The sequence below is a fragment of the Astyanax mexicanus genome, chromosome 10 (genome assembly GCF_023375975.1).
Source record: "Astyanax mexicanus isolate ESR-SI-001 chromosome 10, AstMex3_surface, whole genome shotgun sequence".
Lineage (NCBI taxonomy): Eukaryota > Metazoa > Chordata > Actinopteri > Characiformes > Acestrorhamphidae > Astyanax > Astyanax mexicanus.
In genome coordinates, this window is record NC_064417.1 from 13,991,352 (window position 1) to 14,063,440 (window position 72,089).

Consider the following 72,089-nt stretch of genomic DNA (forward strand, 5'->3'; position numbering starts at 1 on the left):
TTTGTGGTCACTATTTGCCAATCACATTCCAGCAAGCTTTTTATCAGGCGGAATGCTAATCAGGTCAAAACTTATATACGGGTTATTTATATGCCCTTTTTATGCCTTGTGTTTTTTCAATTTAAGAACTGAATTTGTTTCACCAAATGCCCACTAGAGTGCAGTAAGACACCACATAAAACCTGATGAACACTACAGCTCAATTTATCAATGCTTTTCAACTAGTTTACTCACACCACTAATCTTGCATTGCCATTATGGTCTTTATGGTCACGCTGGTCACCCATCTTGGTTATGCTGGCCATCCAGCTTGGTCATGCTGGCCATTCACATTGGTCATTATGGTCCTGCTGGTCATTCAGCTTTGTCCTCATAGTAATGGTGGTCTTCCAGCTTGGTCATACTGGCCAACCACCTTTGCCATGCTGCTCATCCAGTTTGGTCGTTATGGTCTTCCAGCTTGGTCAATATGGTCAACAAGTTTGTCATCCAGATTAGTCATGCTAGCTTGGTCTTCACGGTCATGCTGGTCATCCTCATCCAGTTTGGCGAAGCCGGTCAACCGGCAACATGTTTTAAGCCTAACTGGCCTCCAGGGGTCTCTTTGCCTGTAACGCTCGAACCCCGTAAATCGCCGCTTGCGGCTATATTTATTATTATTATAGTTCTTATTCTTTTTCTGCCATAGAAGTGATTGGGCAGAAGAAACCGTAAGGCCTACAGGGCTGAGACTTGGTCATATGGTAGTACTTCTCACCGCTACTCAGATTCAAAAGATGAGCCCGATCGGCCTCAAGGGGGCGCTATGGCGAAGGTCAACGCGTTTGGCCTCGTAACTCCTACGCTCTGATAGCTAGAGCAAAAATTCTTGCATTATATGATTCCTTGGTTAATGGCAAATCAAAAAGGTCAATAGAACCACTAAGCTCCGCCCACTTAGATTTTTTGCTATTTAGCATAATATGCAAAACCTACTTTTGAGAACTTATCCTAGGGTCATTGACCAATCCTGTCATATTTGGTGTCAAACAACTCAGCAGAGTCCCGTCCTCAATAATTATCGAAAAAATTGAGAAATTTTTAAACAATATGGCCGCCATATGCAAATTAATCTTACCGTGGCACACCCAAATTTACTCTAACAGCTGTAACTTTTGAATGCTTAAACCTACACTAATGCCACTTTAGACCTATGATGCCAACATGATTCTGAGGTAGCCCGTCAATCTGTGTAGACATACGCCCCCAGGGGGCGGAGCCAAAGCTAAAAATCTGTTTCTCAGGAACCGTACAAGCTATGAAGCTCTCCTTTGGCATGTATCATCTATGGCCTATGTCCTAATGTTTTACAGAAGGAAAATTTGATATGCAAATTTTTGCGATCGTTATTAGCCAATCAGATGCCAGCAAGCTTTTGACATACTAAACAATGACCAATCAAGACGATACTTATACCCTACATGTATCTCAGGGCCTTCTATCATCCTTTAAAATATGGCGTTGATTGGCCTTAAGGGGGCGCTATAGCAGAAAATCAGTTATATCTAAAGGTACAAGTGGCCTAGGCTTGTTATTCTTTTTTAATTGTATACTTTGCTGTAGCCTTTACAACTTTGTAATTACATATGTTTACCAAAAATGCAAAGATTTTCATCAGTGGCCAAAAGAGTAAAAATTGCTCTTTTCGAACTTGTCTTTAAGTCCTTAATCAATCAAAACAAATTTGGTCTTGATGCAATCTTGAGACCCTGTAGGTAAATAATTATCAAAAAAATCTTGACATTTTAACTATTTGAGGCCCATAAACCTTGATCAAACATGTACGTGAAAGCCTTTTCAGAGTTATTTGGCCAAAACTCTGTCAAAGTTTAAAACATGCCAAAACTGTTGAAGCTACTAATTAAAAATGACATTCGAAGTACATGTGCCAAGTATGAGCCAAATAAGTCTTCAGTAGGCTCTACAGTGAAAAAATAACTATTTTCAATTTATTCTATTTATCGCTATTTTCCAACCTAAATGGACAGAAGACAGGAACCTTTCACCCTATCAACACACAAATTTATACACATATATAGACTGATAATCTGATCTTGATTGCAAATTTTCAGCCAAATCGGACATGTTTTGCCTCTACAACGGCTGGAAAACTACAGCGATTTTGTAGGCCTCAAGCCTGTATTATCGCTTTTTTCAAATCTAAATGGACAGAAGTCAGGAACCTTTGACCCTATTGACACAGAAATTGACATACATATATAGACTGATATTGTGATCCTGATTGCAAATTTTGAGCCAAATCAGATATTTTTTGCCTCTAATATGGCCAAAGAGCAACAGCCATTTTGTAGGCCATAAGCCTGTATCATCACTTTTTTCAAACCTAAATGGTCAGAAGTCAGGAACCTTTGACCCTATCAACACACAAATTTACATACATATATATACAGACCACTTGATCATGAGTACCAATTTGGAGCCCAATCGGACTTTTCTTCTCTTTGTAATAAATAGAAACACACTGATAGGGAATGTTCTGTCTTACTTATAGAGTGATAGATTTCCAGCAGGTTATATGTGGTCTCTTGCTGCGCTCTGGTGGTCATTTGGTGAAACAGTTACATTTGAATTATTCTAAATTAAAGCTCTGCTGAACTTATTTAATCATTTTTGTCTTGCTTAATTGAACATATTTATCCTTCTTGGTCATGCTAGTCAGCCACCTGGGTCATTCTTATTTATGCTCCACCCACTTAATTTTTTTTAATTTGCATAATATGCAAAACCTACTTTTGAGATCTTGTCTTTGCCTCCTTGACCAATCATGACATGTTTGGTGTCAAACAGTTCAGCAGAGCTTACTCCTCAATAATTATAAAAAAAAATCTTTACATTTATAAACAATATGGCCGCCATATGCAAATTAGTTTTACCATGGTGCAGTAAAATGTCTTTAACACTTATAACTTTTGAATGCTTAACCTGACACTAATACCACTTCAGTCCTTTGATCATTACATGATTCTCAGATACCCTGTGAGTTTAAGTAGACATACACCCCCCCAGGGGGCGGGGCCAATGCTCGATAGCTGTTTCTCTACAACCATACAAGCTATCAAGGTCATCCTTGCCAATTATCATCTATGGCCCATGCACTAATGGTACACCAAATGAAAATTTGATATGGACACTTTTGTGGTCACTATTAGCCAATCACATTCCAGCAAGCTTTTGACAGGCAGAATGTTTATCAGGTCAAAACTTATACACTATATATGGGTTATTTATATGCCCTTTTTATGCCTTGTGTTTTTTGAATTTAAGAACTGAAGTTGTTTCACCAAATGCCCACTAGAGTGCAGCAAGACACCACATAAAACCTGATGAACACTACAGCTCAATTTATCAATGCTTTTCAACTAGTTTACTCACACCACTCATCTAGCATTGTCATTTTGGTCTTTATGGTCACGCTGGTTACCCAGCTTGGTTATCCAGTTTGGTGATGACGGTCAACCAGCAACAGGTTTTAAGCCTAACTGGCCTCCAGGGGCCTCTTTGCCTGTGACGCTCGAACCCCGTAAATCGCCGCTTGCGGCTATATTTATTATTATTATTATTATTATTATTAGGGGTTCGAGCACGTAGTGCTAGAAACCCTATTGTAATTGTTCTGATTATTATTATTATTATTAGGGGTTCGAGCACGTAGTGCTAGAAACCCTATTGTAATTGTTCTGATTATTATTATTAGGGGTTCGAGCACGTAGTGCTAGAAACCCTATTGTAATTGTTCTGATTATTATTATTATTATTATTATAGTTCTTATTCTTTTTCTGCCATAGAAGTGATTGGGCAGAAGAAACCGTAAGGCCTACAGGGCTGAGACTTGGTCATATGGTAGTACTTCTCACCGCTACTCAGATTCAAAAGATGAGCCCGATCGGCCTCAAGGGGGCGCTATGGGGAAGGTCAACGTGTTTGGCCTCGTAACTCCTACGCCCTGATAGCTAGAGCAAAAATTCTTGCATTATATGATTCCTTGGTTAATGGCAAATCAAAAAGGTCAATAGAACCACTAAGCTCCGCCCACTTAGATTTTTTGCTATTTAGCAGAATATGCAAAACCTACTTTTGAGAACTTGTCCTAGGGTCATTGACCAATCCTGTCATATTTGGTGTCAAACAACTCAGCAGAGTCCCAACCTCAATAATTATCGAAAAAATTGTGAAATTTGTAAACAATATGGCCGCCATATGCAAATTAATCTTACCGTGGCACACCCAAATTTACTCTAACAGCTGTAACTTTTGAATGCTTAAACCTACACTAATACCACTTTACAACTTTGATGCCAACATGATTTTGAGGTAGCCCGTCAATCTGTGTAGACATACGCCCCCAGGGGGCGGAGCCAAAGCTAAAAATCTGTTTCTCAGGAACCGTACAAGCTATCAAGCTCTCGTTTGGCATGTATCCTCTGTGGCCTATGTCCTAATGGACTACTGAAGGATATTTTGATGTGTGAATTTTTGTGGTCGCTATTAGCCAATCAGATTACAGCAAGCTTTTGACAGGCTAAACAATCACCAATCAGGACGATACTTATATTGTACATGTATATGAGGGCCTTCTATCATCCATTAAAATATGGCGTTGATTGGCCTCTAGGGGGCGCTATAGCAGAAAATCAGTTATATCTAAAGGTACAAGTGGCCTAGGCTTGTTATTCTTTTTGAGTTTTATGCTTTGCTGTAACCTTTACAACTTTGTAATTACATGTCTTTACCAAAAATTTATTGTTTTGCATCAGTGGCCAGTAGAGTAAAAATTGCACTTTTTGAACTAGTCCCTGGATATTCAACCAATTAAATCAACTTTGGTCTTTTCACAATCTTGAGACCCTGTAGGTAAATAATTATCAAAAAAATGTTAGAATTTTAACTTTTTATGGCCCCAACACCTTGATCAAACATGTACGTGAAAGCCTTTTCAGAGTTATTTGGCCAAAACTCTGTCAAAGTTTAAAACATGCCAAAACTGTTGAAGCTACTAATTAACAATGACATTTGAAGCACATGTGCCAAGTATCAGCCAAATAAGTCTTCAGTAGGCTCTACAGTGAAAAAATAACTATTTTCAATTTATTCCATTTATCGCTATTTTCCAACCTAAATGGACAGAAGACATGAACCTTTCACCCTATCAACACACAAATTTATACACATATATAGACTGATAATTTGATCTTGATTGCAAATTTTCAGCCAAATCGGACATGTTTTGCCTCTACAACGGCTGGAAAACTACAGCGATTTTGTAGGCCTCAAGCCTGTATTATCGCTTTTTTCAAATCTAAATTGACAGAAGTCAGGAACCTTTGACCCTATTGACACAGAAATTGACATACATATATAGACTGATATTGTGATCATGATTGCAAATTTTGAGCCAAATCAGATATTTTTTGCCTCTAATATGGCCAAAGAGCAACAGCCATTTTGTAGGCCATAAGCCTGTATTATCACTTTTTTCAAACCTAAATGGTCAGAAGTAAGGAACATTTGACCCTATCAACACACAAATTTACATACATGTATATACAGACCAGTTGATCATGAGTACCAATTTGGAGCCCAATCGGACTTTTCTTCTCTTTTTAATAAATAGAAACACACTGATAGGGAATGTTCTGTCTTACTTATAGAGTGATAGATTTCCAGCAGGTTATATGTGGTCTCTTGCTGCGCTCTGGTGGTCATTTGGTGAAACAGTTACATTTGAATTATTCTAAATTAAAGCTCTGCTGAACTTATTCAATCTTGCTTGTCTTGCTTAATTGAACATATTTATCCTTCTTGTTCATGATGGTCAGCCACCTGGGTCATTCTTGTTTATGCTCCACACACTTAATTTTTTTTTTAAATTTGCATAATATGCAAAACCTACTTTTGAGATCTTGTCCTTGGATCCTTGACCAATCATGACATGTTTGGTGTCAAACAGTTCAGCAGAGCTTACTCCTCAATAATTATTAAAAAAACCTTTACATTTATAAACAATATGGCCGCCATATGCAAATGAGTTCTACCATGGTGCAGTAAAATGTCTTTAACACTTATAACTTTTGAATGCTTAACCTGACACTAATACCACTTCAGTCCTTTGATCATTACATGATTCTCAGATACCCTGTCAGTTTAAGTAGACATACACTCCCAGGGGGCGGGGCCAATGCTCGATAGCTGTTTCTCTAGAACCATACAAGCTATCAAGGTCATCCTAGCCAATTATCATCTATGGCCCATGCACTAATGGTACACCAAATGAAAATTTGATATGGACACTTTTGTGGTCACTATTAGCCAATCACATTCCAGCAAGCTTTTAACAGGCGGAATGTTAATCAGGTCAAAACTTATATACTATATACGGGTTATTTATATGCCCTTTTTATGCCTTGTGTTTTTTCAATTTAAGAACTGAATTTGTTTCACCAAATGCCCACTAGAGTGCAGTAAGACACCACATAAAACCTGATGAACACTACAGCTCAATTTATCAATGCTTTTCAACTAGTTTACTCACACCACTCATCTAGCATTGCCATTATGGTCTTTATGGTCACGCTGGTCACCTAGCTTGGTTATGCTGGCCATCCAGCTTGGTCATGCTAGCCATTCACATTGGTCATTATGGTCCTGCTGGTCATTCAGCTTTGTCCTCATAGTAATGGTGGTCTTCCAGCTTGTTCATACTGGCCAACCACCTTTGCCATGCTGGTCATCCAGTTTGGTCATTATGGTCTTCCAGCTTGGTCAATATGGTCAACAAGTTTGTCATCCAGATTAGTCATGCTGGTAATCTTCACGGTCATGCTGGTCATCCTCATCCAGTTTGGCGATGCCGGTCAACCGGCAACATGTTTTAAGCCTAACTGGCCTCCAGGGGTCTCTTTGCCTGTAACGCTCGAACCCCGTAAATCGCCGCTTGCGGCTATATTTATTATAGTTCTTATTCTTTTTCTGCCATAGAAGTGATTGGGCAGAAGAAACCGTAAGGCCTACAGGGCTGAGACTTGGTCATATGGTAGTACTTCTCACCGCTACTCAGATTCAAAAGATGAGCCCGATCGGCCTCAAGGGGGCGCTATGGCGAAGGTCAACGCGTTTGGCCTCGTAACTCCTACGCCCTGACAGCTAGATCAAAAATTCTTGCATTATATGATTCCTTGGTTAATGACAAATCAAAAAGGTCAATAGAACCACTAAGCTCCGCCCACTTAGATTTTTTGCTATTTAGCATAATATGCAAAACCTACTTTTGAGAACTTGTCCTAAACTCATTGACCAATCCTGACATGTTTGGTGTCAAACAACTCAGCAGAGTCCTAACCTCAATAATTATCAAAAAAATTGTGAAATTTGTAAACAATATGGCCGCCATATGCAAATTAATCTTACCGTGGCACACCCAAATTTACTCTAACAGCTGTAACTTTTGAATGCTTAAACCTACACTAATGCCACTTTAGACCTTTGATCCCAACATGATTCTGAGGTAGCCCGTCAATCTGTGTAGACATACGCCCCCAGGGGGCGGAGCCAAAGCTAAAAATCTGTTTCTCAGGAACCGTACAAGCTATGAAGCTCTCCTTTGGCATGTATCATCTATGTCCTATGTCCTAATGTTTTACAGAAGGAAAATTTGATATGCAAATTTTTGCGATCGTTATTAGCCAATCAGATTCCAGCAAGCTTTTGACATGCTAAACAATGACCAATCAGGACGATACTTATACCCTACATGTATCTCAGGGCCTTCTATCATCCATTAAAATATGGCGTTGATTGGCCTCAAGGGGGCGCTATAGCAGAAAATCAGTTATATCTAAAGGTACAAGTGGCCTAGGCTTGTTATTCTTTTTTAGTTGTATACTTTGCTGTAGCCTTTACAACTTTGTAATTACATGTATTTACCAAAAATGCAAAGATTTTCATCAGTGGCCAAAAGAGTAAAAATTGCTCTTTTCGAACTTGTCTTTAAGTCCTTAATCAATCAAAACAAATTTGGTCTTGATGCAATCTTGAGACCCTGTAGGTAAATAATTATCAAAAAAATCTTGACAATTTAACTACTTGAGGCCCATAAACCTTGATCAAACATGTACGTGAAAGCCTTTTCAGAGTTATTTGGCCAAAACTCTGTCAAAGTTTAAAACATGCCAAAACTGTTGAAGCTACTAATTAACAATGAAATTTGAAGCACATGTGCCAAGTATGAGCCAAATAAGTCTTCAGTAGGCTCTACAGTGAAAAAATAACTATTTTCAATTTATTCTATTTATCGCTATTTTCCAACCTAAATGGACAGAAGACAGGAACCTTTCACCCTATCAACACACAAATTTATACACATATATAGACTGATAATCTGATCTTGATTGCAAATTTTCAGCCAAATCGGACTTGTTTTCCCTCTACAACGGCTGGAAAACTACAGCGATTTTGTAGGCCTCAAGCCTGTATTATCGCTTTTTTCAAACCTAAATGGACAGAAGTCAGGAACCTTTGACCCTATCAACACACAAATTTACACACATATATATGCAGACCACTTGATCATGAGTACCAATTTGGAGCCCAATCGGACTTTTCTTCTCTTTTTAATAAATAGAAACACACTGATAGGGAATGTTCTGTCTTACTTATAGAGTGATAGATTTCCAGCAGGTTATATGTGGTCTCTTGCTGCGCTCTGGTGGTCATTTGGTGAAACAGCTACATTTGAATTATTCTAAATTAAAGCTCTGCTGAACTTATTTAATCTTTTTTGTCTTGCTTAATTGAACATATTTATCCTTCTTGGTCATGCTGCTCAGCCACCTGGGTCATTCTTATTTATGCTCCACCCACTTAATTTTTTTTTAATTTGCATTATATGCAAAACCTACTTTTGAGATCTTGTCTTTGCCTCCTTGACCAATCATGACATGTTTGGTGTCAAACAGTTCAGCAGAGCTTACTCCTCAATAATTATTAAACAAAATCTTTACATTTATAAACAATATGGCCGCCATATGCAAATTAGTTTTTCCATGGTGCAGTAAAATGTCTTTAACACTTATAACTTTTGAATGCTTAACCTGACACTAATACCACTTCAGTCCTTTGATCATTGCATGACTCTCAGATACCCTGTCAGTTTAAGTAGACATACACCACCAGGGGGCGGAGCCAATGCTCGATAGCTGTTTCTCTAGAACCATACAAGCTATCAAGGTCATCCTTGCCAATTATCATCTATGGCCCATGCACTAATGTTACACCAAATGAAAATTTGATATGGACACTTTTGTGGTCACTATTAGCCAATCACATTCCAGCAAGCTTTTGACAGGCAGAATGTTTATCAGGTCAAAACTTATACACTATATATGGGTTATTTATATGCCCTTTTTATGCCTTGTGTTTTTTGAATTTAAGAACTGAAGTTGTTTCACCAAATGCCCACTAGAGTGCAGCAAGACACCACATAAAACCTGATGAACACTACAGCTCAATTTATCAATGCTTTTCAACTAGTTTACTCACACCACTCATCTAGCATTGTCATTATGGTCTTTATGGTCACGCTGGTTACCCAGCTTGGTTATCCAGTTTGGTGATGCCAGTCAACCAGCAACATGTTTTAAGCCTAACTGGCCTCCAGGGGCCTCTTTGTCTGTAACGCTCGAACCCCGTAAATCGCCGCTTGCGGCTATATTTAGGGGTTCGAGCACGTAGTGCTAGAAACCCTATTGTAATTGTTCTGATTATTATTATTATTATTATTATTATTATTATTATTATTATTATTAGGGGTTCGAGCACGTAGTGCTAGAAACCCTATTGTAATTGTTCTGATTATTATTATTATTATTATTATTATTATTATTATTATTATTATTATTATTATTATAGTTCTTATTCTTTTTCTGCCATAGAAGTGATTGGGCAGAAGAAACCGTAAGGCCTACAGGGCTGAGACTTGGTCATATGGTAGTACTTCTCACCGCTACTCAGATTCAAAAGATGAGCCCGATCGGCCTCAAGGGGGCGCTATGGCGAAGGTCAACGCGTTTGGCCTCGTAACTCCTACGCCCTGATAGCTAGATCAAAAATTCTTGCATTATATGATTCCTTGGTTAATGGCAAATCAAAAAGGTCAATAGAACCACTAAGCTCCGCCCACTTAGATTTTTTGCTATTTAGCATAATATGCAAAACCTACTTTTGAGAACTTGTCCTAGGGTCATTGACCAATCCTGTCATATTTGGTGTCAAACAACTCAGCAGAGTCCCAACCTCAATAATTATCGAAAAACTTGAGAAATTTTTAAACAATATGGCCGCCATATGCAAATTCATCTTACCGTGGCACACCCAAATTTACTCTAACAGCTGTAACTTTTGAATGCTTAAACCTACACTAATGCCACTTTACAACTTTGATGCCAACATGATTCTGAGGTAGCCCGTCAATCTGTGTAGACGTACGCCCCCAGGGGGCGGAGCCAAAGCTAAAAATCTGTTTCTCAGGAACCGTACAAGCTATGAAGCTCTCCTTTGGCATGTATCATCTATGGCCTTTGTCCTAATGTTTTACAGAAGGAAAATTTGATATGCAAATTTTTGCAATCGTTATTAGCCAATCAGATTCCAGCAAGCTTTTGCCAGGCTAAACAATGACCAATCAGGACGATACTTATACCCTACATGTATCTCAGGGCCTTCTATCATCCATTAAAATATGGCGTTGATTGGCCTCAAGGGGGCGCTATAGCAGAAAATCAGTTATATCTAAAGGTACAAGTGGCCTAGGCTTGTTATTCTTTTTTAGTTGTATACTTTGCTGTAGCCTTTACAACTTTGTAATTACATATGTTTACCAAAAATGCAAAGATTTTCATCAGTGGCCAAAAGAGTAAAAATTGCTCTTTTCGAACTTGTCTTTAAGTCCTTAATCAATCAAAACAAATTTGGTCTTGATGCAATCTTGAGACCCTGTAGGTAAATAATTATCAAAAAAATCTTGACATTTTAACTATTTGAGGCCCATAAACCTTGATCAAACATGTACGTGAAAGCCTTTTCAGAGTTATTTGGCCAAAACTCTGTCAAAGTTTAAAACATGCCAAAACTGTTGAAGCTACTAATTAACAATGACATTTGAAGTACGTGTGCCAAGTATGAGCCAAATAAGTCTTCAGTAGGCTCTACAGTGAAAAAATAACTATTTTCAATTTATTCTATTTATCGCTATTTTCCAACCTAAATGGACAGAAGACAGGAACCTTTCACCCTATCAACACACAAATTTATACACATATATAGACTGATAATCTGATCTTGATTGCAAATTTTCAGCCAAATCGGACATGTTTTGCCTCTACAACGGCTGGAAAACTACAGCGATTTTGTAGGCCTCAAGCCTGTATTATCGCTTTTTTCAAACCTAAATGGACAGAAGTCAGGAACCTTTGACCCTATTGACACAGAAATTGACATACATATATAGACTGATATTGTGATCTTGATTGCAAATTTTGAGCCAAATCAGATATTTTTTGCCTCTAATATGGCCAAAGAGCAACAGCCATTTTGTAGGCCATAAGCCTGTATTATCGCTTTTTTCAAGCCTAAATGGACAGAAGTCAGGAACCTTTGACCCTATCAACACACAAATTTACACACATATATATACAGACCACTTGATCATGAGAACCAATTTTGAGCCCAATCGGACTTTTCCTCTCTTTGTAATAAATAGAAACACACTGATAGGGAATGTTCTGTCTTACTTATAGAGTGATAGATTTCCAGCAGGTTATATGTGGTCTCTTGCTGCGCTCTGGTGGTCATTTGGTGAAACAGCTACAGGTGAATTATTCTAAATTAAAGCTCTGCTGAACTTATTTAATCTTGCTTGTCTTGCTTAATTGAACATATTTATCCTTCTTGGTCATGCTACTCAGCCACCTGGGTCATTCTTGTTTATGTTCCACCCACTTAATTTTTTTTTTATTTGCATAATATGCAAAACTTACTTTTGAGATCTTGTCCTTGGATCCTTGACCAATCATGACATGTTTGGTGTCAAACAGTTCAGCAGAGCTTACTCCTCAATAATTATTAAAAAAATCTTTACATTTATAAACAATATGGCCGCCTTATGCAAATGAGTTCTACCATGGTGCAGTAAAATGTCTTTAACACTTATAACTTTTGAATGCTTAACCTAACACTAATACCACTTCAGTCCTTTGATCATTACATGATTCTCAGATACCCTGTCAGTTTAAGTAGACATACACCCCCCCAGGGGGCGGGGCCAATGCTCGATAGCTGTTTCTCTAGAACCATACAAGCTATCAAGGTCATCCTAGCCAATTATCATCTATGGCCCATGCACTAATGGTACACCAAATGAAAATTTGATATGGACACTTTTGTGGTCACTATTAGCCAATCACATTCCAGCAAGCTTTTAACAGGCGGAATGTTAATCAGGTCAAAACTTATATACTATATACGGGTTATTTATATGCCCTTTTTATGCCTTGTGTTTTTTCAATTTAAGAACTGAATTTGTTTCACCAAATGCCCACTAGAGTGCAGTAAGACACCACATAAAACCTGATGAACACTACAGCTCAATTTATCAATGCTTTTCAACTAGTTTACTCACACCACTCATCTAGCATTGCCATTATGGTCTTTATGGTCACGCTGGTCACCCAGCTTGGTTATGCTGGCCATCCAGCTTGGTCATGCTGGCCATTCACATTGGTCATTATGGTCCTGCTGGTCATTCAGCTTTGTCCTCATAGTAATGGTGGTCTTCCAGCTTGGTCATACTGGCCAACCACCTTTGCCATGCTGGTCATCCAGTTTGGTCATTATGGTCTTCCAGCTTGGTCAATATGGTCAACAAGTTTGTCATCCAGATTAGTCATGCTGGTAATCTAGCTTGGTCTTCACGGTCATGCTGGTCATCCTCATCCAGTTTGGCGATGCCGGTCAACCGGCAACATGTTTTAAGCCTAACTGGCCTCCAGGGGTCTCTTTGCCTGTAACGCTCGAACCCCGTAAATCGCCGCTTGCGGCTATATTTATTATTATTATTATTATAGTTCTTATTCTTTTTCTGCCATAGAAGTGATTGGGCAGAAGAAACCGTAAGGCCTACAGGGCTGAGACTTGGTCATATGGTAGTACTTCTCACCGCTACTCAGATTCAAAAGATGAGCCCGATCGGCCTCAAGGGGGCGCTATGGCGAAGGTCAACGCGTTTGGCCTCGTAACTCCTACGCCCTGATAGCTACAGCAAAAATTCTTGCATTATATGATTCCTTGGTTAATGGCAAATCAAAAAGGTCAATAGAACCACTAAGCTCCGCCCACTTAGATTTTTTGGTATTTAGCATAATATGCAAAACCCACTTTTGAGAACTTGTCCTAGGGTCATTGACCAATCCTGTCATATTTGGTGTCAAACAACTCAGCAGAGTCCCAACCTCAATAATTATCGAAAAAATTGAGAAATTTTTAAACAATATGGCCGCCATATGCAAATTAATCTTACCATGGCACACCCAAATTTACTCTAACAGCTGTAACTTTTGAATGCTTAAACCTACACTAATGCCACTTTACAACTTTGATGCCAACATGATTCTGAGGTTGCCCGTCAATCTGTGTAGACATACGCCCCCAGGGGGCGGAGCCAAAGCTAAAAATCTGTTTCTCAGGAAGCGTACAAGCTATGAAGCTCTCCTTTGGCATGTATCATCTATGGCCTATGTCCTAATGTTTTACAGAAGGAAAATTTGATATGCAAATTTTTGCAATCGTTATTAGCCAATCAGATTCCAGCAAGCTTTTGACAGGCTAAACAATGATCAATCAGGACGATACTTATACCCTACATGTATCTCAGGGCCTTCTATCATCCATTAAAATATGGCGTTGATTGGCCTCAAGGGGGCGCTATAGCAGAAAATCAGTTATATCGAAAGGTACAAGTGGCCTAGGCTTGTTATTCTTTTTTAGTTGTATACTTTGCTGTAGCCTTTACAACTTTGTAATTACATATGTTTACCAAAAATGCAAAGATTTTCATCAGTGGCCAAAAGAGTAAAAATTGCTCTTTTCGAACTTGTCTTTAAGTCCTCAATCAATCAAAACAAATTTGGTCTTGAGGCAATCTTGAGACCCTGTAGGTAAATAATTATCAAAAAAATCTTGACATTTTAACTATTTGAGGCCCATAAACCTTGATCAAACATGTACGTGAAAGCCTTTTCAGAGTTATTTGGCCAAAACTCTGTCAAAGTTTAAAACATGCCAAAACTGTTGAAGCTACTAATTAACAATGACATTTGAAGTACATGTGCCAAGTATGAGCCAAATAAGTCTTCAGAAGGCTCTACAGTGAAAAAAAAACTATTTTCAATTTATTCTATTTATCGCTATTTTCCAACCTAAATGGACAGAAGACAGGAACCTTTCACCCTATCAACACACAAATTTATACACGTATATAGACTGATAATCTGATCTTGATTGCAAATTTTCAGCCAAATCGGACATGTTTTGCCTCTACAACGGCTGGAAAACTACAGCGATTTTGTAGGCCTCAAGCCTGTATTATCGCTTTTTTCAAATCTAAATGGACAGAAGTCAGGAACCTTTGAACCTATTGACACAGAAATTGACATACATATATAGACTGATATTGTGATCCTGATTGCAAATTTTGAGCCAAATCAGATATTTTTTGCCTCTAATATGGCCAAAGAGCAACAGCCATTTTGTAGGCCATAAGCCTGTATTATCACTTTTTTCAAACCTAAATGGTCAGAAGTCAGGAACCTTTGACCCTATCAACACACAAATTTACATACATGTATATACAGACCACTTGATCATGAGTACCAATTTGGAGCCCAATCTGACTTTTCTTCTCTTTTTAATAAATAGAAACACACTGATAGGGAATGTTCTGTCTTACTTATAGAGTGATAGATTTCCAGCAGGTTATATGTGGTCTCTTGCTGCGCTCTGGTGGTCATTTGGTGAAACAGCTACAGGTGAATTATTCTAAATTAAAGCTCTGCTGAACTTATTCAATCTTGCTTGTCTTGCTTAATTGAACATCTTTATCCTTCTTGGTCATGCTGCTCCCCCACCTGGGTCATTCTTGTTTATGCTTCACTCACTTAATTTTTTTTTAATTTGCATAATATGCAAAACTTACTTTTGAGATCTTGTCCTTGGCTCCTTGACCAATCATGACATGTTTGGTGTCAAACAGTTCAGCAGAGCTTACTCCTCAATAATTATTTAAAAAATCTTTACATTTGTAAACAATATGGTCGCCATATGCAAATTAGTTTCACCATGGTGCAGTAAAATGTCTTTAACACTTATAACTTTTGAATGCTTAACCTGACACTAATACCAGTTCAGTCATTTGATCATTACATGATTCTCAGATACCCTGTCAGTTTAAGTAGACATACACCCCCAAGGGGCGGGTCCAATGCTAGATAAGTGTTTCTCTAGAACCTTACAAGGTTTCAAGCTCAACCTTGGCAATTATCATCTACGGCCCATGCACTAGTGGTACACCAAAGGAAAATTTGATACGTTCTTGTGGTCACTATTAGCCAATGACTTTCCAGCAAGCTTTTTACAGGCTGAATGTTAATCATTTTAAAACATATACACTATTTGTGGATTATTTGTATGTGGCATTTTTATTTCTCACTACTAGGCTCTCATCATGGTCATGCTAGTCAACCAGCTTGATCTTTATGTTTAAGTTGGTCATCCATCTTGGTCATGCTTTGATGATTGGTTACTGAGAGATTAGGTACTGAGAGATTTGCAATGTCCGACAGTTCGGCCTGGGTAATAGTTTAATATGAATACATGGTGTGATAGAAATTCATAGTTTTTTTTTTCATTTAATTATTTAGAAGATAACATGAGACTAATTGTTTTAGTGAACTTCTAGTGTGTACAGACAAGGTACAGACACCGGGCCTAGAGCAGTGCAAATGTTACCATGGAATTCAGAATGTTACCATAGGGAGTAACATGAAAATTAGCTATTGAAAAACAGTAAATTATATCTGCATTTAATAAGAGCGGCACATAAGCAGATTTAGGCTGAATGTCCACTAGAGGGTGGTAATGGATCATTTTTTTTCAGGTTTATCCTGTTTTATATGCTGCCAGTCCTTAGTTCACTGGTCCACTCTCTCTGAGTTCTGTCTGGTACTGATACTGTTGCATTCCTGGTGGTGCGGTGTGTTTTTAACATGTGTTAAGTCTTAAAATAGATTATTGCAGGAGAACTCCGCTCTCAGCGTTTTTTACCCATATTTTTTACACCTTTCTGCTGCTCTGTGTTTATTTCACAACAGCAGTGCCTTACTTTATAGTCTCACACCTTTTTGATTGTGTGTCCAGAAACCCTTGTATAGTATTGTAGTGCTCTGAAAACTTCTCCTGTCCCTATTACTTAGTAAAAGTTTTAATTTTATATACACACTAACCCCATGATTGTTGACTTATGTTCAAACACGTCAATTTCACTGGTTCTGGCTTTGAGAAATTGTGATGTTTGAATATATCATCATGGTATTAGGGCATATGAAAGCGTCATGCTTCTTTTAAAAAAACATGTGGGAGATCAGCCATTTCAGAAAGCCAAACAGGGTTGACGGATTTGCAATCAGCAGCTTTAGTGTGGGTTTACAAAACCAACGGCAATGTAAGGAAACTAATTTTTCTCCTAAAACACACAAGATAACAACCTTTTGTCCATGCAGCTGCTTAGTTGACCAGTGTTCCTGATTGCTGGCTATGCATGAATTGGAATTTACGGGGTACCTAATTTTAAATAATACAATTAATACAAATTTTGCAGTTATACCTTTGTGGAGTAATGATAGCTTGCATGTTTGAGCTGACTGTAGTGGCAGTTCAAATATGTTCTCATCAATGTAATAAAAGGCATAGATCAATTTAAATTCCCACAGGTTGGTATGTGAAAGCATTTACAAAACATAAAAAGACCATTAGGTCTAGACAATAATTTAATATCAATACAGATAGAAAATGTTTCTATAAAGGCGATATGTTGTATCATTATTTCCTCATTTATAAGGTTACATTGCATTAGACTGAAGTTTAGTGTTGCTTTTAGTGTGCAGGTACAGAGAGTATGAAATGCAGGTAGCTTCTAACCAGAGATGCTATATGCATTATTATTTACACAAAATGCTGGAGGGTACCATAGCAAATGCTATAGTAACTTTTTAGAAATATGAAATACAGTGTTTAATACATATGTAATCATACAAATGTATGTAAACATTCAGGCTATACATCTATAGTGAGTAGAGGAATGCAGTCCACATTTAGTAAGAGCTATTAATATATTAGGATATTAATAAATTTGTACCCACTGATCAGTAGAGGGAAGTGAACACAAGTCTGTAATGGACACCATAGAGGAATTCTAAATAATCTCAAATTCTTCTTTATTAGAAGTTATTATAAAAATAATATATATATATATATATATATATATATATATATATATATATATATATATATATATATATATAATAAGATAATTGTGTGTCCAGAAAGTCCTGGTAAAATATGTTAGTGATCATTAAAATTTTAAATAAAGGTAATTTAATGGATCACACTGTTCTTATGTTGAATGAAGATGTAATATTTATATATACATGAACAGTACTTTAATCCATCTGCTTTTTAAAAATAATATTATTTAAAGACCTTTTCAAATCTGTTGTTTTAGAATTTCTTTTATTTAATCATATATTTATTGTATATACACAATCCCATATATAATTCAATAAACCCCCCACCCCACACCCATCCCCCCCAAACACACACACACACACACGCACACAAAATAAATAAATAATAAAACAACTTGTGGTATGAATAATAAATTGATAGAGCTTTGTGCAGGATATATATGAATATTACTGCTGTCCACAAAAAAACATCTGCCTACATAGTAACATTTTTCCCCTGCAGTGATTATTTTTCCCCACTGCTTCTGTTTATATTATATACATATTTCTTTATGATTAGACAAATACCAATCTATGTTCATTGTGTAAAATATGACACAATTTGACTACATTTTGTTTCACATTGGGATTGTTTTTCCTTTTTTCTGTAAACTAACTATTTTGGACACATGTGATTTTGTTTGGACAGTAGCAAAATTAAATCCATAAAAACAATAACAGGTATGATTAAACATTATTATATAGTGTACATAAAACAGATGTATTGTTAGCATGCCAGCTTGAATACAGTAGTAGAGTTGGGAGTTGTCATAGAGTAATAGTCCAATAGTCCAAGTGCAAAGGATGCATCCAAGAGGAAATTAAAGTGAAGTAAGTGGAATACTTGTCCATGCATAGGTCGATGTAGTGTGAGTTAGCCTTCGCGATTACAGTTCAATTTGGCTATAATGAGTCATTGTCCACATGAGAGCACCTGTTCCGGTTTAGACATCTGTTGTTCATTGTAGCATCAGCCTGGCTTAGTTGTCTTATTCACAGACTGGCAGAGACAGAGAGAAAGAACAAGAAGAAATGTGTGAGAAATAAAAAATGTCTTGAGAAAAGATTAGCTATGCAGAGAATTGAGTGTGTATTTAAAGTTACCTTATATGAGGAATGCTGCATGAATGATATCTTGGTGTGAGAGACTTAGGGGAATACAGCACACTCTGGGTATGATGAATCCTCACCCAGACTACTGCACCACTTCCAGTTTAAGCATCTTCTATTGACTGGAGTCTCAACTTGGCTTAGCTGTCACACACTGGCAACGTTGTCTCTGAGAATGAGAAGGGACAAGAAGACATGTGTGAGCACTATTAAATGAAAACAATTTCTATGCTGAAAATTGTCTATATATTTGACTTACCTTATATGAAGAATGCTGCAACTGCATGGATGATATCTTGGTGTAAGATACTGAAGCTTTTGGGAATACAGCACAGTCTGGGTATTATGAATCATGGCCCATACTGTTGCACCACTTCCAGTTTATGCATTCTCTGTTGACTGGAGCCTCTACTTGGCTTAGTTGTCTCATTTTCAGACTGGCAAAGTTGTCTCTAAGAAAGAGAACGAACAAGAAGACCTGTGTGAGCACTATTAAATGTTGTGCGAAAACATTATCTATACAGAGAATTGTCTATATATTTGACTTACCTGATATGAAGAATGCTGCAACTGCATGGATGATATCTTGGTGTGAGATACTGAAACTTTGGTGAATACTGCACACTCTGGGTATGATGAATCTTTGTCCAGACTACTGCACCACCTTCAGTTTGAGCATTCTCTGTTGACTGGAGCCCCAACTTGGCTTAGTTGTGTCATTTTCAGACTGGCAACGCTGTCTCTGAGAATGAGAAGGGACAAGAAAATATGTATGAGAACTATTAAATGTCATGTGAAAAGACTTTCTATGCAGAGAGTTGGCTATGTATATCTAGTTACCTTTTATAAAGAATGCTGCAACTGCATAGATGTCGTCTTTGGTGCTTGGAGTCAGTGGACAGCTTTGTGACTGTTGCTGTAATGTTGGAGGTCTTGGATGATTTTTAACAAGTGCATATATATTACATAACATACATTTACATATTATAAACAAATAAAATTTTAAGACATGCATAATTTGTAATATTAAATATATCTTGCACAAAGCTCTATCTCAAAAAAATAAAATAAATAAAAACAAAATAGAGCTGAGGTGCCCTATAGTGATTGCCAGCAAATGATTTTTAGAAATCGACGCAGTACATGTAACAATATACACATTTTGTGTGTTCAAGCAACCCTCTGCAAGTTTTAGGGCAAACTACATAATTAAAGTAATATTAAGTACCATATTTTTCGCACTATAAGGCGCACTTACAAATCCAGTGCTCCTTATGTATGAATTTTACCATTCAAGTATTAAGAAGCAGTGAAGCCACTCTGCTGAATACAGCATTATACAGGAGTTTCAGTTTAGTTATCCAGCAGTATTAGCATTAGGTGCTAACTGCGGTAAACTTTAGCTTTTTGCCCGTTCAGAGGCGAGTATATTGGCCTGTAGCCAGAGCCTTTACAATGTTAAAACAAGCTACATGAGATGAAGAGGTAGGTAATATCTCCCTGGTTTAATAGAACACGCAGGGTTCCTGGGGAAGTCTGGAAATCTAAGCTTACTGTAAAAAAAAACAGAAGTGCTTTACTCACCCAAATAAACAGTTTTCAGGGGAGAATTGTGTGTAGAATAGCGTCCAGCACTTGTTTAACTTATCTGACTCTTCAGATTTTTTGCTGTTGTAAGAATTAGTTTTGTTTGGTTAGGTTAGTTGCTCTGAATTAGAAGGAAAACATGTTTTTTTTTACACTGTTTCTTACCAGTGTCACATAATGCACCTTATAATCCGGTGCACCTTAATATTTGTTGAAAGTGCGCCTTATAGTGCGAAAAATACAGTATGCTGTAAACCAGTTAATAGGGCACCTCAGCTCTAGCCTATACCCACTTCCCACAGGGGCCGTCCAGCTTTTTGTCATACCCCTGTCTCCCCCACCCCCACCCCCCAGGTGGTGGACGAATCTTATGGGACTGCTCTCCATATACTAGTCATTACCTAACCTTTAATACGAGAAATTTAAGACAACACATTCATGATAGCTGAAATAAGTAGGCATTACAGAAACACATATACTCTCAATTGCAATGTCTTTAATATAGATATGATCAATTAAAGTGCCATTTTCAGTGGTTGCATCTTTCACAATTTGAGTGAAGCCATTATGCTGCATCATTTCACTCACTGTATTGGACACAAAAAGGTTTTCATTGAAGTCACCCATAATAATTTTTCCTCCTGCAAACGTGTCAATGACACTGATTACATTTGACAGCTTGTTAACAAATGCTTTTAAACTGTATGAAGGTGGTCTATACACAATTGCAGCTGTTGAGTTCAGGTGGGGAATAGTAAACTGCATGCACTCTATGTTCATACAGGGTAAATCAACAAAACTACAGTTGATCTGTGTTTTGTAATACACACCAACACCACCATGTTCTTTTTCTTGCAACTTAGCAAAGAGTTCCTCACTTTTGTCATATGAAACAGACCTTGGGCTGTTGCAGAATGAAAATCCACTTATTTGTAGATCATTTTCAGTATGACTTGACTGTATCCATGTTTCTGTCATGCAAATAATATCAGCTTCCATATACCTTTTGTCTTGTTTTATGTCTTCCAGGTGACATGACAACCCTTGAACATTGTGCAGAAGTACTTTACATGATAATGATGACAGATGTGTTTCTCTAAGTGGCTCCACAAATGCGGGCATAGTTTGCATGAAACTTTCTATATCAGGTTTTGCATAAATAGCTGTTTCCTTGAAATCTTCTATAATGAGACCTTCCAGAGAAGTCACACGACTTAATGCCACATATGCTTGTCCAGGTGCAAATATCTTTTTAAGTGACACAACAGCTTTATCCACAGTTAGACCTTGTACTTTGTGAATAGTGCAAGCCCAAGATAATTTCAGGGGAAACTGTCGTCGTATGCCACCACTTCTTGTGACTCTCTCTTCTTCTGGTTCAATTGGTGTAGCCTTTTCCAGTCCTGGTTTTAAGGAAGGCCGTTTTGCTCGTAAGCCTCTACCAGCTCTTTCATTGTCAAATGTCACATATACTTTTGATGGGAAATCTTCTCCAGGATTAAAATGTATATCACTAACTGTACCAAAAGCACCATTCACAAGTCCATCTGAAACATCAATGTTTTTAAGGAGCATGACTCTTGCATTAACCGCAATGTGAAGTGATCGTGAAAGACATGTCTTGCAAACATTGCTGTGGTGGCCCTTTACTTTTTGAAAGTGTCCAGTTTTCGGGTCTCTCTCATAATCTTGTGCTCGAATAACTATAGTATCTTTGCATGTCTTGTGAAGCATTTCTCTATTGTGGTCATCAACTTCATTATTTGTGGCATAAATATGCAAATTGGAAGTCATGTGTTCTTCACCAGTTTCACACTGTTTCAGCATACTTATATCTTTTTCCAGCAATGGATGAGACTTCTGTCGTTTCCTTAATCGATTGAGCAACTGTGCGAATTCCACATCTTTCTGTCTCATTATCTGACTCAACTCAGCCAAAGCAAAATGGTCTTGCCACAGATTCATTCCCACATGATCAGCATATAAAGCTTTACCCTTAACTGGATTGAGCTGATAAAAGTCTCCAACTGCGATGATAGAAACCTTTCCAAAAGGTGAATAATCTCCAGTTTGTTTGATCTGCCTCAGTCTGCCATGAACATATGCAAGGAGTTTGTGATCAACCATTGAAATTTCATCAATAATTAATATATCCAGGTTTCCCAACTTTGTTCTCAGAGAATTAATTTTCTCATCTCCCAGTGGTTGATATGGTAGCTTTACATCTGTACCAATAGCTAAAGAAGTATGTATTGTTGCAGCATTAATGTTATAAGCACTTACACCAGTTGGAGCTGTCAGTAACACACGTGTGTCATCAGGATTATTTGATAAGCGAGATAGGATACGATGTGCTTCATAATGTATTGCTTTAATCAGCATAGATTTCCCTACACCTCCAGGGCCTGATATAAACACATGAAAGGGTTCTGGAGTGTCACCACGTGCCTTTTGTAAACACCAGTGTCGGATTTTATAAAATATCTGGGACTGTGTCTCATTCATTGAACGTAGTAGAGCCATGGCTTCTTCCTTTGGCATGTTATGAGAATTATCCTGTAATGAATAGATTTCCTTGGGAAAAAGGTCAGGTATAATGTCATTGTTTTCAGTTATTTCTGGAGTTTCCTTCTGTTTCTGCTCAATGCATTCTAAACGTTCACGCTCAGTCTCTGGACAAAGTTGTGCCCATGCATCTTCCATTGGACCATGTGCATCTAGGTCTTCCTGAGCTTTGTCTATGGAGTCACTCTCTTTTTCAAACATGGCCATATTTGTGTCTACTGTGACTTTCACTGAGACAAGTTCATTATCAGAATATTTCACAGACCCAGTTTCATAAAACTCTTGATATGTCTGGAAAGTGGATGGTTTTAGTTGTGATTTGAGGTAGTGAGGCAAAAACAACTCTAAAATGCTTTCATGATATTTCTCTGGATTTTTTGTTGGTGAGAAACGGGCATATCGAATCACAGCAGCTTCTGTTCGTGACCTTTTCTTGGCAAATCCTGATCCTTTCAAAAGTTTGATGCTGTCACTGGATGAATGTTCCGATTTAGACAATATTCTATATTCTGATGCAAACCTTGCCAAACACATTTCTTCAAATTCCTTGCTTTTAGGTCTGTTCTTATATCTGTCAGAAATGCTATACATCCAAATATTGTCACCGTCATCATCGCCGCACTGAGCTTTCCTCTGTATGACATTTAGTGGAAGACTCATTCTGATTGTGTCACCAGTTGGAACAAATTGCACTTTGCGAGATGCCTGTTTTAATTTCATATTCGTAAGACGATACACACTTTCTTGAGCTGAAACTTCACGATTATGCAAGAAAACACTGCCAAGTTTGCGCATAGCTTGTTTAGCATCAAGATTGCCTTGCTCTGACGCTTCTTTTTGTGCATGTGACAACAACAGCCCCATTTCTCTCTCTGCTTTTGATATGTATGAGATGATATAAACAATACAGGAATATGCATCGACTACAAACTGTATGTCCATATTTGCATTCCATGCTTTCAGAAGATGTGTGTTATACTGATTCACCCAAACATCACATGGTTTCCTCTTCAACACAACACTGGTTTTCTTGGTCATTGTTTGATATGCTGCTTCAAAGATTTCTTGATTTATATCAAGGGAAGCAAATAAAGAGTCAACAGAGTCAAATGTGGCCTCAGTATTTAATAAAGCATTTCTGACTCCTTTTAATATTGTACTTGCTAATTCTACTTCCATCGTCTTTGTGGATTTGCTAGCTTTTTCATTTTCATCATTATTTTCATTTTTATGTTCTTCAGTCTTACATCGTGTAATAAATGTTCTGTTACTTGGAGGACGTGGAAAGTTAAATCTGCATGTCGTTCCCTTTTTTTTGCATGTTTTTGAGTGTCTCTTGCTGTGCATCTGAACTTGTGACACTATGTCATGCATTTCTCTGTCCTCATCTGAAGGCAATTCACATGTGACATACTGATTAATAAACTGACAAACACGCACATCATCATCTCTGTCTATCTGTGGAGCATCTTTTACCCAGAAAAGACAATGAGTGTGAGGTGAACCACGATTCTGGAACTCAACTCTCATGAAAAAATCAGTGATCTCTCCAATTGGTTTGGCTTCAGACATGATGACATCTTTAAGGAAACAGTGAAATCGATGGTCAAACATTCTAGCAGCAGTCACAGGGTTACTTTTCAGCAGGTGACATCTCTCTGACCAATCAAGCTCATCAGCTGATACATGTTTTCCTTCTTGTTTCAGGATTGTTTGCATGAGTTCTGGCCACCGGAGGTCAGCAGAGGAAAACGAAGCAAACCAGGTTGGAATTCCTAGTTGTCTGACCATTGCAAACAAATCTTTCTGCACGCTTTGCCAGAACACTGGAGTACCTCTGATAGGTTTTAAGAATTTATAGCCTTCATCAAAATGTAAAATGCGTCGTAAGGATTCATGGTTTGTCAACATTTCTGAAGTAACTTCTGATTTCTGTGTGGAATGTCCTTTTCTCAATGCGATTGATACATTTGATACAACCTGATTTAGGTCTGACAAATACTGGCCATAAAAGATAAAGTCCAAGTTTTTAGCAAATCTTCCATCTGCATTGAGTATTCTTGAGTTTAAATATTGACATAATGTCAGCCTTTCTGGTCTTGTCTCATGAAAAGTACCTGTGCCTTTAGGGAACAGAACTGGGAAGCATTTGGCCTCGTTTGACTCATCAGTTAATAGCCTGACTGGACTATTTCCTTCTGCAGGTGCTACAGACATGATTCCATCAAAATGCTGATCCAGAACCTCTTGTGCTACATCAACAGGTTGTAAACAAGTATCCATAAACATGCCATGCTGTTGTCGGTCAAGAAGAGTTTCATCAATGTTCTCATCCTCATTGGTATGCTCAGTGTGTTCCTCATTACCAGCTTGTTCACTTTGGTCATCACACTCATCTGCTTCTGCAGTGTTGCTCAGTGGATTAATCCAATCATTGTTGAATTTAACATCACTGTAGAATTTGTTATGGTTTTTGAGGTACATCAGTGCATTTTGAATTTTCTCTGGGTGGACAAATTCATACTTATAATGCCCCTTGTATGTCAACTTTCTTTTCAATTTCACACGGATCATGAGATCAGCATTTTCTGATCTTGGTAATAGCTCAGCTGCATCAGCTACATTTGATGGCACACAGGTTATTGGGCCTACGACAGAGCTCTGTGATCCTTTTGGCAGTGGCACAATCTTCATGAATGGTATATGCATAGCAATCAAATGACATTCCAATGAATTTAATGTTTGCAATTCATGAGGGACTGGATCCAATGAAAGATTATTCACAACACTCTGTTCTGGCATTTTTGCATTACAAATCTTTCTGTGACAAGTATAACAAACCCAAAGAGAACCAGCTGGACCAGTTTTAATGGCACAATGTACATCACAGCTCTCATTGCAAATATGCAAATAATCCTCAGTGACACACCTTTCCGCTATACATGCAACTGCTGGATCTTTTTTCAAATATTCATGTTTTCGACATCGTATGACTTGGTGTTTGAACAGAGCTCTGTGACAAACCGCACACACGTATTCTGGACCTGTGCTTATTTTGTTTTTGAACTGTTCAATTACATACTCAATGTCTTTTCTTTTGTTTTTATTTGTGTGTCTTCTCTCTATGTTTTTGTTTTTCACAACCTGAGCAAATGAGCTGTCTGTTTTGTATTTTAAAATGGAAATCTGCTTTACATGCTCTCTGTGTTCCTCATCTGTTCTATATTTCATAACACTGTTCATTTTTACAATTTCTCTGTGTTCCTCATCTGTTCTATATTTCATAACACTGTTCGTTTTTACAATTTCTCTGTGTTCCTCATCTGTTCTATATTTCATAACACTGTTCGTTTTTACAATTTCTCTGTGTTCCTCATCTGTTCTATATTTCATAACACTGTTCGTTTTTACAATTTCTCTGTGTTCCTCATCTGTTCTATATTTCATAACACTGTTCGTTTTTACAATTTCTCTGTGTTCCTCATCTGTTCTATATTTCATAACACTGTTCGTTTTTACAATTTTTCTGTGTTCCTCATCTGTTCTATATTTCATAACACTGTTCGTTTTTACAATTTCTCTGTGTTCCTCATCTGTTCTATATTTCATAACACTGTTCGTTTTTACAATTTCTCTGTGTTCCTCATCTGTTCTATATTTCATAACACTGTTCGTTTTTACAATTTCTCTGTGTTCCTCATCTGTTCTATATTTCATAACACTGTTCGTTTTTACAATTTCTCTGTGTTCCTCATCTGTTCTATATTTCATAACACTGTTCATTTTTACAATTTCTCTGTGTTCCTCATCTGTTCTATATTTCATAACACTGTTCATTTTTACAATTTCTCTGTGTTCCTCATCTGTTCTATATTTCATAACACTGTTCATTTTTACAATTTCTCTGTGTTCCTCATCTGTTCTATATTTCATAACACTGTTCATTTTTACAATTTCTCTGTGTTCCTCATCTGTTCTATATTTCATAACACTGTTCATTTTTACAATTTCTCTGTGTTCCTCATCTGTTCTATATTTCATAACACTGTTTGTTTTTACACTTTCTCTGTGTTCCTCATCCGTTTTATACCTCAGCACACTGGAACGTTTTTCATGTTCCCTACGTTCCTCGTCTGTATTGTATTTGATTATACGTGAAGCTTTTTTATATTCTCTGTATTCGTGATCTGTGGCATATTTACGTTTACTTGTTTTTTTAAGGTGATTCCTGTAATCTTCATTTTCAGAATATTTTTTGACACTTTCAGATTTTTTGTATTGCCTGTATTGGTCACTGCATGAATATTGCTCAACTGCTCTTTTTTTAACACAATTCCGAAAATCCTCATTTTCATGGTACTTTGTCAGAATTTTTCTAACTTTGTCCTCTTTGTTTTGTTCATTTGTTTCATACTGTCTTTTCATACTTTGAAGTTTGCGATGGCTTGATGCAGTTTCAGGTTGTAGGTTCCTGCAGAACGCTGAACACAGTCCAGAACACACACCATCTCTTACTTTCATGCAAATTACCACTTCATAATGGGACTGATTGCAGTGTTTCAGATAAATTCCAGACTGTTGATGGCTGCGAGCACCTGAGTCGTAGTGCGTACTGTACTTCAACCACTTACTGTTAGTGTATGTGAAAATATCTACTTCAAGTAGATCTGCAGCAGCTTGAATTTCAACCTCTGTGGCCCATGTTCCAGTATATTTTATTCTGCTGCTACTGATATAATCTGAAAGAGAGCTGTACCCTTGCCTGAGATGATTAACATACTGAGCCTCATTTTTTTCCATGTGTCTCACAACAGCACGTCTGATTTTTAAGTGCTCCGTTTCAATCCCACTGATTGAAAACGCCAGACATCGGAAGAAGCAGTTCCCGTCACCTGTTATCCTCTGCGTTTCACAGGGTTCTCCTACTGAAACCAGTTCACTCTGTTGTTTCTGTGGGGATTCACTGTACACAACATTGAGTTTCAGACACAGGTTTTTTTGTTGCTGAACTGTTATTGGACCATACTGAAAGCTTTCGCTTGGAGTCTCGCTCATAAACATGACATCAGAGTCACTTGTGAGAACCTGATTGGCTGAACTTGTCACATGTTTAGCTTTCCTTTCTGCTGTAACCTGCGGTTCACTATTTGCTTTCAGACGTTGAATTTTGCACACATGTTTAGCTTTTACAGCTTCACTATAGAGCAGCCTGTTGCTTACCCTGTCTTTCACAGTGTTCATTTTATCTGCAGCATCTTTCAGTTCATTCCTCACATTTACACCCTCAGTTACCTGCGTGTGTGCTTCAGAAGTCTGCTGCCCCATGTAATTTGAAACCACTACAACACCAGTTACTTCAAACGGCTCACCTTCTGCTTGCAATGACAGACCCAGGATTGTGACGTGGTTGAGAAGTGACTCCAAGTTAGCATAATAAGCTAGTAAGCTTTTACCTGAACCATCTACTGCACCGTGTGTGTTTCTCGCATGCGAGTCAATAATGACGTACCACGAGTCCTGTTTGATGATAGCACATGTATTGACTTTCACAGTAAACAGACAAGCATCAAACTGAGATAGCACTCTTACAATGGCTTCATCATGTGACATGTACACATTCTGCATATCTCCATATTCAGTAACACCAAACAGTCCTGTAAACATTTCATCACTGAAATTCAGTTCAAACCTATGACCATGTAGTGCATATTCTGTAGGCAAATCTTGTACAAAGAGGTATCCTGAAGCATCATGAATCCTGCCAGCATCTCTAATGTGAGTGTAGAACTGATCTCCATCAAGCAGGACTGCATCCAGGTCTTGTGTTGTCCATGTCAGCACATTCTTTATTCTACTAGTCATAACTGCAGTTACACTGTTAGCAACACACTGTTTATTACTGTTAATGCCAAACCGTGAGTGTGCTTGATGAAAAGAACCAGTCAGTCTCTGGGCCTGAGGATAAACAGCACAAACATGTGAAGACATACAATTTTGAGTGGCAGAGAGATTGGTAGAGAGAGCTGCAGAGAGTTTTGCAGAGAGGTTGACTGAGACATTGCTTGAGACATTGCTTGAGACATTGCTTGAGACATTGCTTGAGACATTGCTTGTGACATTGCTTGAGACATTGCTTGAGACATTGCTTGAGACATTGCTTGTGACATTGCTTGTGACATTGCTTGTGACATTGCTTGTGACATTGCTTGTGACATTGCTTGAGAGATTGGCTTTTGGGTCAGTGTTAGAGCGTTTTTCATAATGGGGAAAAAGCGTAACCCCGTCAGTCAGGTCTTTTTTGTCAGGGGATGAAGACGTAACCCCGTCAGTCAGAGGTAAAGAAGTGTCAGCTGCTGCTTGGCCCACAGGTGGGCTGTGGCTTGCAGGAACAGAGTCAGTCAGATCTTTTTTGTCAGGGGATGAAGAAGTAACCCCGTCAGTCTTAGCCACAGCCCTGTCTGCCATCCTCTTCTTCGCAGCAGCTGACCTCCGGGATGCTTTGCTGGGCGGCATCTGCAAACAAAACAAACAAAAAACAGTATTATAATATACTATACATGTTGTATGTGGTATACCAATGTTTCACCACATTCATTACTAAAACTTCAAATTTAACCATAATGCAAAACATTACGCATCACTTCACAGCTTTAACCACTTACTCTAATGATACAACCCATTTATTCAGCTTGTGACATACTAGACTCAAAACTCATGGGTAATACAAAATATTGTACAGTTTATGTGTAAAATGTCCATAAGCTTATTAATTTTGATTCACTGAAATATGTCACATTCTGTGACTCTTATCATGCAGAGTACATTCATCTAAACGAGCTAAGATGTTGATTGTTTAATTTTTTATAAGATTTAATTTATGTTAATTACGAAAGTTAACCATGTTATAATCAGTTCCAATGTGTACATTAATTTAAACTGCATTTGCATAATATTATTATATTCTAATTATAAGTGTAAATAGATTTTAAACTGAAAATAATAATTACAGTTCTTTATTTTTTAGACAATATTTCATCCAAAGAAAAATAGTTATGAAGTGTCTACTCATTAATAAAATATTACATACACAAGAAATAAGAATAAAAACATTGTAGTATGATCATTTTGACAGTACATAACATTTTGTTTCCTGTTTTAATGTAAACACTGTATATTATAAGTTCATTGTTCTTTTTAAGTGCAATTGTATTATACTATTCTAATTATCAGTGGTGTAAACGGATCTTAAACTAACATTACATTTATTACATTTATTTATTTGAGACATTCCTATGTATTTATTCCAAACAAAAAAAGTTATTATGAAGTGTCCACTCATGAGTAAATTTGTACACATACAACAAACACTAAATAATTTGTGTGGTGTGATAATTTTGATACTATATAACAAAAACCAGATTCATTTCTACTTTACTGCTTTCAAGTAAACACTGTATATTTTAGTTTTTGTTCATATAACAGGCTTTAACTAACACATCCTTCTAGCTCCTTCTTTGGCACAGAAGTACACAAGTTGAAATTGTGTCAACCTCACCACTCATCAGCTGTTGTAAGTCCTCCAGTACTGCACATGAAGCATTGCCATAAATAAATCCAACTACAGATTATATTTATTTTACTACTACTATGTAATGAAAGCACTACATTTTGTGTACAAGTGACAACAGGTTTCACAATGATTTGTATCACACACACCACACGTTCCACTAGAATCCTAGTTCCAAAAATGGTGTATAAATTTGTGGAACAAACTCTAAAAATCCCTGTCTGACTGGAACAAGATTGATGGTAAATGCTGTATGCTGGTGATCTCAATTAATCTGACAGTTTTTCATTTTACACTAAGTTAAATAACCATCAACCCAGAGAATACAGCAACATTTGTGTTCATCAGTGGACAACACAACTGTATATTTTCATCCAATAATTGCTATACATAAAACCTAGTCAACACAAATTCAGTTTAATTGGTTACATGTAGCAACCAATTCACTAAACCAGCTTTGTTGACTACATAACTAAATTATCAATTATTGATGAGACAAATGTTGTGTGTGTTCTATGTTTGGTGTTGTTTTACTTTAAATTCTTAACTTCATGTATTGTCTCTGCTACAGGTGTTGTAAATTTCGCAATAGCATTTCTGCTGTTGCTTATTTGCTAATCCCACAACACAAACATCTTGCTGGGTTCTGTCAAGGAACATGCAGTGATGCACATGCATGTCAGCATGTGTTTCATTTTATCAGTGATTTTTGATGCCAATATTGTGTGTACATGCCACACCCAAATGCCACACTTCACAACCAAAATATTTGCTTGTACATATAATTCCCTACAAAGTTGAGATTACATATTAAAAACAAACCTTCGACAACTGTTTCCTCTCCAATACTCCTTTTCACCAGTAGGGAGTTTCCGAAAACACAAAGAGAATGGAGTTAGTGACAAGATTGGAAACCTACACATTTTGATAACCGTACACAGTTTGTAAAAGTTGCAATACACATCAGACAATATTTAATTAAGTATTTCCCTACAATGCTTCTTATATTACTTAAAAGGTACATTTCAAGACCGTGTGTTTCCATTCTTACTGTAACATTTTTATTAATGATTTAATATGTATCAAAATATACCAATTTCTGTTTAAATTCAACCATTTTCAACACTTGTATACACAAATATAATTGTTAATTCCAATGAAATGTCCTCACTCACACCTAGTTGACTTGGGTTCAAGTTTTCTTCTTATAAAAAGAATTACTGATAATTTAATGTGAATTAGTTAGCCCCACAGCTCCAAACTAAAACACAAATTACACATGCCAAATAAACATAATAAAGTAAACAACTATGTTGCTTATTAATAGGCCTAGACAATTTGAATATTATAATATATTTTAACATACAACCAACTAGCATTAATTAAATATTTCATCAATAACTCATCATATGATATCTGAACACCATGTATGAAACCCTATACAAACTGTAACCTGTGAAAACACCACTTGTGCAAAGCTTTTAATAATTAGCCAAGCTGAAAACACGGTATAACACTGCCACCTAGTGTTCACATTAATTTTCTACTGTCAGTTTATTAGTCAATGACCTGCCCAAATGAGGTTATTTACACAAATAAATCTGCATTATGCTTTCAGAAAACCCAGCTAAAGACCATCACTTCCTGGTAATTGGTTTTAGATGGTCACGGAAATCAAAAAGCTAATAATCCATGCTGATTCACCAGGCTAGCTAAATCAGCATAGTATAAAAAAAAATCTTCTGGACAGACACACACACACACATATATATATATATATATATATATATATATATATATATATATATATATATATATATATATATATATATATATATATATTCATAAAAATACAGTCAATTTTATATTACCAGATACAAATGTAAAATACTATAAATAAACAGAGAAACTCATTTAGGTTTGCCGAATTCACCCCACAGGGTATTTTAATCTTTACATATGATTCACTGACATAACGATTCTTCCACAGTCGGAATCTCTTTATAGATATCCAGATTTAGCACCAAGTGTCAGTTTTCTAGCTATCTATGTTAAGCTAAGCTAGTTTACCTAACATCCGATACTATGCTGTGTTTAGGTTTAAATGTTTTACAAGAGAAATTAGGGAAATAAATAACCAGTGGGAGTTCTGAAAATGTTTATCCACGTGTATGAATGCAGTAAAGCGATAGTTAATGCTTTTTGCTAGCTAGTGCTAATCGCTAAGCTAAAGTTAGTCAGTTAGTACATGCACTGCTAACACAGCGTGAAGACTTTAAGAGACAACGAAGTTGAAGTTAGCGTCTTATTAGCCAGTGTCTTATTCCGATTTTCCGGTCCACCTTAAAACGTCGAAATAACAAATATTCGCCAGTAGAGAGCAGAGTTGAGCCAAGCAAAACGAATTTGGCATTTAGGGCATAAACATTGAGAATACATTGCCTGTTCTGGGTATTTCCAGTTGCCCTAACTCCAGATTATCAAATAGTCAGTTGAATTTGACACCACATTATGAAAATAGAACTATTCTATGTATAGACTAAAGAGATAAAAATATTACTGTACAGCTTTTTTATTATGACCCTCTGAACTTGGCATTTGAGTAGATGTCAGTAGAATAAGTAGTCTGTTCTGCATATTCCCAGTTGCATTAACTCCAGATTATCAAATAGTCTGTTGAATTCGACACCACATTATGAAAACATACCTATTATACTGTAAACAGCTTTAATAACTAAAAATATTACTGTACAGTTTTTATTATGACCCTCTGAACTTGGCATTTCAGAAGATTAAAGGAGAATAAATTGCCTGTTCTGCATATTTCCAGTTACCCTAACTCCAGATTGTCAAATAGTCTGTCCAACTCGACACCACATTATGAAAACATACCTATTAGACTGTGGTTAGCCTTAATGAATAAAAATATTACTGTACCGTTTTTTTTATTATGACCCTCTGAACTTGGCATTTAAGAAGATGTCAGTTGAATGAATTGCCTGTTCTGCATATTCCCAGATGTCCTAAATCCAGATTGTGAAATAGTCTGTTAAATTTGACACACAATTATGAAAATATACCTTTTAGCCTGTGATTTGCCTTAATAACTAAAAATATTACTGTACAGTTTTTTTTTATTATGACCCTCTGAACTTGGCATTTGTGAAGATTAAAGGAGAATAAATTGCCTGTTCTGCATATTTTCAGTCACCCTAACTCCAGATTATCAAATAGTCTGTTGAATTCAACACCACATTATGAAAATAGAACTATTATTCTTTGAATAGCCTAAAGAGATAAAAATATTACTGTACATTTGTTTTATTATGACCCAATGAACTTGGCATTTGAGAAGATTAATGGAGAATAAATTGCCTGTTCTGCATATTTCCAGTTGCCCTAACTCCAGATTACCAAATATTCTGTTGAATTCGACACCAATTTATGAAAATAGAACTATTAGTCTGTGAATAGCCTAAAGAACTAGAAATATTACTGTACCTTTTTATTATGACTCTCTGATCTTAGCACTTAAAACAATATTGAAGTAGAATAAATTGCCTGTTCTACATGTTTCTAGTTGCTCTTATTCCACATTATCAGTCCGTTAAAATGCATGCTTATTTCTCACCTCTATATAACTATATTTCATGCAAGTGAAAACTGAAAAAATAATATATTTCAGGCTTCAAACAAAGATATGAAATTGTAATTTTTTTGTGAAGAATCAACAACAAGTGGGACACAATTGTGAAGTGGAATGAAAATTACTGGCTATTTTAAACTTTTGTAGAAATAAATAACTGAAAGGTGAAGCGTGCAACATTTTTCAGCCCCTTTACTTTTAGTGCAGCAAACTACAAGACCAAGGAACAAACCAGGCAGGTCTGAGATACTGTAGTGGAGACGTTTAAAGCTGAATTTGAATACAAAAAGATTTCCCAAGCTTTAAACAAACTCAATGAGCACTGTGCAAGGGATCATATTGAAATGGAATGAGTATCAGACCACTGCAAATCTACCAAAATGGAACTTTTTGGCCAAAATGCGAAATAAGCGTAAAAGCGAATATTGAATATTGATGTCATTTCTTTGTGCATACTCAAACTTTTTTGGTCTAAAATTAAAAATGTCACATAGTTTTAGTGATAAGTAAGAATACAATATACAATTACTCATAGTGTAGCTTACCAAAGCACTAAAAAGTGTGAAATATTTTGAAAGTTGTCTATAACACCTTTTTTTTGTGCATGCTTCGCAGAGTACTTTGTGCGTGGTAGTATTACAATGCTAACAATTTTGTAATAGGTAAGGATTCAAATATGACACACACTTGCATGAAATATTGTTATATAGAAGTGGGAAATAAGCTTGAATTTCAAAAACAAACTGATAATGTGAAGTAAGATCAACTGGAAATATGCAGAACAGTCTGTTCATTGTCAATGAATGTTCTCAAATCCAGAGTTCAGAGGGTCATAATATAAAATGGTACAGTAATATTTCTAGTTCTTTAGGCAATTCACAGTATAATAGTTATATTGTCATAATGTTGTCTCAAATTCAACAGACTATTTGATAATCTGGAGTCCCCTAGGTAAAAAGGAATCATGCAAAACAGGCCATTTGTTCTTATTCAATATTGCTTAAGTGCTAAGTTCAGTGTCATAACAAAAACATTGTACAGTAATATTTCTAGTTCTTTAAGCTATTCATAGTCTAAATATTCTATTTTGATAGTTTTGTGTCAAATTCAACAGACTATTAAACAATCTGGATTTAGGGCAACTGGAATTATGCAGAACAGGCAATTTATTCAACTGACATCTTAAATGCCAAGTTCAGAGGGTCATAATAAAAAAAACGGTACAGTAATATTTTTATAATTTTTAGGCTATACACAGTCTATTAGTTCTATTTTCATAATGTGGTGTCAAATTCAACAGACTATTTTTTTTAATCTGGAGTTAGGGCAACTGGAAATATGCAGAACAGGCAATTGATTCTACTGACATCTTCTGAAATGCCAGTTCAGAGGGTCATAATAAAAAAACTTTACAGTAATACTTTTTAGCTCTTTAGGCTAATCACAGTCTAATAGGTATGTTTTCATGATTTTGTGTCAAATTTAACAGACTATTTGAGAATCTGGATTTAGGACATCTGGAAATATGCAGAACAGGCAATTTATTCTACTGACATCTTCTCAAATGCCAAGTTCAGAGGGTCATAATAAAAAAAAACTGTACAGTAATATTTTTTATATTTTTAGGCTATTCACAGTCTATTAGTTCTATTTTCATAATGTGCTGTCAAATTCAACAGACTATTTTAATCTGGAGTTAGGGCAACTGGAAATATGCAGAACAGGCAATTTATTCTTCTTTAATCTTCTCAAATGCCAAATTCAGAGGGTCATAATAAAAAAAACTGTACATTAATATTTTCAGTTATTTAAGCTCCTCACAGTTTAATAGGTACATTTTCATAATGTGGTGTTGGATTCAGTAGACTATTTAACAATCTGGATTTAGGGCATCTGGGAATATGCAGAAAAGGCCATTTATTCTTCTTTAATCTTCTCAAATGCCAAGTTCAGAGTGTCATAATAAAAAAAAACTATACAGTAATATTTTGATCTCTTTAGGCTATTCACAGTATAATAGTTCTATTTTCATAATGTAGTGTCGAGTTCAACAGAATATTTAACAATCTGGATTTAAGTCATCTGGAAATATGGAAAACAGGCAATTTATTCTTCTCAAATGCCAAGTTCAGAGGGTCATAATAAAAAAAACTGTACAGTAATATTTTTAGTTATTTAGGCTCCTCACAGTCTAATAGGTATATTTTCATAATTTTGTGTCACATTCAACAGACTATTTGACAATCTGGAGTTAGGGCATCTGGGAATATGCAGAACAGGCCATTTATTCTCCTTTACTCTTCTCAAATGCCAAGTTCAGAGGGGTCATAATAAAAAAAACTGTACAGTAATATTTTTGTATTTTTAGGCAATTCACAGTCTATTAGTTCTATTTTCATAATGTGGTGTCAGAGTCAACAGACTATTTTTTAATCTGGAGTTAGGGAAACTGGAAATACCCAGAACAGGCAATCTATTGTAAATGTTTATGCCAAACTCGTTTTGCTCGGCTCAACCCTGCTCTCTACTGGTGAATAATTGGTACTTCGACTTTTTAAGGTGGACCGGAAAATCTGAATAAGACACTGGCAAATAAAACGCCAACTTCAGCTTAGTTAAGAGACAGTAGATGAATTCTGTTGACTTTCATACACTATGTTGGTTGAATGCATGTGCTTTAATAGTTCCTAGCTACATAGTTAACTAATTAACTACCTACCCAAGACATGAAAGACGACTGCTAACACGACAGTTTGCGTGTAAATAACTTAATATGACTGGGAATTCGATTAGCATTTAATTGACTAGATAGCCAGCTCACGACCTAATTAGTCACACGTGCTATTTTTAATATTCATCTGCTTAAACCGCCTCAACAAATGTTAATTTAAGCAGCTACACAAATTTTACATTATTTTACCACTACACCCATTTTATATCGCAGTTTAAAACTACCTCAATGCATTTAGCTAACACAATTCAGCTTTAAAATGGCAAGGTGCGTCTTACCTCATGTACAGGAACTTACCACTGAAGAGTCTGCAGGATAAGTGAAGCATGTGACCAGCCGCGGAGCTCAGTGATTTCAATATAAAAGTCCTCAATCCCTGTTCTTCAATAGTTATGCCTAAATGTACATTTAACCATAAATGCCATCCTGTATTTTGCATTCCATGGACTGTGACTTAATGCTAGTCCACAAACAAAGTATGGCACTATAAAGTGCTTTGTGTGTGTATATACATATATACTCAATTTTCTACTTACATCATGTTTTCATTGTATTCATACTGCTATCCTTAACACCAATGTATACAAATTTACAGATTTGTATAAATGTATAAAATATATGTAACTCAATATATAATTCATACAATCTGTACTGATGCAGCAAGGTTTGTATATTGGTGCATACAAATTGACATTTTCAGACAGTAGATGCCTGTCTCATTTTACTTGTTAGGGGGGAAACTGGCTCTAAATAGATTGCTTCAACTTGTGATGCCTACAAACACAAGGAGCGATGCTGCAATATGGAGATTTTGTAAATACAAAATAAACCAATAAACAATGATCTAATTGTAAATGTATATTTATTATTATTATTATTAGGGGTTCGAGCACACAGTGCTAGAAACCCTATTGTCATTGTTCTGATTATTATTATTATTATTAGGGGTTCGAGCACGTAGTGCTAGAAACCCTATTGTAATTGTTCTGATTATTAGGGGTTCGAGCACGTAGTGCTAAAAACCCTATTGTAATTGTTCTGATTATTATTATTATTATTAGGGGTTCGAGCACGCAGTGCTAGAAACCCTATTGTAATTGTTCTGATTATTATTAGGGGTTCGAGCACGTAGTGCTAGAAACCCAATTGTAATTGTTCTGATTATCATTAGGGGTTCGAGCACGTAGTGCTAGAAACCCTATTGTAATTGTTCTGATTATTATTATTAGGGGTTAGAGCACGCAGTGCTAGAAACCCTATTGTAATTGTTCTGATTATTATTATTATTATTATAGTTAGGGGTTCGAGCACGTAGTGCTAGAAACCCTATTGTAATTGTTCTGATTATTAGGGGTTCGAGCACATAGTGCCAGAAACCCTATTGTAATTGTTCTGATTATTATTATTATTATTAGGGGTTCGAGCACGTAGTGCTAGAAACCCTATTGTAATTGTTCTGATTATTAGGGGTTCGAGCACATAGTGCCAGAAACCCTATTGTAATTGTTCTGATTATTATTATTATTATTAGGGGTTCGAGCACGTAGTGCTAGAAACCCTATTGTAATTGTTCTGATTATTAGGGGTTCGAGCACGCAGACCACTTGATCATGAGTACCAATTTGGAGCCCAATCGGACTTTTCTTCTCTTTTTAATAAATAGAAACACACTCATAGGGAATGTTCTGTCTTACTTATAGAGTGATAGATTTCCAGCAGGTTATATGTGGTCTCTTGCTGCGCTCTGGTGGTCATTTGGTGAAACAGCAACAGGTGAATTATTCTAAATTAAAGCTCTGCTGAACTTATTCAATCTTGCTTGTCTTGCTTAATTGAACATATTTATCCTTCTTGTTCATGATGGTCAGCCACCTGGGTCATTCTTGTTTATGCTCCACCCGCTTAATTTTTTTTAAATTTGCATAATATGCAAAACCTACTTTTGAGATCTTGTCCTTGGATCCTTGACCAATCATGACATGTTTGGTGTCAAACAGTTCAGCAGAGCTTACTCCTCAATAATTATTTAAAAAATCTTTACATTTATAAACAATATGGCCGCCATATGCAAATGAGTTCTACCATGGTGCAGTAAAATGTCTTTAACACTTATAACTTTTGAATGCTTAACCTGACACTAATACCACTTCAGTCCTTTGATCATTACATGATTCTCAGATACCCTGTCAGTTTAAGTAGACATACACCCCCAGGGGGCGGGGCCAATGCTCGATAGCTGTTTCTCTAGAACCATACAAGCTATCAAGGTCATCCTAGCCAATTATCATCTATGGCCCATGCACTAATGGTACACCAAATGAAAATTTGATATGGACACTTTTGTGGTCACTATTAGCCAATCACATTCCAGCAAGCTTTTTACAGGCGGAATGTTAATCAGGTCAAAACTTTTGCACTATATATAGGTTATTTATATGATCTTTTTATGCCTTGTGTTTTTTCAATTTAAGAACTGAAGTTGTTTCACCAAATGCCCACTAGAGTGCAGCAACACACCACATAAAACCTGATGAACACTACAGCTCAATTTATCAATGTTTTTCAACTAGTTTACTCACACCACTCATCTAGCATTGTCATTATGGTCTTTATGGTCACGCTGGTCACCCAGCTGGGTTATGCTGGCCATCCAACTTGGTCTTGCTGGTCATTCACATTGGTCATTATGGTCCTGCTGGTCATTCACATTGGTCATTATGGTCCTGCTGGTCATTCAGCTTTGTCCTCATAGTAATGCTGGTCATCTAGCTTGCTCATACTGGCCAACCACTTTTGCTATGCTGGTCATCCAGTTTGCTCATACAGGTCAACCCCCTTTGCCGTGCTGGTCATCCAGCTTGGTCAATATGGTCAACAACTTTGTTCTTGCTGGTCAATCAGCTTGGTCATCTTTCAGTTTAAGTAGACATACACCCCCAGGGGGTGGAGCCGATGCTTGATAGCTGTTTCTCTAGAACCATACAAGCTATCAAGGTCATCCTTGCCAATTATCATCTATGGCCCATGCACTAATGGTACACTAAATGAAAATTTGATTTTAATATGGACACTTTTGTGGTCACTATTAGCCAATCACAATCCAGCAAGCTTTTGAAAGGCTGAATGTTAATCAGGTCAAAACTTATACACTATTGTTGATATTATTGGTTATTGGTATGTGCCCTTTTCATGTCTCACTGCTAGGCTCTCAGCAGAATAAATGTGGCTTGTATTTTTTCAATATAAGAACTGAAGATGTTTCACCAAATGCCCACTAGAGTGCAGCAAGACACCACATAAAACCTGATGAACACAACAGCTCAATTTATCAATGCATTTCAACTAGTTTACTCACACCACTCATCTAGCATTGTCATTATGATCTTTATGGTCACGCTGGTCACCTAGCTTGGTTATGCTGCTCATCCAGCTAGGTCATTCTGGTCTTTCACATTGCTCATTATGGTCCTGCTGGTCATTCAGCTTTGTCCTCATAGCAATGGTGGTCATCCAGCTTGGTCATACTGGCCAACCACCTTTGCCATGCTGGTCATCCAGTTTGGTCATTATGGTCTTCCAGCTTGGTCAATATGGTCAACAAGTTTGTCATCCAGATTAGTCATGCTGGTAATCTAGCTTGGTCTTTATGGTCATGCTAGTCATCCTCATCCAGTTTGGCGATGCCGGTCAACCGGCAACAAGTTTTAAGCCTAACTGGCCTCCGGGGGCCTCTTTGCCTGTAACGCTCGAACCCCGTAAATCGCCGCTTGCGGCTATATTTATTATTAGGGGTTCGAGCACGTAGTGCTAGAAACCCTATTGTAATTGTTCTGATTATTAGGGGTTCGAGCACGTAGTGCTAGAAACCCTATTGTAATTGTTCTGATTATTATTAGGGGTTCGAGCACGTAGTGCTAGAAACCCTATTGTAATTGTTCTGATTATTATTATTATTATTATTATTATTATAGTTCTTATTCTTTTTCTGCCATAGAAGTGATTGGGCAGAAGAAACCGTAAGGCCTACAGGGCTGAGACTTGGTCATATGGTAGTACTTCTCACCGCTACTCAGATTCAAAAGATGAGCCCGATCGGCCTCAAGGGGGCGCTATGGCGAAGGTCAACGCGTTTGGCCTCGTAACTCCTATGCCCTGATAGCTAGAGCAAAAATTCTTGCATTATATGATTCCTTGGTTAATGGCAAATCAAAAAGGTCAATAGAACCACTAAGCTCCGCCCACTTAGATTTTTTGCTATTTAGCATAATATGCAAAACCTACTTTTGAGAACTTGTCCTAGGGTCATTGACCAATCCTGTCATATTTGGTGTCAAACAACTCAGCAGAGTCCCAACCTCAATAATTATCGAAAAAATTGTGAAATTTGTAAACAATATGGCCGCCATATGCAAATTAATCTTACCGTGGCACACCCAAATTTACTCTAACAGCTGTAACTTTTGAATGCTTAAACGTACACTAATGCCACTTTAAAACTTTGATGCCAACATGATTCTGAGGTAGCCTGTCAATCTGTGTAGACATACGCCCCCAGGGGGCGGAGCCAAAGCTAAAAATCTGTTTCTCAGGAACCGTACAAGCTATGAAGCTCTCCTTTGACATGTATCATCTATGGCCTATGTCCTAATGTTTAACAGAAGGAAAATTTGATATGCAAATTTTTGCGATCGTTATTAGCCAATCAGATTCCAGCAAGCTTTTGACAAGCTAAACAATGACCAATCAGGACGATACTTATACCCTACATGTATCTCAGGGCCTTCTATCATCCATTAAAATATGGCGTTGATTGGCCTCAAGGGGGCGCTATAGCAGAAAATCAGTTATATCTAAAGGTACAAGTGGCCTAAGCTTAATATTCTTTTTTAGTTGTATACATTCCTGTAGCCTTTACAACTTTGTAATTACATGTGTTTACCAAAAATGCAAAGATTTTCATCAGTGGCCAAAAGAGTAAAAATTGCTCTTTTCGAACTTGTCTTTAAGTCCTTAATCAATCAAAACAAATTTGGTCTTGATGCAATCTTGAGACCCTGTAGGTAAATAATTATCAAAAAAATCTTGAAATTTTAATTATTTGAGGCCCATAAACCTTGATCAAACATGTACGTGAAAGCCTTGTCAGAGTTATTTGGCCAAAACTCTGTCAAAGTTTAAAACATGCCAAAACTGTTGAAGCTACTAATTAACAATGACATTTGAAGTACATGTGCCAAGTATGAGCCAAATAAGTCTTCAGTAGGCTCTACAGTGAAAAAATAACTATTTTCAATTTATTCTATTTATTGCTATTTTCCAACCTAAATGGACAGAAGACAGGAACCTTTCACCCTATCAACACACAAATTTGTACACATATATAGACTGATATTGTGATCTTGATTGCAAATTTTCAGCCAAATCGGACATGTTTTGCCTCTACAACGGCTGGAAAACTACAGCGATTTTGTAGGCCTCAAGCCTGTATTATCGCTTTTTTCAAATCTAAATTGACAGAAGTCAGGAACCTTTGACCCTATTGACACAGAAATTGACATACATATATAGACTGATATTGTGATCTTGATTGCAAATTTTGAGCCAAATCAGATATTTTTTGCCTCTAATATGGCCAAAGAGCAACAGCCATTTTGTAGGCCATAAGCCTGTATTATCGCTTTTTTCAAGCCTAAATGGACAGAAGTCTGGAACCTTTGACCCTATCAACACACAAATTTACATACATGTATATACAGACTACTTGATCATGAGTACCAATTTGGAGCCCAATCGGACTTTTCTTCTCTTTTTAATAAATAGAAACACACTGATAGGGAATGTTCTGTCTTTCTGATAGAGTGATATATTTCCAGCAGGTTATATGTGGTCTCTTGCTGCGCTCTGGTGGTCATTTGGTGAAACAGCTACAGGTGAATTATTCTAAATTAAAGCTCTGCTGAACTTATTTAATCTTGCTTGTCTTGCTTAATTGAAGATCTTTATCCTTCTTAGTCATGCTAGTCAGCCACCTGGGTCATTCTTGTTTAGGCTCCACCCACTTAATTTTTTTAAAAAATTTGCATAATATGCAAAACCTACTTTTGAGATCTTGTCCTTGGATCCTTGACCAATCATGACATGTTTGGTGTCAAACATTTCAGCAGAGCTTACTCCTCAATAATTATAAAAAAAATCTTTACATTTATAAACAATATGGCCGCCATATGCAAATGAGTTCTACCATGGTGCAGTAAAATGTCTTTAACACTTATAACTTTTGAATGCTTAACCTGACACTAATACCACTTCAGTCCTTTGATCATTACATGATTGTCAGTTTAAGTAGACATACACCCCCCCAGGGGGCGGAGCCAATGCTCGATAGCTGTTTCTCTAGAACCATACAAGCTATCAAGGTCGTCCTTGCCAATTATCATCTATGGCCCATGCACTAATGGTACACCAAATGAAAATTTGATATGGACACTTTTGTGGTCACTATTAGCCAATCACATTCCAGCAAGCTTTTAACAGGCGGAATGTTAATCAGGTCAAAACTTATATACTATATACGGGTTATTTATATGCCCTTTTTATGCCTTGTGTTTTTTCAATTTAAGAACTGAATTTGTTTCACCAAATGCGCACTAGAGTGCAGTAAGACACCACATAAAACCTGATGAACACTACAGCTCAATTTATCAATGCTTTTCAACTAGTTTACTCACACCACTCATCTAGCATTGCCATTATGGTCTTTATGGTCACGCTGGTCACCCAGCTTGGTTATGCTGGCCATCCAGCTTGGTCATGCTGGCCATTCACATTGGTCATTATGGTCCTGCTGGTCATTCAGCTTTGTCCTCATAGTAATGGTGGTCTTCCAGCTTGGTCATACTGGCCAACCACCTTTGCCATGCTGGTCATCCAGTTTGGTCATTATGGTCTTCCAGCTTGGTCAATATGGTCAACAAGTTTGTCATCCAGATTAGTCATGCTGGTAATCTAGCTTGGTCTTCACGGTCATGCTGGTCATCCTCATCCAGTTTGGCGATGCCGGTCAACCGGCAACATGTTTTAAGCCTAACTGGCCTCCAGGGGTCTCTTTGCCTGTAACGCTCGAACCCCGTAAATCGCCGCTTGCGGCTATATTTATTATTATTCTTATTCTTTTTCTGCCATAGAAGTGATCGGGCAGAAGAAACCGTAAGGCCTACAGGGCTGAGACTTGGTCATATGGTAGTACTTCTCACCGCTACTCAGATTCAAAAGATGAGCCAAATCGGCCTCAAGGGGGCGCTATGGCGAAGGTCAACGCGTTAGGCCTCGTAACTGCCACGCCCTGATAGCTAGAGCAAAAATTCTTGCATTATATGATTCCTTGGTTAATGGCAAATCAAAAAGGTCAATAGAACCACCAAGCTCCGCCCACTTAGATTTTTTGCTATTTAGCATAATATGCAAAACCTACTTTTGACAACTTGTCCTAGGGTCATTGACCAATCCTGTCATATTTGGTGTCAAACAACTCAGCAGAGTCCCAACCTCAATAATTATCAAAAAAATTGTGAAATTTGTAAACAATATGGCCGCCATATGCAAATTAATCTTACCGTGGCACACCCAAATTTACTCTAACAGCTGTAACTTTTGAATGCTTAAACCTACACTAATGCCACTTTAGATCTTTGATGCCAACATGATTCTGAGGTAGCCCGTCAATCTGTGTAGACATACGCCTCCAGGGGGCGGAGCCAAAGCTAAAAATCTGTTTCTCAGGAACCGTACAAGCTATGAAGCTCTCCTTTGGCATGTATCATCTATGGCCTATGTCCTAATGTTTTACAGAAGGAAAATTTGATATGCAAATTTTTGCGATCGTTATTAGCTAATCAGATTCCAGCGAGCTTTTGACATGCTAAACAATGACCAATCAGGACGATACTTATACCCTACATGTATCTCAGGGCCTTCTATCATCCATTAAAATATGGCGTTGATTGGCCTCAAGGGGGCGCTATAGCAGAAAATCAGTTATATCTAAAGGTACAAGTGGCCTAGGCTTGTTATTCTTTTTTAGTTGTATACTTTGCTGTAGCCTTTACAACTTTGTAATTACATATGTTTACCAAAAATGCAAAGATTTTCATCAGTGGCCAAAAGAGTAAAAATTGCTCTTTTCGAACTTGTCTTTAAGTCCTTAATCAATCAAAACAAATTTGGTCTTGATGCAATCTTGAGACCCTGTAGGTAAATAATTATCAAAAAAATCTTGACATTTTAACTATTTGAGGCCCATAAACCTTGATCAAACATGTACGTGAAAGCCTTTTCAGAGTTATTTGGCCAAAACTCTGTCAAAGTTTAAAACATGCCAAAACTGTTGAAGCTACTAATTAACAATGACATTTGAAGTACATGTGCCAAGTATGAGCCAAATAAGTCTTCAGTAGGCTCTACAGTGAAAAAATAACTATTTTCAATTTATTCTATTTATCGCTATTTTCCAACCTAAATGGACAGAAGACAGGAAACTTTCACCCTATCGACACACAAATTTATACACATATATAGACTGATAATCTGATCTTGATTGCAAATTTTCAGCCAAATCGGACATGTTTTGCCTCTACAACGGCTGGAAAACTACAGCGATTTTGTAGGCCTCAAGCCTGTATTATCGCTTTTTTCCAATCTAAATGGACAGAAGTCAGGAACCTTTGACCCTATTGACACAGAAATTGACATACATATATAGACTGATATTGTGATCCTGATTGCAAATTTTGAGCCAAATCAGATATTTTTTGCCTCTAATATGGCCAAAGAGCAACAGCCATTTTGTAGGCCATAAGCCTGTATTATCACTTTTTTCAAACCTAAATGGTCAGAAGTCAGGAACCTTTGACCCTATCAACACACAAATTTACATACATGTATATACAGACCACTTGATCATGAGTACCAATTTGGAGCCCAATCGGACTTTTCTTCTCTTTTTAATAAATAGAAACACACTGATAGGGAATGTTCTGTCTTTCTGATAGAGTGATAGATTTCCAGCAGGTTATATGTGGTCTCTTGCTGCGCTCTGGTGGTCATTTGGTGAAACAGCTACAGGTGAATTATTCTAAATTAAAGCTCTGCTGAACTTATTCAATCTTGCTTGTCTTGCTTAATTGAACATATTTATCCTTCTTGTTCATGCTGGTCAGCCGCCTGGGTCATTCTTGTTTATGCTCCACCCACTTAATTTTTTTTTAAATTTGCATAATATGCAAAACCTACTTTTGAGATCTTGTCCTTGGATCCTTGACCAATCATGACATGTTTGGTGTCAAACAGTTCAGCAGAGCTTACTCCTCAATAATTATTAAAAAAATCTTTACATTTATAAACAATATGGCCGCCATATGCAAATGAGTTCTACCATGGTGCAGTAAAATGTCTTTAACACTTATAACTTTTGAATGCTTAACCTGACACTAATACCACTTCAGTCCTTTGATCATTACATGATTCTCAGATACCCTGTCAGTTTAAGTAGACATACACCCCCCCAGGGGGCGGAGCCAATGCTCGATAGCTGTTTCTCTAGAACCATACAAGCTATCAAGGTCATCCTAGCCAATTATCATCTATGGCCCATGCACTAATGGTACACCAAATGAAAATTTGATATGGACACTTTTGTGGTCACTATTAGCCAATCACATTCCAGCAAGCTTTTAACAGGCGGAATGTTAATCAGGTCAAAACTTATATACTATATACGGGTTATTTATATGCCCTTTTTATGCCTTGTGTTTTTTCAATTTAAGAACTGAATTTGTTTCACCAAGTGCGCACTAGAGTGCAGTAAGACACCACATAAAACCTGATGAACACTACAGCTCAATTTATCAATGCTTTTCAACTAGTTTACTCACACCACTCATCTAGCATTGCCATTATGGTCTTTATGGTCACGCTGGTCACCCAGCTTGGTTATGCTGGCCATCCAGCTTGGTCATGCTGGCCATTCACATTGGTCATTATGGTCCTGCTGGTCATTCAGCTTTGTCCTCATAGTAATGGTGGTCTTCCAGCTTGGTCATACTGGCCAACCACCTTTGCCATGCTGGTCATCCAGTTTGGTCATTATGGTCTTCCAGCTTGGTCAATATGGTCAACAAGTTTGTCATCCAGATTAGTCATGCTGGGAATCTAGCTTGGTCTTCACGGTCATGCTGGTCATCCTCATCCAGTTTGGCGATGCCGGTCAACCGGCAACATGTTTTAAGCCTAACTGGCCTCCAGAGGTCTCTTTACCTGTAACGCTCGAACCCCGTAAATCGCCGCTTGCGGCTATATTTATTATTATTATTATTATAGTTCTTATTCTTTTTCTGCCATAGAAGTGATTGGGCAGAAGAAACCGTAAGGCCTACAGGGCTGAGACTTGGTCATATGGTAGTACTTCTCACCGCTACTCAGATTCAAAAGATGAGCCCGATCGGCCTCAAGGGGGCGCTATGGCGAAGGTCAACGCGTTTGGCCCCGTAACTCCTACGCCCTGATAGCTAGAGCAAAAATTTTTGCATTATATGATTCCTTGGTTAATGGCAAATCAAAAAGGTCAATAGAACCACTAAGCTCCGCCCACTTAGATTTTTTGCTATTTAGCATAATATGCAAAACCTACTTTTGAGAACTTGTCCTAGGGTCATTGACCAATCCTGTCATATTTGGTGTCAAACAACTCAGCAGAGTCCCAACCTCAATAATTATCGAAAAAATTGTGAAATTTGTAAACAGTGTGGCCGCCATATGCAAATTAATCTTACCGTGGCACACCCAAATTTACTCTAACAGCTGTAACTTTTGAATGCTTAAACCGACACTAATGCCACTTTACAACTTTGATGGCAACATGATTCTGAGGTAACCCGTCAATCTGTGTAGACATACGCCCCCAGGGGGCGGAGCCAAAGCTAAAAATCTGTTTCTCAGGAACCGTACAAGCTATGAAGCTCTCCTTTGGCATGTATCATCTATGGCCTATGTCCTAATGTTTTACAAAAGGAAAATTTGATATGCAAATTTTTGCGATCGTTATTAGCCAATCAGTTTCCAGCAAGCTTTTGACAGGCTAAACAATGACCAATCAGGACGATACTTATACCCTACATGTATCTCAGGGCCTTCTATCATCCATTAAAATATGGCGTTGATTGGCCTCAAGGGGGTGCTATAGCAGAAAATCAGTTATATCTAAAGGTACAAGTGGCCTAGGCTTGTTATTCTTTTTTAGTTGTATACTTTGCTGTAGCCTTTACAACTTTGTAATTACATGTGTTTACCAAAAATGCAAAGATTTTCGTCAGTGGCCAAAAGAGTAAAAATTGCTCTTTTCGAACTTGTCTTTAAGTCCTTAATCAATCAAAACAAATTTGATCTTGATGCAATCTTGAGACCCTGTAGGTAAATAATTATCAAAAAAATCTTGACATTTTAACTACTTGAGGCCCATAAACCTTGATCAAACATGTACGTGAAAGCCTTTTCAGAGTTATTTGGCCAAAACTCTGTCAAAGTTTAAAACATGCCAAAACTGTTGAAGCTACTAATTAACAATGACATTTGAAGCACATGTGCCAAGTATGAGCCAAATAAGTCGTCAGTAGGCTCTACAGTGAAAAAATAACTATTTTCAATTTATTCTATTTATCGCTATTTTCCAACCTAAATGGACAGAAAACAGGAAGCTTTCACCCTATCAACACACACAATTATACACGTATATAGACTGATAATCTGATCTTGGTTGCAAATTTTCAGCCAAATCGGACATGTTTTGCCTCTACAACGGCTGGAAAACTACAGCGATTTTGTAGGCCTCAAGCCTGTATCATCGCTTTTTTCAAATCTAAATGGACAGAAGTCAGGAACCTTTGACCCTATTGACACATAAATTGACATACATATATAGACTGATATTGTGATCTTGATTGCAAATTTTGAGCCAAATCAGATATTTTTTGCCTCTAATATGGCCAAAGAGCAACAGCCATTTTGTAGGCCATAAGCTGGTATTATCGCTTTTTTCAAGCCTAAATGGACAGAAGTCAGGAACCTTTGACCCTATCAACACACAAATTTACACACATATATATACAGACCACTTGATCATGGCTACCAATTTGGAGCCCAATCGGACTTTTCTTCTCTTTTTAATAAATAGAAACACACTGATAGGGAATGTTCTGTCTTACTTATAGAGTGATAGATTTCCAGCAGGTTATATGTGGTCTCTTGCTGCGCTCTGGTGGTCATTTGGTGAAACAGCTACAGGTGAATTATTCTAAATTAAAGCTCTGCTGAACTTATTCAATCTTGCTTGTCTTGCTTAATTGAACATCTTTATCCTTCTTGTTCATGATGGTCAGCCACCTGGGTCATTCTTGTTTATGCTCCACCCACTTAATTTTTTTTTTAATTAGCATAATATGCAAAACCTACTTTTGACATCTTTCCCTTGCCTCCTTGACCAATCATGACATGTTTGGTGTCAAACAATTTAGCAGAGCTTACTCCTCAATAATTATTTAATAAATCTTTACATTTGTAAACAATATGGCCGCCATATGCAAATTAGTTCTACCATGGTGCAGTAAAATGTCTTTAACACTTATAACTTTTGAATGCTTAACCTGACACTAATACCACTTCAGTCCTTTGATCATTACATGATTCTCAGATACCCTGTCAGTTTAAGTAGACATACACCCCCCCAATGCTCGATAGCTGTTTCTCTAGAACCATACAAGCTATCAAGGTTATCCTAGCCAATTATCATCTATGGCCCATGCACTAATGGTACACCAAATGAAAATTTTATATGGACACTTTTGTGGTCACTATTAGCCAATCACATTCCAGCAAGCTTTTAACAGGCGGAATGTTAATCAGGTCAAAACTTATATACTATATACGGGTTATTTATATGCCCTTTTTATGCCTTGTGTTTTTTTCAATTTAAGAACTGAATTTGTTTCACCAAATGCACACTAGAGTGCAGTAAGACACCACATAAAACCTGATGAACACTACAGCTCAATTTATCAATGCTTTTCAACTAGTTTACTCACACCACTCATCTAGCATTGCCATTATGGTCTTTATGGTCACGCTGGTCACCCAGCTTGGTTATGCTGGCCATCCAGCTTGGTCATGCTGGCCATTCACATTGGTCATTATGGTCCTGCTGGTCATTCAGCTTTGTCCTCATAGTAATGGTGGTCTTCCAGCTTGATCATACTGGCCAACCACCTTTGCCATGCTGGTCATCCAGTTTGGTCATTATGGTCTTCCAGCTTGGTCAATATGGTCAACAAGTTTGTCATCCAGATTAGTCATGCTGGTAATCTAGCTTGGTCTTCACGGTCATGCTGGTCATCCTCATCCAGTTTGGCGATGCCGGTCAACCGGCAACATGTTTTAAGCCTAACTGGCCTCCAGGGGTCTCTTTGCCTGTAACGCTCGAACCCCGTAAATCGCCGCTTGCGGCTATATTTAGGGGTTCGAGCACGTAGTGCTAGAAACCCTATTGTAATTGTTCTGATTATTATTATTATTATTATTATTATTATTATTATTATTATTATTATTATTATTATAGTTCTTATTCTTTTTCTGCCATAGAAGTGATTGGGCAGAAGAAACCGTAAGGCCTACAGGGCTGAGACTTGGTCATATGGTAGTACTTCTCACCGCTACTCAGATTCAAAAGATGAGCCCGATCGGCCTCAAGGGGGCGCTATGACGAAGGTCAACGCGTTTGGCCTCGTAACTCCTACGCCCTGATAGCTAGAGCAAAAATTCTTGCATTATATGATTCCTTGGTTAATGGCAAATCAAAAAGGTCAATAGAACCACTAAGCTCCGCCCACTTAGATTTTTTGCTATTTAGCATAATATGCAAAACCTACTTTTGAGAACTTGTCCTAAACTCATTGACCAATCCTGACATGTTTGGTGTCAAACAACTCAGCAGAGTCCCAACCTCAATAATTATTAAAAAAATCTTGAAATATGCAAAAAATATGGCCGCCATATGCAAATTAATCTTACCGTGGCACACCCAAATTTACTTTAACAGCTGTAACTTTTGAATGCTTAAACCGACACTAATGCCACTTTAGACCTACGATGCCAACATGATTCTGAGGTAGCATGTCAATCTGTGTAGACATACGCCCCCAGGGGGCGGAGCCAAAGCTAAAAATCTGTTTCTCAGGAATCGTACAAGCTATGAAGCTCTCCTTTGGCAAGTATCATCTATGGCCTATGTCCTAATGTTTTACAGAAGGAAAATTTGATATGCAAATTTTTGCGATCGTTATTAGCCAATCAGATTCCAGCAAGCTTTTGACAGGCTAAACAATGACCAATCAGGACGATACTTATACCCTACATGTATCTCAGGGCCTTCTATCATCCATTAAAATATGGCGTTGATTGGCCTCAAGGGGGCGCTATAGCAGAAAATCAGTTATATCTAAAGGTACAAGTGGCCTAGGCTTGTTATTCTTTTTTAGTTGTATACTTTGCTGTAGCCTTTACAACTTTGTAATTACATGTGTTTACCAAAAATGCAAAGATTTTCATCAGTTGGCAAAAGAGTAAAAATTGCTCTTTTCGAACTTGTCTTTAAGTCCTTAATCAATCAAAACAAATTTGATCTTGATGCAATCTTGAGACCCTGTAGGTAAATAATTATCAAAAAAATCTTGACATTTTAACTATTTGAGGCCCATAAACCTTGATCAAACATGTACGTGAAAGCCTTTTCAGAGTTATTTGGCCAAAACTCTGTCAAAGTTTAAAACATGCCAAAACTGTTGAAGCTACTAATTAACAATGACATTTGAAGTACATGTGCCAAGTATGAGCCAAATAAGTCTTCAGTAGGCTCTACAGTGAAAAAATAAATATTTTCAATTTATTCTATTTATCGCTATTTTCCAACCTAAATGGACAGAAGACAGGAACCTTTCACCCTATCAACACACAAATTTATACACATATATAGACTGATAATCTGATCTTGATTGCAAATTTTCAGCCAAATCGGACATGTTTTGCCTCTACAACGGCTGGAAAACTACAGCGATTTTGTAGGCCTCAAGCCTGTATTATCGCTTTTTTCAAATCTAAATGGACAGAAGTCAGGAACCTTTGACCCTATTGACACAGAAATTGACATACATATATAGACTGATATTGTGATCTTGATTGCAAATGTTGAGCCAAATCAGATATTTTTTGCCTCTAATATGGCCAAAGAGCAACAGCCATTTTGTAGGCCATAAGCCTGTATTATCACTTTTTTCAAACCTAAATGGTCAGAAGTCAGGAACCTTTGACCCTATCAACACACAAATTTACATACATGTATATACAGACCACTTGATCATGAATACCAATTTGGAGCCCAATCGGACTTTTCTTCTCTTTTTAATAAATAGAAACACACTGATAGGGAATGTTTTGTCTTTCTGATAGAGTGATAGATTTCCAGCAGGTTATATGTGGTCTCTTGCTGCGCTCTGGTGGTCATTTGGTGAAACAGCTACAGGTGAATTATTCTAAATTAAAGCTCTGCTGAACTTATTCAATCTTGCTTGTCTTGCTTAATTGAACATATTTATCCTTCTTGTTCATGCTGGTCAGCCGCCTGGGTCATTCTTGTTTATGCTCCACCCCCTTATTTTTTTTTTTTAAATTTGCATAATATGCAAAACCTACTTTTGAGATCTTGTCCTTGGATCCTTGACCAATCATGACATGTTTGGTATCAAACAGTTCAGCAGAGCTTACTCCTCAATGATTATTAAAAAAATCTTTACATTTATAAACAATATGGCCGCCATATGCAAATGAGTTCTACCATGGTGCAGTGAAATGTCTTTAACACTTATAACTTTTGAATGCTTAACCTGACACTAATACCACTTCAGTCCTTTGATCATTACATGATTCTCAGATACCCTGTCAGTTTAAGTAGACATACACCCCCAGGGGGCGAGGCCAATGCTCGATAGCTGTTTCTCTAGAACCATACAAGCTATCAAGGTCATCCTAGCCAATTATCATCTATGGCACTAATGCACTAATGGTACACAAAATGAAAATTTGATATGGACACTTTTGTGGTCACTATTAGCCAATCACATTCCAGCAAGCTTTTAACAGGCGGAATGTTAATCAGGTCAAAACTTTTATACTATATACGGGTTATTTATTTGCCCTTTTTATGCCTTGTGTTTTTTCAATTTAAGAACTGAATTTGTTTCACCAAATGCGCACTAGAGTGCAGTAAGACACCACATAAAACCTGATGAACACTACAGCTCAATTTATCAATGCTTTTCAACTAGTTTACTCACACCACTCATCTAGCATTGCCATTATGGTCTTTATGGTCACGCTGGTCACCCAGCTTGGTTATGCTGGCCATCCAGCTTGGTCATGCTGGCCATTCACATTGGTCATTATGGTTCTGCTGGTCATTCAGCTTTGTCCTCATAGTAATGGTGGTCTTCCAGCTTGGTCATACTGGCCAACCACCTTTGCCATGCTGGTCATCCAGTTTGGTCATTATGGTCTTCCAGCTTGGTCAATATGGTCAACAAGTTTGTCATCCAGATTAGTCATGCTGGTAATCTAGCTTGGTCTTCACGGTCATGCTGGTCATCCTCATCCAGTTTGGCGATGCCGGTCAACCGGCAACATGTTTTAAGCCTAACTGGCCTCCAGGGGTCTCTTTGCCTGTAACGCTCGAACCCCGTAAATCGCCGCTTGCGGCTATATTTATTATTATTATAGTTCTTATTCTTTTTCTGCCATAGAAGTGATTGGGCAGAAGAAACCGTAAGGCCTACAGGGCTGAGACTTGGTCATATGGTAGTACTTCTCACCGCTACTCAGATTCCAAAGATGAGCCCGATCGGCCTCAAGGGGGCGCTATGGCGAAGGTCAACGCGTTTGGCCTCGTAACTCCTACGCCCTGATAGCTAGAGCAAAAATTCTTGCATTATGTGATTTCTTGGTTAATGGCAAATCAAAAAGGTCAATAGAACCACTAAGCTCCGCCTACTTAGATTTTTTGCTATTTAGCATAATATGCAAAACCTACTTTTGAGAACTTGTCCTAGGGTCATTGACCAATCCTGTCACATTTGGTGTCAAACAACTCAGCAGAGTCCCAACCTCAATAATTATCGAAAAAATTGTGAAATTTGTAAACAGTATGGCCGCCATATGCAAATTAATCTTACCGTGGCACACCCAAATTTACTCTAACAGCTGTAACTTTTGAATGCTTAAACTTACACTAATGCCACTTTACAACTTTGATGCCAACATGATTCTGAGGTAGCCCGTCAATCTATGTAGACATACGCCCCCAGGGGGCGGAGCCAAAGCTAAAAATCTGTTTCTCAGGAATCGTACAAGCTATGAAGCTCTCCTTTGACATATATCATCTATGGCCTATGTCCTAATGTTTTACAGAAGGAAAATTTGATATGCAAATTTTTGCGATCGTTATTAGCCAATCAGATTCCAGCAAGCTTTTGACATGCTAAACAATGACCAATCAGGACGATACTTATACACTACATGTATCTCAGGGCCTTCTATCATCCATTAAAATATGGCGTTGATTGGCCTCAAGGGGGCGCTATAGCAGAAAATCAGTTATATCTAAAGGTACAAGTGGCCTAGGCTTGTTATTCTTTTTTAGTTGTATACTTTGCTGTAGCCTTTACAACTTTGTAATTACATGTGTTTACCAAAAATGCAAAGATTTTCATCAGTGGCCAAAAGAGTAAAAATTGCTCTTTTCGAACTTGTCTTTAAGTCCTTAATCAATCAAAACAAATTTGGTCTTGATGCAATCTTGAGACCCTGTAGGTAAATAATTATCAAAAAAATCTTGACATTTTAACTATTTGAGGCCCATAAACCTTGATCAAACATGTACGTGAAAGCCTTTTCAGAGTTATTTGGCCAAAACTCTGTCAAAGTTTAAAACATGCCAAAACTGTCGAAGCTACTAATTAACAATGACATTTGAAGTACATGTGCCAAGTATGAGCCAAATAAGTCTTCAGTAGGCTCTACAGTGAAAAAATAACTATTTTCAATTTATTCTATTTATCGCTATTTTCCAACCTAAATGGACAGAAGACAGGAACCTTTCACCCTATCAACACACAAATTTATACACATATATAGACTGATACTCTGATCTTGATTGCAAATTTTCAGCCAAATCGGACATGTTTTGCCTCTACAACGGCTGGAAAACTACAGCGATTTTGTAGGCCTCAAGCCTGTATTATCGCTTTTTTCAAATCTAAATGGACAGAAGTCAGGAACCTTTGACCCTATTGACACAGAAATTGACATACATATATAGACTGCTATTGTGATCCTGATTGCAAATTTTGAGCCAAATCAGATATTTTTTGCCTCTAATATGGCCAAAGAGCAACAGCCATTTTGTAGGCCATAAGCCTGTATTATCACTTTTTTCAAACCTAAATGGTCAGAAGTCAGGAACCTTTGACCCTATCAACACACAAATTTACATACATGTATATACAGACCACTTGATCATGAGTAGCAATTTGGAGCCCAATCGGACTTTTCTTCTCTTTTTAATAAATAGAAACACACTGATGGGGAATGTTCTGTCTTTCTGATAGAGCAGGGGTATTCAACTAGAATTCACTATGGTCCAGTTAGAGAAAATTTTGCCAGGCCAAGGTCCGGACCGTCGCTATTTTTAACTTTTAGTGTTATGATTCAGTATTATATACTGTATTATATACAGTATTATATACTGTATACTGAAAGACAAAACAAAATACACATACTAGTATATTTCAACAATATGTATTGTTTTAAAATTTAAATAAATTACATTATGAACCTATCATTAAATAAATGAACTTATCGAGTCTATTAATGTGAATCTGTATGTTAGCTTTGTTTCAAAATGCTTTATTTATTCTATTTAATTTTATTTATATTAGATTTGCGCCTGCCTGTCATGATTATTACATGAATGACAAATCATACAATGTGGAGAAATGTTTGTTGAACTTGACCAAAATATCAGCTTTTTAAAAAAAAACAGCAGTTTTATTTTATTTAATATTATTACTGTATCAGACTTTATTATGTAGTGTGTAAAACTAATGTGGGAAGTTGCCAATGCTTTTTGTCCCGTGGGGGTTGCCTTAGTTTTGAGGTAGGGTTGTTTTGGGATTAAAGAGAGCGCGTCTGCGAGCGAGGGAGGGAGGGTTTTTTTTCTTGCTGAGTTCTGATCAGGTGGAGTAAAGTGGAATATTTTGCACTGTTGTCTCGGTTGTTTCTTTTTAATTCCTCCAAGTAACACCGCTAGGTTACATTACTGTTAATATGTTTTTATTAAGGTAGTATTTTTATTTATTTTTCTGGTGCGCACCATCTGTATTAGCTTTTCTCGCTTTATTCTCCGACTTCTCACCGCCTGTCTCAATGCCCGCGTGGCTCCGCGCGGCTCCTCGCGCTCGCATCTGCACAGCAGATGAGGGCGTTTGGTGATTTTACAGCACATGCGATTGGTCTGTGTGCTTACTGCGCTGCACGTAAACCATAAAGACAATAAACGTTCCGCCGCTTTAAATGAATACGGTCAGAATTAAATCCTTCTCTCTAGTTTCGGTTTGGGTCCGGATCGGACAACGTCTGGGTCCGGACACGGACCGCGGTCCGCCAGTTGGTGACCTCTGTGATAGAGTGATAGAGTTCCAGCAGGTTATATGTGGTCTCTTGCTGCGCTCTGGTGGTCATTTGGTGAAACAGCTACAGGTGAATTATTCTTAATTAAAGCTCTGCTGAACTTATTCAATCTTGCTTGTCTTGCTAAATTGAACATATTTATCCTCCTTGTTCATGCTGGTCAGCCGCCTGGGTCATTCTTGTTTATGCTCCACCCACTTAATTTTTTTTTAAATTTGCATAATATGCAAAACCTACTTTTGAGATTTTGTCCTTGGATCCTTGACCAATCATGACATATTTGGTGTCAAACAGTTCAGCAGAGCTTACTCCTCAATAATTATTAAAAAAATCTTTACATTTATAAACAATATGGCCGCCATATGCAAATGAGTTCTACCATGGTGCAGTAAAATGTCTTTAACACTTATAACTTTTGAATGCTTAACCTGACACTAATACCACTTCAGTCCTTTGATCATTACATGATTCTCAGATACCTTGTCAGTTTAAGTAGACATACACCCCCCCAGGGGGCGGGGCAAATGCTCGATAGCTGTTTCTCTAGAACCATTCAAGCTATCAAGGTCATCCTAGCCAATTATCATCTATGGCCCATGCACTAATGGTACACCAAATGAAAATTTGATATGGACACTTTTGTGGTCACTATTAGCCAATCACATTCCAGCAAGCTTTTAACAGGCGGAATGTTAATCAGGTCAAAACTTATATACTATATACGGGTTATTTATATGCCCTTTTTATGCCTTGTGTTTTTTCAATTTAAGAACTGAATTTGTTTCACCAAATGCCCACTAGAGTGCAGTAAGACACCACATAAAACCTGATGAACACTACAGCTCAATTTATCAATGCTTTTCAACTAGTTTACTCACACCACTCATCTAGCATTGCCATTATGGTCTTTATGGTCACGCTGGTCACCCAGCTTGGTTATGCTGGCCATCCAGCTTGGTCATGCTGGCCATTCACATTGGTCATTATGGTCCTGCTGGTCATTCAGCTTTGTCCTCATAGTAATGGTGGTCTTCCAGCTTGGTCATACTGGCCAACCACCTTTGCCATGCTGGTCATCCAGTTTGGTCATTATGGTCTTCCAGCTTGGTAAATATGGTCAACAAGTTTGTCATCCAGATTAGTCATGCTGGTAATCTAGCTTGGTCTTCACGGTCATGCTGGTCATCCTCATCCAGTTTGGCGATGCCGGTCAACCGGCAACATGTTTTAAGCCTAACTGGCCTCCAGGGGTCTCTTTGCCTGTAACGCTCGAACCCCGTAAATCGCCGCTTGCGGCTATATTTATTATTAGGGTTCAAGCACCGAAGGTGCGTAGAACCCTATTGTTTTTGCTAAGATTTTTCTTATTATTATTATTATTCTTTTTCTCCTGTAAAAACAGTTGTGCAGCCTAAACCGTAAGTCATAGAGAAATGAAACTTGGTAGGTAGATGTAGGATCAGTGCATCTCGGTGGACAACAAAAATGGCACCGATTGGTCAAGTGGTGGCGCTATAAACAAGGAAATTCATTTTTCACAATTTTCTCAATAACTCAAAAACCATAAGACCTACATTCAAAATTCTTTGTTTGATGGATTCCTTGGGTCAATACCTACAACTTTCCAATTTGGACCATGCACTTCCGTCTATATAGATTTTTTGCTAATTTGCATAATATGCAAAACATACTTTTGCGAACTAGTCCTAGGAATTTTGATCAATCCTGGCATGTTTGGTATCAAAACACTCGTGAGAGCATGGCCTTCAATATTCATTAAGAAAAAGTTGAAATTTGTAAACAATATGGCCACCATATGCAAATTAGTCCTTCCGGATATATGCCCCATTCACTTCAATTGTTAAATTTGGAACACTGTTTCTCAGCAACCGTGCAACCTAGCAAGCTGAAACTTTGCATGCAGAATCTGTCATACAGCCTCTAAAGGATGTTCAAAGGGCAACTTAATCAATCAACATGGCTGAACACCATCAGCCAATCAGCATTCAGCAGACATTTTGGCAGGCTGAATGTTGCCCAATCTGGATGACACTTGGCAGTTATGTTCAGGTGGAGACGCTGTAGTGACCTGCAAATTGCTGAAACAATCCGACCACTGGGGGGCGCTGTTCCAACAAATCGAATACATGTCAATCATACTATACTATTTTGACATCTAAATGTTTGTGCCATATTTAGTACAGTGGCTCTGACAAATTTGTCAATACAACTATGTTTAAAAAGTGCTTTGTTTATTCAGAACTGCTAATTGTTTGAAAATAGCAATATTGATACTAGTCTCTGGATATTTGGCCTATCACCGCCATTTCAGACTTGTTGCACACTGTAGAGTCTCTAGGTTAAGATTCAATAAAAACATTTGTGAAAATTTCACATACAATAGTGTCCAGGCATCAAGCAGTCTGAGCGTCCTTGAAATTTTCAACCTAAATTGCTGTAACTCTGCAGTATTTGCTGTAATCTCACAATGTCAAAGACCTCTGTACAATATCACTCTGATGAAGCGCCATTTAATACAGAACTAGATTAAGAATAACTTGACATTACATGTCATATCAGAACATTCACTCCTTTGTGCCTCTTCTCAACATTAATAACAGGTGAAAGACTTTTGATCATTTTAAATGTGACAGAATGGCTCCAATTGTGTTAGACCTTCTTACACATCACCATCCTATGCTCTAGTAGGCACCATTGTGCTAGTTGGTGCTTGATGAAGCGCCATTTAATTCAGAACTAGATTTATAATAACTTCGTAATTACATGTCATATCAGAACATTCACTCCTTTGTGTTAATTTAAACTTGTTTGGTCAAACATTTCAGCTTGTTCTGCAAAGGTTCAAAGGTCAATCTGAATACCACTTTGTGAACATTCTGGTTGAAGCCACCTGATCAATACCAATAACATGTAGACACCTTTTGACTAGTTCTAACTCACTTAATGAATATCCTACAGAGGTCACTAGATTTACATGTGAATTTAAGCACTGATCAGGTTGAAAGGCCTCTGCTCAACATTAATAACAGGTGAAAAACTTGATAATTTCTAAATGTGACAGGGCATCTCCAATCATATTAGACCTTCTTACACATCACCATTCAATGCTCCAGTAGGCACCATTGTGCAAGTTGGTGCTTGAACCCGATGATTGCCGCTTGCGGCTATATTTATTAGGGGTTCGAGCACGTAGTGCTAGAAACCCTATTGTAATTGTTCTGATTATTAGGGGTTCGAGCACGTAGTGCTAGAAACCCTATTGTAATTGTTCTGATTATTAGGGGTTCGAGCACGTAGTGCTAGAAACCCTATTGTAATTGTTCTGATTATTATTATTATTATTATTATTATTATTATTATTATTATTATTATTATTATTATTATTATTATAGTTCTTATTCTTTTTCTGCCATAGAAGTGATTGGGCAGAAGAAACCGTAAGGCCTACAGGGCTGAGACTTGGTCATATGGTAGTACTTCTCACCGCTACTCAGATTCAAAAGATGAGCCCGATCGGCCTCAAGGGGGCGCTATGACGAAGGTCAACGCGTTTGGCCTCGTAACTCCTACGCCCTGAAAGCTAGAGCAAAAATTCTTGCATTATATGATTCCTTGGTTAATGGCAAATCAAAAAGGTCAATAGAACCACTAAGCTCCGCCCACTTAGATTTTTTGCTATTTAGCATAATATGCAAAACCTACTTTTGAGAACTTGTCCTAAACTCATTGACCAATCCTGACATGTTTGGTGTCAAACAACTCAGCAGAGTCCCAACCTCAATAATTATTAAAAAAATCTTGAAATTTGCAAAAAATATGGCCGCCATATGCAAATTAATCTTACCGTGGCACACCCAAATTTACTTTAACAGCTGTAACTTTTGAATGCTTAAACCGACACTAATGCCACTTTAGACCTACGATGCCAACATGATTCTGAGGTAGCATGTCAATCTGTGTAGACATACGCCCCCAGGGGGCGGAGCCAAAGCTAAAAATCTGTTTCTCAGGAACCGTACAAGCTATGAAGCTCTCCTTTGGCAAGTATCATCTATGGCCTATGTCCTAATGTTTTACAGAAGGAAAATTTGATATGCAAATTTTTGCGATCGTTATTAGCCAATCAGTTTCCAGCAAGCTTTTGACAGGCTAAACAATGACCAATCAGGACGATACTTATACCCTACATGTATCTCAGGGCCTTCTATCATCCATTAAAATATGGTGTTGATTGGCCTCAAGGGGGCACTATAGCAGAAAATCAGTTATATCTAAAGGTACAAGTGGCCTAGGCTTGTTATTCTTTTTTAGTTGTATACTTTGCTGTAGCCTTTACAACTTTGTAATTACATGTGTTTACCAAAAATGCAAAGATTTTCATCAGTTGGCAAAAGAGTAAAAATTGCTCTTTTCGAACTTGTCTTTAAGTCCTTAATCAATCAAAACAAATTTGATCTTGATGCAATCTTGAGACCCTGTAGGTAAATAATTATCAAAAAAATCTTGACATTTTAACTATTTGAGGCCCATAAACCTTGATCAAACATGTACGTGAAAGCCTTTTCAGAGTTATTTGGCCAAAACTCTGTCAAAGTTTAAAACATGCCAAAACTGTTGAAGCTACTAATTAACAATGACATTTGAAGTACATGTGCCAAGTATGAGCCAAATAAGTCTTCAGTAGGCTCTACAGTGAAAAAATAAATATTTTCAATTTATTCTATTTATCGCTATTTTCCAACCTAAATGGACAGAAGACAGGAACCTTTCACCCTATCAACACACAAATTTATACACATATATAGACTGATAATCTGATCTTGATTGCAAATTTTCAGCCAAATCGGACATGTTTTGCCTCTACAACGGCTGGAAAACTACAGCGATTTTGTAGGCCTCAAGCCTGTATTATCGCTTTTTTCAAATCTAAATGGACAGAAGTCAGGAACCTTTGACCCTATCGACACAGAAATTTACATACATATATAGACTGATATCGTGATCTTGATTGCAAATTTTGAGCCAAATCAGATATTTTTTGCCTCTAATATGGCCAAAGAGCAACAGCCATTTTGTAGGCCATAAGCCTGTATTATCACTTTTTTCAAACCTAAATGGTCAGAAGTCAGGAACCTTTGAGCCTATCAACACACAAATTTACATACATGTATATACAGACCACTTGATCATGAATACCAATTTGGAGCCCAATCGGACTTTTCTTCTCTTTTTAATAAATAGAAACACACTGATAGGGAATGTTCTGTCTTTCTGATAGAGTGATAGATTTCCAGCAGGTTATATGTGGTCTCTTGCTGCGCTCTGGTGGTCATTTGGTGAAACAGCTACAGGTGAATTATTCTAAATTAAAGCTCTGCTGAACTTATTCAATCTTGCTTGTCTTGCTTAATTGAACATATTTATCCTTCTTGTTCATGCTGGTCAGCCGCCTGGGTCATTCTTGTTTATGCTCCACCCACTTAATTTTTTATTTTATTTGCATAATATGCAAAACCTACTTTTGAGATCTTGTCCTTGGATCCTTGACCAATCATGACATGTTTGGTGTCAAACAGTTCAGCAGAGCTTACTCCTCAATAATTATTAAAAAAAATCTTTACATTTATAAACAATATGGCCGCCATATGCAAATTAGTTCTACCATGGTGCAGTAAAATCTCTTTAACACTTAGAACTTTTGAATGCTTAACCTGACACTAATACCACTTCAGTCCTTTGATCATTACATGATTCTCAGATACCCTGTCAGTTTAAGTAGACATACAACCCCCCAGGGGGCGGAGCCAATGCTCGATAGCTGTTTCTCTAGAACCATACAAGCTATCAAGGTCGTCCTTGCCAATTATCATCTATGGCCCATGCACTAATGGTACACCAAATGAAAATTTGATATGGACACTTTTGTGGTCACTATTAGCCAATCACATTCCAGCAAGCTTTTGACAGGCTGAATGTTAATCAGGTCAAAACTTATGTACTATTATTGATATTATTGGTTATTAATATGTGCCCTTGTCATGACTCACTGCTAGGCTCTCCGAATGCCCACTAGAGTGCAGCAAGAGACCACATAAAACCTGCTGAACACTACAGCTCAATTTATCAATGCATTTCAACTAGTTTACTCACACCACTCATCTAGCATTGTCATTATGGTCTTTATGGTCACGCTGGTCACCTAGCTTGGTTATGCTGCCCATCCAGCTAGGTCATTGTGGTCATTCACATTGGTCATTATGGTCCTGCTGGTCATTCAGCTTTGTCATCATAGCAATGCTGGTCATCCAGCTTGGTCATACTGGCCAAACACCTTTGCCATGCTGGTCATCCAGTTTGGTGATGCCTGTCAACAGGCAACATGTTTTAAGCCTAACTGGCCTCCAGGGGCCTCTTTGTCTGTAACGCTCGAACCCCGTAAATCGCCGCTTGCGGCTATATTTATTATTATTATTATAGTTCTTATTCTTTTTCTGCCATAGAAGTGATTGGGCAGAAGAAACCGTAAGGCCTACAGGGCTGAGACTTGGTCATATGGTAGTACTTCTCACCGCTACTCAGATTCAAAAGATGAGCCCGATCGGCCTCAAGGGGGCGCTATGGCGAAGGTCAACGCGTTTGGCCTCGTAACTCCTACGCCCTGATAACTAGAGCAAAAATTCTTGCATTATATGATTCCTTGGTTAATGGCAAATCAAAAAGGTCAATAGAACCACTAAGCTCCGCCCACTTAGATTTTTTGCTATTTAGCATAATATGCAAAACCTACTTTTGAGAACTTGTCCTAGGGTCATTGACCAATCCTGTCATATTTGGTGTCAAACAACTCAGCAGAGTCCCAACCTCAATAATTATCGAAAAAATTGTGAAATTTGTAAACAATATGGCCGCCATATGCAAATTAATCTTACCGTGGCACACCCAAATTTACTCTAACAGCTGTAACTTTTGAATGCTTAAACTTACACTAATGCCACTTTACAACTTTGATGCCAACATGATTCTGAGGTAGCCCGTGAATCTATGTAGACATACGCCCCCAGGGGGCGGAGCCAAAGCTAAAAATCTGTTTCTCAGGAATCGTACAAGCTATGAAGCTCTCCTTTGACATATATCATCTATGGCCTATGTCCTAATGTTTTACAGAAGGAAAATTTGATATGCAAATTTTTGCGATCGTTATTCGCCAATCAGATTCCAGCAAGCTTTTGACATGCTAAACAATGACCAATCAGGACGATACTTATACCCTACATGTATCTCAGGGCCTTCTATCATCCATTAAAATATGGCGTTGATTGGCCTCAAGGGGGCGCTATAGCAGAAAATCAGTTATATCTAAAGGTACAAGTGGCCTAGGCTTGTTATTCTTTTTTAGTTGTATACTTTGCTGTAGCCTTTACAACTTTGTAATTACATGTGTTTACCAAAAATGCAAAGATTTTCATCAGTGGCCAAAAGAGTAAAAATTGCTCTTTTCGAACTTGTCTTTAAGTCCTTAATCAATCAAAACAAATTTGGTCTTGATGCAATCTTGAGACCCTGTAGGTAAATAATTATCAAAAAAATCTTGACATTTTAACTACTTGAGGCCCATAAACCTTGATCAAACATGTACGTGAAAGCCTTTTCAGAGTTATTTGGCCAAAACTCTGTCAAAGTTTAAAACGTGCCAAAACTGTTGAAGCTACTAATTAACAATGACATTTGAAGTACATGTGCCAAGTATGAGCCAAATAAGTCTTCAGTAGGCTCTACAGTGAAAAAAAAACTATTTTCAATTTATTCTATTTATCGCTATTTTCCAACCTAAATGGACAGAAGACAGGAACCTTTCACCCTATCAACACACAAATTTATACACATATATAGACTGATAATCTGATCTTGATTGCAAATTTTCAGCCAAATCGGACATGTTTTGCCTCTACAACGGCTGGAAAACTACAGCGATTTTGTAGGCCTCAAGCCTGTATTATCGCTTTTTTCAAATCTAAATGGACAGAAGTCAGGAACCTTTGACCCTATTGACACAGAAATTGACATCCATATATAGACTGATATTGTGATCTTGATTGCAAATTTTGAGCCAAATCAGATATTTTTTGCCTCTAATATGGCCAAAGAGCAACAGCCATTTTGTAGGCCATAAGCCTGTATTATCACTTTTTTCAAACCTAAATGGTCAGAAGTCAGGAACCTTTGACCCTATCAACACACAAATTTACATACATGTATATACAGACCACTTGATCATGAATACGAATTTGGAGCCCAATCGGACTTTTCTTCTCTTTTTAATAAATAGAAACACACTGATAGGGAATGTTCTGTCTTTCTGATAGAGTGGTAGATTTCCAGCAGGTTATATGTGGTCTCTTGCTGCGCTCTGGTGGTCATTTGGTGAAACAGCTACAGGTGAATTATTCTAAATTAAAGCTCTGCTGAACTTATTCAATCTTGCTTGTCTTGCTTAATTGAACATATTTATCCTTCTTGTTCATGCTGGTCAGCCGCCTGGGTCATTCTTGTTTATGCTCCACCCACTTATTTTTTTTTTTTAATTTGCATAATATGCAAAACCTACTTTTGAGATCTTGTCCTTGGATCCTTGACCAATCATGACATGTTTGGTGTCAAACAGTTCAGCAGAGCTTACTCCTCAATAATTATTTAAAAAATCTTTACATTTCTAAACAATATGGCCGCTATATGCAAATGAGTTCTTCCATGGTGCAGTAAAATGTCTTTAACACTTATAACTTTTGAATGCTTAACCTGACACTAATACCACTTCAGTCCTTTGATCATTACATGATTCTCAGATACCCTGTCAGTTTAAGTAGACATACACCCCCAGGGGGCGGGGCCAATGCTCGATAGCTGTTTCTCTAGAACCATACAAGCTATCAAGGTCATCCTAGCCAATTATCATCTATGGCCCATGCACTAATGGTACACCAAATGAAAATTTGATATGGACACTTTTGTGGTCACTATTAGCCAATCACATTACAGCAAGCCTTTTAACAGGCGGAATGTTAATCAGGTCAAAACTTATATACTATATACGGGTTATTTATATGCCCTTTTTATGCGTTGTGTTTTTTCAATTTAAGAACTGAATTTGTTTCACCAAATGCCCACTAGAGTGCAGTAAGACACCACATAAAACCTGATGAACACTACAGCTCAATTTATCAATGCTTTTCAACTAGTTTACTCACACCACTCATCTAGCATTGCCATTATGGTCTTTATGGTCACGCTGGTCACCCAGCTTGGTTATGCTGGCCATCCAGCTTGGTCATGCTGGCCATTCACATTGGTCATGATGGTCCTGCTGATCATTCAGCTTTGTCCTCATAGTAATGGTGGTCTTCCAGCTTGTTCATACTGGCCAACCACCTTTGCCATGCTGGTCATCCAGTTTGGTCATTATGGTCTTCCAGCTTGGTCAATATGGTCAACAAGTTTGTCATCCAGATTAGTCATGCTGGTAATCTAGCTTGGTCTTCACGGTCATGCTGGTCATCCTCATCCAGTTTGGCGATGCCAGTCAACCGGCAACATGTTTTAAGCTTAACTGGCCTCCAGGGGTCTCTTTGCCTGTAACGCTCGAACCCCGTAAATCGCCGCTTGCGGCTATATTGGTATTTATAATCGCTTCCCCTGCTTTTTCTGACCTAGAAGTGATTGCACAGAACAAACCGTAAGGCCTAGAGAGCTGAGACTTTGTCATATGGTAGTACTTTAGACCGCTACTCAGCCGCATGACATGAGTCCCGATCGGCCTCAAGGGGGCGCTATGGTGAAGGTCAACGCGTTAGGCCCTGTAACTCCCACGCCCTGATAGCTAGAGCAAAAAATCTTGCACTTTATGATTCCTTGGTTAATGGCAAATCAAAAATGTCTATAGAACCACTAAGCTCCGCCCACTTAGATTTTTTGCTATTTAGCATAATATGCAAAACCTACTTTTGAGAACTTGTCCTAGGGTCATTGACCAATCCTGTCATATTTGGTGTGAAACAACTCAGCAGAGTCCCAACCTCAATAATTATCGAAAAAATTGTGAAATTTGTAAACAATATGGCCGCCATATGCAAATTAAGCTTACCGTGGCACACCCAAATTTACTCTAACAGCTGTAACTTTTGAATGCTTTAACCTACACGAATGCCACTTTAGACCTTTGATGTCAACATGATTCTGAGGTAGACCGTCAATCTGTGTAGACATACGCCCCCAGGGGGCGGAGCCAAAGCTAAAAATCTATTTCTCAGGAACCGTACAAGCTATGAAGCTCTCCTTTGGCATGTATCATCTATGGCCTATGTCCTAATGTTGTACAGAAGGAAAATTTGATATGCAAATTTTTGCGATCGTTATTAGCCAATCAGATTCCAGCAAGCTTTTGACATGTTAAACAATGACCAATCAGGACGATACTTATACCCTACATGTATCTCAGGGCCTTCTATCATCCATTAAAATATGGCGTTGATTGGCCTCAAGGGGGCGCTATAGCAGAAAATCAGTTATATCTAAAGGTACAAGTGGCCTAGGCTTGTTATTCTTTTTTAGTTGTATACTTTGCTGTAGCCTTTACAACTTTGTAATTACATGTGTTTACAAAAAATGCAAAGATTTTCATCAGTGGCCAAAAGAATAAAAATTGCTCTTTTCGAACTTGTCTTTAAGTCCTTAATCAATCAAAACAAATTTGGTCTTGATGCAATCCTGAGACCCTGTAGATAAATAATTATCAAAAAAATCTTGACATTTTAACTATTTGAGGCCCATATACCTTGATCAAACATGTACGTGAAAGCCTTTTCAGAGTTATTTGGCCAAAACTCTGTCAAAGTTTAAAGCATGCCAAAACTGTTGAAGCTACTAATTAACAATGACATTTGAAGCACATGTGCCAAGTATGAGCCAAATAAGTCTTCAGTAGGCTCTACAGTGAAAAAATAACTATTTTCAATTTATTCTATTTATCGCTATTTTCCAACCTAAATGGACAGAAGACAGGAACCTTTCACCCTATCAACACACAAATTTATACACATATATAGACTGATAATCTGATCTTGATTGCAAATTTTCAGCCAAATCGGACATGTTTTGCCTCTACAACGGTTGGAAAACTACAGCGATTTTATAGGCCTCAAGCCTGTATTATTGCTTTTTTCAAATCTAAATGGACAGAAGTCAGGAACCTTTGACCCTATTGACACAGAAATTGACATACATATATAGACTGATATTGTGATCTTCATTGCAAATTTTGAGCCAAATCAGATATTTTTTGCCTCTAATATGGCCAAAGAGCAACAGCCATTTTGTAGGCCATAAACCTGTATTATCGCTTTTTTCAAGCCTAAATGGACAGAAGTCAGGAACCTTTGACCCTATCAACACACAAATTTACACACATATATATACAGACCACTTGATCATGAGTACCAATTTGGAGCCCAATCGGACTTTTCTTCTCTTTTCAATAAATAGAAACACACTGATAGGGAATGTTCTGTCTTACTTATAGAGTGATAGATTTCCAGCAGGTTATATGTGGTCTCTTGCTGCGCTCTGGTGGTCATTTGGTGAAACAACTACAGGTGCATTATTCTAAATTAAAGCTCTGCTGAACTTATTCAATCTTGCTTGTCTTGCTTAATTGAACATATTTATCCTTCTTGTTCATGCTGGTCAGCCGCCTGGGTCATTCTTGTTTATGCTCCACCCACTTAATTTTTTTTTTAATTTGCATAATATGCAAAACCTACTTTTGAGATCTTGTCCTTGGATCCTTGACCAATCATGACATGTTTGGTGTCAAACAGTTCAGCCGAGCTTACTCCTCAATAATTATTTAAAAAATCTTTACATTTATAAACAATATGGCCGCCATATGCAAATGAGTTCTACCATGGTGCAGTAAAATGTCTTTAACACTTATAACTTTTGAATGCTTAACCTGACACTAATACCACTTCAGTCCTTTGATCATTACATGATTCTCAGATACCCTGTCAGTTTAAGTAGACATACACCCCCCCAGGGGGCGGGGCCAATGCTCGATAGCTGTTTCTCTAGAACCATACAAGCTATCAAGGTCATCCTAGCCAATTATCATCTATGGCCCATGCACTAATGGTACACCAAATGAAAATTTGATATGGACACTTTTGTGGTCACTATTAGCCAATCACATTCCAGCAAGCTTTTAACAGGCGGAATGTTAATAAGGTCAAAACTTATACACCATATGTGAGTTATTTATATGTGGCCTTTTTATGCCTCACCACTAGGCTCCCATCAGGATTAATGTGGTTTGTATTTTTCAATTTAAGAACTGATGTTGTTTCACCAAATGCCCACTAGAGTGCAGAAAGACACCACATAAAACCTGCTGAACACTACAGCTCAATTTATCAATGCTTTTTACAACTAGTTTACTCACATCACTCATCTAGCATGGTTATTATGGTCATGCTAGTCAACCAGCTTGGTCCTTATTTTCATTCTGGTCAACTAGCTGGGTATTTTGGTCATGCTGGTCAACCAGCTGGGTATTTTGGTCATGCTGGTCAACCAGCTGGGTCTTTATGTTCATGCTAGTCAACCAGCTGGGTCTTTATGTTCATGCTGGTCAATCAGCTGGGTCTTTATGGTCATGCTGGTCTACCAGCTGGGTCTTTATGGTCATGCTGGTCTAACACCTGTGTCTTTATGGTCATACTGGTCACCCACCTTGGTTATCCAGTTTGGTGATGACGGTCAACTAGCAACAGGTTTTAAGTCTAACTGGCCTCCAGGGGCCTCTTTGCCTGTAACGCTCGAACCCCATAAATCGCCGCTTGCGGCTATATTTATTATTAGGGGTTCGAGCACATAGTGCTAGAAACCCTATTGTAATTGTTCCGATTATTATTCTTATTCTTTTTCTGCCATAGAAGTGATCGGGCAGAAGAAACCGTAAGGCCTACAGGGCTGAGACTTGGTCATATGGTAGTACTTCTCACCGCTACTCAGATTCAAAAGATGAGCCCGATCGGCCTCAAGGGGGCGCTATGGCGAAGGTCAACGCGTTATGCCTCGTAACTCCTACGCCCTGATAGCTAGATCAAAAATTCTTAAATTATATGATTCCTTGGTTAATGGCAAATCAAAAAGGTCAATAGAACCACTAAGCTCCGCCCACTTAGATTTTTTGCTATTTAGCGTAATATGCAAAACCTACTTTTGAGAACTTGTCCTAGGGTAATTGACCAATCCTGTCATATTTGGTGTCAAACAACTCAGCAGAGTCCCAACCTCAATAATTATCAAAAAAATTGTGAATTTTTTAAACAATATGGCCGCCATATGCAAATTAATCTTACCGTGGCACACCCAAATGTACTCTAACAGCTGTAACTTTTGAATGCTTAAACCTACACTAATGCCACTTTAGACTTTTGATGCCAACCTGATTCTGAGGTAGCCCATCAATCTGTGTAGACATACGCCCCAAGGGGGCGGAGCCAAAGCTAAAAATCTGTTTCTCAGGAACCGTACAAGCTATCAAGCTCTCCTTTGGCATGTATCATCTATGGCCTATGTCCTAATGTTTCACTGAAGGAAAATTTGATATGCAAATTTTTGCGATCGCTATTAGCCAATCAGATTCCAGCAAGCGTTTGACAGGCTAAACAATGACCAATCAGGACGATACTTATACCCTACATGTATCTCAGGGCCTTCAATCATCCATTAAAATATGGCGTTGATTGGCCTCAAGGGGGCGCTATAGCAGAAAATCAGTTATATCTAAAAGTACAAGTGTCCTAGGCTTGTTTTTCTTTTTGAGTTGTATACTGTGCTGTAGCCTTTACAACTTTGTAATTACATGTGTTTACCAAAAATGCAAAGATTTTCATCAGTGGCCAAAAGAGTAAAAATGGCTCTTTTCGAACTTGTCTTTAAGTCTTCAATCAATCAAAACAAATTTGGTCTTGATGCGATCTTGAGACCCTGTAGGTAAATAATTATCAAAAAAATCTTGACATTTTAACTATTTGAGGCCCATAAACCTTGATCAAACATGTACGTGAAAGCCTTTTCAGAGTTATTTGGCCAAAACTCTGTCAAAGTTTAAAACATGCCACAACTGTTGAAGCTACTAATTAACAATGACATTTGAAGCACATGTGCCAAGTATGAGCCAAATAAGTTGTCAGTAGGCTCTACAGTGACAAATTAACTATTTTCAATTTATTCTATTTATCGCTATTTTCAAATCTAAATGGACAGAAGACAGGAACCTTTCACCCTATCAACACACAAATTTATACACATATATAGACTGATAATCTGATCTTGATTGCAAATTTTCAGCCAAATCGGACATGTTTTGCCTCTACAACGGCTGGAAAACTACAGCGATTTTGCAGGCCTCAAGGCTGTATTATCGCTTTTTTCAAATCTAAATGGACAGAAGTCAGGAACCTTTGACCCTATCAACACAGAAATTTACAAACATATATAGACTGATAATCTGATCTTGATTGCAAATTTTGAGCCAAATCAGATATTTTTTGCCTCTAATATGGCCAAAGAGCAACAGCCATTTTGTAGGCCTCAAGCCTGTATTATCGCTTTTTTCAAACCTAAATGGTCAGAAGTCAGGAACCTTTGACCCTATCAACACACAAATTTACACACATATATATACAGACAACTTGATCATGAGTACCAATTTGGAGCCCAATCGGACTTTTCTTCTCTTTTTAATAAATAGAAACACACTGATAGGGAATGTTCTGTCTTACTGATAGAGTGATAGATTTCCAGCAGGTTATATGTGGTCTCTTGCTGCGCTCTGGTGGTCATTTGGTGAAACAGCTACAGGTGAATTATTCTAAATTAAAGCTCTGCTGAACTTATTTAATCTTTTTTGTCTTGCTTAATTTAACATATTTATCCTTCTTGGTCATGCTGCTCAGCCACCTGGGTCATTCTTATTTATGCTCCACACACTTATTTTTTTTTTAATTTGCATAATATGCAAAACCTACTTTTGAGATCTTGTCTTTGCCTCCTTGACCAATCATGACATGTTTGGTGTCAAACAGTTCAGCAGAGCTTACTCCTCAATAATTATTAAAAAATCTTTACATTTATAAACAATATGGCCGCCATATGCAAATTTGTTTTACCATGGTGCAGTAAAATGTCTTCTAACACTTATAACTTTTGAATGCTTAACCTGACATTAATACCACTTCAGTCCTTTGATCATTACATGATTCTCAGATACCCTGTGAGTTTAAGTAGACATACACCCCCAG

The 72,089-nt window shown here is 37.6% G+C and overlaps 1 protein-coding gene and 1 long non-coding RNA gene across 2 annotated transcripts; both read right to left on the reverse strand.

The window, feature by feature from the left end:
* Nucleotides 1-18,310: 18,310 nt before the first annotated feature.
* On the reverse strand, nucleotides 18,311-19,570 carry LOC125804768 (uncharacterized). Its single transcript, XR_007440950.1, has 4 exons — nucleotides 19,327-19,570; nucleotides 19,037-19,229; nucleotides 18,772-18,946; nucleotides 18,311-18,667 (listed from the first exon to the last, which is right to left on the reverse strand). It is a non-coding gene; the product is annotated as an uncharacterized LOC125804768 (long non-coding RNA).
* A 1,162-nt stretch (nucleotides 19,571-20,732) lies between these two features.
* Nucleotides 20,733-37,202, reverse strand: LOC125804720 (uncharacterized). Its single transcript, XM_049484013.1, has 4 exons — nucleotides 37,152-37,202; nucleotides 31,319-31,347; nucleotides 27,822-29,442; nucleotides 20,733-26,090 (listed from the first exon to the last, which is right to left on the reverse strand). Exons 3-4 carry the CDS (start codon nucleotides 29,440-29,442, stop codon nucleotides 20,773-20,775), a joined length of 6,939 nt encoding a protein of 2,312 aa, XP_049339970.1. The 5' UTR covers nucleotides 31,319-31,347; nucleotides 37,152-37,202; the 3' UTR covers nucleotides 20,733-20,772.
* Between the last annotated feature and the right edge of the window lie 34,887 nt (nucleotides 37,203-72,089).

Excerpts from the sequence above, each read along its gene's own strand:
- LOC125804720 (XM_049484013.1), bottom strand. The coding sequence starts at position 29,442 with ATGCCGCCCAGCAAAGCATCCCGGAGGTCAGCTGCTGCGAAGAAGAGG. Across the intron at positions 26,091-27,821 it reads TGAAACGCAGAGGATAACAG|ACAGCTCATTTGCTCAGGTT; the intron begins GTGACGGGAACT and ends AATACAAAACAG.